Consider the following 72,089-nt stretch of genomic DNA (forward strand, 5'->3'; position numbering starts at 1 on the left):
ACCCTGCTATGCAGACCATGCCCCTCCCCGACTTTCCCTCCCACCCAGTACAGGGAGCTCTTAAACCAAGACAATGCTCTAAAACCAAGTTACAATTTTGAAAAACTGTGATCTCTTAGTGCAAAACGCTAATCCAAGTTACTTTTAAGTCAAGGTACCTATATATATATATATATATATATATATATATATATATATATACATATATCTGTATATACATATATATATATTTGGACACAAGAGAGTAAGGATCTGTTTACATTTGGGTTGTGGTTTCCGTTATAAATACATTGACTCCACCAGAACCTGAAGGACTCCTCATTGATTTCAGTAGGCACAATGTAATTCTTAATTTCCCCTGTGGGGGCACCACAGACTTTACAGATTCCTGTATAGATTGCAGCTGAATGCTGCAATCCCAGTAATCCAAGTAGTTGTTCTTTTAGGGAACCTTTCTAACAAAAAATAACCAGTGTCAAAATATTATACACATTTGTCAATTACTTTTAGATTAAAAAAAAAAACCTTAAGCCTTTCAGTACCTATCAGCTGCTGTATGCCCTACAGGAAGTGGGGTACTTTGTTCCTTTTACTTTCCTGACTGTCTAGAGCAGTAGCAATTCCTTTAGAAAACCCCTCCTGCTCTGGACAATTCCTGTCACAGACAGAGGTGGCAACAGAGAGCAGTGTGTTAGACTGAAAGGAATACACCACTTCATGCGGGACATACAGCAGCTGATAAGTACTGAAATACTGAAGATTTTTAATTAGAAGTAATTTACTAATCTGTAACTTCTGACAAAAAAAATTATATTTTTTTTTTTACCAGAGTACCCCTTTAACGCTTTAATGACCACTGATATGCCTTTTATGATGGTCCTTTAAAGAGATTTTTTTTTTTTTTACATAGACGTCATTTAAAAATCTGTATAACTTTCTGATATCAGTTGATTTGAGAAACAAAAAATCATTGAAATTAATGAAGCTGCATTACTCTACACAACCTGTAGGCAAGTGTGGTGCTGCTTGTGAAAAAATAAAAAGAAGCCATGTTTTTCAAACCCTGGACAACCCCTTTAATCCTTTGATATCTTTTCAGTAGTAGTTACATTTGGAATTAGTCTCAGAGCTAAACAAGGAAAACTAATTTGAAATGTTCTCAATATTCTGTCATCATATTAAGTTCTGATTATAAATATTAAAATGAATTGCTCACAAATTAGTTTCCATATGTTTCGCTCGCGTTATCTGATCTAACCGAGGCGATGATTATTCCAAAAAATCACCAAGGAAGCCAAAGTGAAGTCTTTTGTCTTAATTTGTTCTGGGGGATTAAGATTACATGATTACAATTCTTAATTTAATTTGAGCTGTATTCTATACAGTATCCCAGGGTTCATTAGGAATTTATGAAACTAAATACAGGACATATGGGAGAATTTATTTCTCCTACAAAAGAAAAGTCTCTGACTCTGTTTTTATGCTCATAGTCGTAGACAAGAACCTAGATGAGAAATGACTATTTGTTTACTAGATATATAGTTGAAATATATATAGTTGAAATTATATCATTTATCAGTTTCACCTCATCATCTGCTATGAGTTATTATATTAGTTAATAATAGATACTCTTTACTTCAGTGTTTCTAGGTGTGAGTCAGGAACAATTCTCTTCTATGAGATAGTTTAGTGGACGTGCTCTGTGATGGAGGAGCTGAACCTTGTCAATGGTTTTACCCTACGGTATCTGCCTTCAGCTTTACAGTAGAGGCATGACACTTAAAAGGTATTCCACCCAAAAGCTAATAATGAAATGCTCACAAACCTAGCTGGTCTTACTCACCAAGCTCCCCTGGGTATTTTGAGCCATCTCCCATTTTTCTAGCTGCTGCCGTTCCTGAGTTTCAAGTTTTTCTAAAAGCCAATCTATATCCAAGATGGCGCCATCCGGGAAACTATATATCCCAGCATGCATTGAACTTCAGAGCCAAGTGCCAAGTATCCGCCTCATCTTGTAGTATCTGCCCATTGCTGGCTCAGCCTATGTCCGCACAACATAAGTTGTTGCAACGGCCATGATTAGTACGGAACTTATGTTGCCGTAGTGTATACACATAGTATATACTCTGGCCGGGATCCCTAGTGGCGCTGCAAGAAACTGACATGTCAGTTTTCTGCGGCCGCTATTCATTGAATAGTGGCCGCAGAAAACCCTGTCAGTTCACACAATGGAGCTGTGTGCAGCGGGGGATTCGGATATGGGCATGCACGGATGTCGGGTCACGGAACGGCCGGTCTCACGCAAAGTGTGAACATAGCCTCAATCTTCTTAAGGCTATGTTCACACTACGTATATGTCCGGCCGGACATATACGTGTAAAATTTTTTGCGGCCGGACATATACGTGTAAAACTCCGGCCGGGATTTACGCAAGTTGCGGCCGGCTACGTACGGTCCGCGAACTTACGCCCGTAAGCTACGTACGCTTCCCGAGCGGCGTACGTAGCGATCTGACAACGGTATTTTACTAGTATATCTTCGGCTAGCCCCGGACACCCCATAGAACCTTTTGGATCGGCAAATCAAAGTTAAAAAAAGAAGAAATCACCACTCCGTACGGGACCGCATGTTACGCTACGGGCGTAAGTTACAGCATTTCCGTCCCGAAACAATAGTCTGGTTCATTTTTTACGGCGCTGCATACGATCCAGGCATAAGTTCTTACGTAGTGTGAACTGTGCAGCCGTAGATCGTATACTTTCCATTGTACGCAAACTACGTAAATCTCCGGCCGCTTATTCACGGAGCGCGCTACGGCCGGAAACTTACGTAGTGTGAACCTAGCCTTACACTGTAAACAAAATATCACTATTGTGTGTGATATTGCAGCTCAACACTATTGAAGTGAAAGAAGCAAAGTTGTAACACCACAAACAACCTCTTGACCACTCCCACATGTTGGGCAAGTTGAAAAAATATTTGAAATTTGTTTAAAACACATAATAAAGGTAATGTGAGACGTATGCCAGAACTCCTCACTGACTTCTAATATTGTTATAACTAAATACACAGTTCTTATTATCTATAATGTATATACTGTGTACTGAAGGTCCAACATTATTCTCAATGGGGAATATTTATCAAAGCAATTCGGTCTAAAAAGAAAGGAGGCAAGGCTGAAAGGTAATATTACTGAGCTCACAGCCTATTCTTTCTTTTAGTGTAGAAGACAAGGCTGTAAAGTTTATGACTTCCATTCTTGTCCATATTTTTAGTCTCCTAACTTTTTTCACATTTTATTTTTTTTATTCCCGTTCATACTATTATTTGTGAGAACATTATTCCGGAGTTCTCCACGACCGTTCCTATTGTGCCGTCTCAGCATGTAAATAAACCGCAGCGAATTTCCTAACTCCTATTTATTCTTCCAAGTTTTACATTTCCTACAATAAATGGAAGAAATTCACGGGCAGACGTTTCCTCTTCTATGCTTGATGAATTATATATTTACTTTTTCAGTTCAAGCTGAAGATATAACGATAGCATATAAATCCCACTTTTCTAAATAATAATAATATTATTAATGCCCCCCCCCTTTTTTTCTCCTCCTCCGGGCTGTTGAAAGCTTCATATTCCCCCAAAATACTATAAATGTTAAATAACAATAGAAAAAAAAACACTGCGAGTACCTAGTAATGTGCATTTTATCTCTAAAGGGTCCTGTATCAGCACATAAATCTGAACACCGGAGTCCAGTAGTGAAAAGAGGTGAGGCCAATAGATTCTTGCATCCAAATCTTTCCCCGGCAAAGAATTTTTGGCAACCGGGTGTTTTGCAGTTTTTGAATAATATATGGCAAAAACACTCAGATAGGGGAGATTATTACTGGCCTTGTTCCCTAGCCTGGTATTGCTCACTTAAATACGTTTTGGCAGTGACAGAAACTTTCGGCTGCTTAGTATACAGTTCTGAAAAAGAGGGAAGGAGCGAGACATTTAAGTTCAATGTTAAATATGTGATTTGATTTCAAGCGGTGATTAGGGAGCTTTATCTGGGGAGACGCTGCTTGTTTTTCCTGGGGTTGAAGAGTGCAATCAGCAATGAGCTTTTTCTGCTTGTGGCCACAGAACTTTATACTTACCATAGTGCGCTGCCTGAATTCTCAGGGAAATGTGATACCTGTCTATATAGTTCTGCCATGTGGCCCTTACTCCTTACTGGAGAGTTTTTATTTAGTTTTGGGGTTGTTCTAATTAACTGGATTTATAAGCTGTAACTGCAAATAATTGTATTCCTTTCTCCTTTCGAGAATTCTCTTGGTGGAGAGCAATGGCGCTAGGCAAATACTTGGAAAAATTAGGCTATAATCTCCGCACCTCCTCGAATTCAGCCTCAAAGCATTATTCCCATGTTATAAAGGGATGGCATAACATCGGGGTCAGATCTTTGGGGCCCCTAGAATTGTGAGAATGAAGAGACTAGGGCAATATATTATTATAACTCTGCATCCCCGTCACTGATTTTCTCTGTACCTCCAGACTAGGCCACCATCTTTACTGATTTTCTCTGTACCTCCAGACTAGGCCACCATCTTTACTGATTTTCTCTGTACCTCCAGACTAGGCCACCATCTTTACTGATTTTCTCTGTACCTCCAGACTAGGCCACCATCTTTACTGATTTTCTCTGTACCTCCAGACTAGGCCACCATCTTTACTGCAGCACAGACCCAGGAAAGTCACATTTGGAGATACAGGGCTAAATGGAGGACACATGTGGACACATGTGATGGCATAACTTAAAGGAGGAGCAATACCCTTTTAATCATAAGGATACCCCTATATGTAGAATGAGAGATACAAGAAGGAAGGAAAAAAGGAAAGAAAAACCTTGTATTTAAAAGATAGATAAACAAATGGATGGATATGAGATAGATAATAGATGATAGATAGATAGAAATAAATATATATATAAGATATATTATGATAAATTGATCAATATAAAGAATATAATATATTATTATATATTATATAGAATAATATATAAATAGATAGTAGGGATGGTTCGAATCTGCCGAGGTTCGGGTTCGTATGAACCCCAACGCTCGGCATCAGATTCCCGCTGTCTGGCCGCTCTGTGCAGCGGTGGATACAACTGGAGGACTGCCTGGAAAACTGGGATACAGCCTATGGCTATGGCTGTATCCCAGTTTTCCAGGCGGTCCTCCTGCTGTATCCACCATCTCCACGGAGCGGGCAGACAGCGGGAATCATTTCTAAGGGTTCGGGTTCGTACGAACCCGAACTGAACCAGGTTCGGACCATCCCTAATAGATAGATAGATAGATAGATAGATAGATAGATAGATAGATAGATCAGTATATAAGTAATAGGGTTTTTTTTTTCTCAGCATTTTCTCAATTTAAATTTTACAATTTCCTTACAAACCATATGTTGGCATACCTTGTATAGTACATGTCAGTGTGTTGTGCCTGTGCCTAGAAATATTGGCATAGGTTCTTTTCAACACATACTATTTGGCTCATACTCTCACATGTCCTACTCTCAATACGTGGAACACAGAACACTGACAAACAAACACAATAAGAGATGTCAGACAAACCAGGTCAGCAACAGTCGGGGGTCGTGGTACAAAACAGTAAGCAGGCGAACTGTCAGGGTCACTAACAAAAAGTTTGGGCTTGCGGCAAAAAGCAAAATCAAGGATGGCAATAAAGGTCAGGAATACGAAGCACAGAAAGAAGGGACAGGGAGCTGAGCAGGTGAGTAAACTCTATTAGTCAGCGGGAAGCTGAGGAGCCTGCTGCTATTTACACAGGATCAGAGACTAGGTCCAGCAGCTGATTGGACTAGCTCTGATCCCAGCACCAAGTTCAGCTGAGCAGATCCAGCAGTGCAGTAACCTCTGCACTGCCAGAAGTCTGACAGGCAAGGCGGCAAATAAAGACACAATTCAGACACACACATATGAAAAAAACACAGACAGAACTCAGTGCTTCCTTGGCCGCCCGGTACGGACGAGGAGCGCAAAGTCACATTCCTAACAATTATACAGCTTTATAGGGGTTAACAACTGCCAGATATTCTCCACTAATCCTGGTAGTTTCTTTGGGAGCGGTGCTGTGTAATAGCATGTGTACAGTATGGTCAGCCACTGAGAGCTGCCTATATATATGTATATTACTTTGCTTTGTAATCTATTGCATTGTGAATAATAATAAATTATTTTCCCCTCATTGCTATTCACATTGTGCTGGGGCAACATGCAAACAAATAACATTTCCAGATGGATAAAAGCTGCAATACCTAAACACAAGGCCTTGTTTTCCCTCTAAGTAGTTTACTCTGGAATCCTTCGGACAGGATGAAACAACAGTCTGAGCTTGTAAAGATCAATGGCTGATAACTGTGAATAATGTCATCTGATAACACAAGCTGCTTCTCTTGCCAAAATCTACAGCCCATAATAAAAAACAAGTTTGACCATGTTCTGAGGTGAACCACCCAGGTTCCTGTTATTTACAATGGAGATGGAGCTGCAGATCTGGAGCACCGGAGCTGAGAACACTTTTCTGTTTTGAAACTAATTTAGAATAAAATGTTGATACATTCCATCAAGGCGTTGGGAGAGAAAATTCTTGAGACAATTTGATCAGAAATTCCAGGCCTCTACGCTGAGATCTACCATATGGCTTTCCCATTAACATGTGCCTTCATATAAAATGTATGTAATGATGTAATGTAGCTTGAGGCTTCATAGAAATCTGAACCTGTATAGTGCTAAGAAACAATATCTATCTATCTATCTATCTATCTATCTATCTATCTATCTATCCATCTACACCCCCCCCCCCCCTTTTCCACCAACTGACCACTAAGCCATCAAGTGTAGTCATAACTCTGCCTGATGCTGCAAATGATAACAGCTCGGGGGGTTCAGAGCATTGCAGGAGTGGGCCCCCTGATGCGGCCGGCCCCAGAGCAGCTGCAATGGTGGTTCATTTATTCTCATCACCTAATGTCTGTATGTCTGTCTGTTTATCTATCTATCTATCTGGTTAAAGCAGATGTAGCAGCACACAGAGCAGCTTAGGGTTCCCACCTGGAAAACCCAGACCAGGATTCCAATAACATATAACAAAAGTCCAACAGCACTCCAGAAATTTAAAAGATTTATTCCATTAAAAAAAATTATGTGATTTATTCCATTAAAAAAACAGCACAGCACCCACACTTGCTGTGCTGTGTTTTTTTTTCTGAATGGAATAAGGCTGGGTTCACACTGCGTTTTTTGCAATCTGTTTTTCTCATCCGTTTTTTGAAAAAAGCAGATGAAAAATGAATTGAAAAAACGGATGCATTTGTGTGCATCCGTTTTGATCCGTTTTTCTATTGACTTCCATTATAAAAAAAAAAATAGATCAAAACGGATCCGTTTTTTTTTACGGATGCAAAAACGTTACTGACACTATTTTTTTGTCCGTTAAAAAAAAACAGATCCGTTAAACGGATTGCAAAAACGCAGTGTTAACCCACCCTAAACCACCAAGTTATGTCTTTCAAATTCCCAGAGTGCTGTTGGACTTCTATTATCTATCTATCTATCTATCTATCTATCTATCTATCTATCTATCTATCTATCTCCTATCTATTTATCTATCTATCTATCTATCTATCTATCTATCTATCTATCTATCTCCTATCTATCTATCTATTATCTATCTATCTATCTATCTATCTATCTATCTATCTATCTATTATCTATCTATCTCCTATCTATCACCTATCTATCTATCTATCTATCTATCTATCTATCTATATATCTATCTATCTATCTATCTATCTATCTATCTCCTATCTATTTATCTATCTATCTATCTATCTATCTATCTATCTATCTCCTATCTATCTATCTATCTATCTATCTATCTATCTATCTCCTATCTATCACCTATCTATCTATCTATCTATCTATCTATCTATCTATCTATCTATCTATGTTCTCTCTTTCTTGTTCTCTTTCTCTCCTATCATACATCTATCCTAATACGTGGCTACTTTATGTACAAAAATAGAGATGAGCAAATCTAATCCAGTGAGTTCAGTTAGCTAAATTTTTCTAAATTCCAAAAAATGGTTAATTCACCTGTCCATACTCCCCCGTGTCTTCAGCTGCCTCTAGTCTGCTCAGGCAATCACTGACTGAGGGACAGCACCCTGGCCAGTGATTGGCTTAGCAGACTGTCACTCTCGAGACAATATTGACAGCCTGCTCAGCCAATCACTTTCTGTCTGTTCTCAATTAGTTAGTGATTAGCTGAGCGGAGAGTGACAGTCCACTCAGCCAATAACAGACTGAGAAGGGACAGTGCTGCGGCCAGTGGTCTTTTATCTCGGGAGTCAAAGCCTGCTCAGCCAATCTCTGGCTGGGGCTCAGTTCATTTTATTAAATAAATACCTGTAGTAAGATCATCCTGAGCATCCTACCTATTTGAAAGTCACAAAAACATTTATTTTAGGCTCTGCCTTTTCACACTCCCCAAAATACATACAACTCAAGGTAGGATTCTGCAGCATTCTAACAATTCTGCTAAATCCAAATGTCTGGAAATCCGGGTGTTTTGTTCTTTCTGGCAGTACTTTTCTTCATGATCTATATATATATATATATTAGGAATACCTGACTTACTAACCATTTCATTACAACCCTTTACTTCATGGATAAGATAAGCTGACAGATTCCCTTTAATTTACATTATAGATAATTATCTAATTATCTAACTATCCAAAGCAGATATCCGCCTTGAATTTAACCCCTTAAGAACAGAGACGGAAATGACCTTAAAGAGAACCAATCATCGATAAAAATCAAAAATTTTTTCCCCCTAATTAGATGTATTTACTTATTTTATTAATATTTGTAAATATAATTGATTACATTTTTGGCCGTGTTTTTAAAATATTTACTTTTTACTTTCCTATCTCGCGCCGGCTCTTTTCAAAAGAGCCGGCGCGAGACAGGAAGCTCCCGTCATGCAAAGCGGCTAGGCCAGGCGCCGCCATCTTGATGACGTCACTTGCGTTCCACCGCTGGAACGCAAGAGATTAAATCAAGATGGCGGCGCCGGTCTTGCTGTAGCGGACCAGAGGATCAGGTAAAGTATAAGATACAGACTGCAAAGGCAGTCTGTATCTTCATTTTGTCTATTTATTAAGATACAGACTGCCTTTGCAGTTTGGTGCAGGAAGGCCGCGCGCCGCCATCTTGAATACGTCACCAGCGGTGGAACGCAAGTAGCGTAATCAAGATAGCGGCGCCGCCCTTGCTGTAGCGGACCAGAGGATCAGGTAAAGTATAAGATACAGACTGTAAAGGCATTCTGTATCTTTCTGAAGTCTATTTATGAAGATACAGACTGCATTTGCAGTCTGTATCTTATACTTTACCTGCTCCTTTGTTCCGGTGCAGTAATGCCGGCCGCCGCCATCTTGATGACGTCACGCTGGAATGCACAGCTGGAATGCACGTGACGTCATCAAGATGGCGGCGGCCGGCATTACTGCACCGGAACAAAGGAGCAGGTAAAGTATAAGATACAGGCTCGATTCACACGTTGTAAGAGTGCGGCTGTATTTGCGGCTGTAATTGTGCGGCGGTATTTTTGGTGGTTCGTGTGTATGCTTGGAAGTATAGGATATGCGGCTGCACAGTGCACACTATGTATGAATCTACGGCCCTATCGTAAACGGACCCGTAAAAAATGAACAAGACCATTGTTTGCGGCTGAATATGCGGCCGTGGATTGACAGGCGGTCCGTACGGAGTACTTCAAAAATAGCCGGCAATGATGCCGAATGCCGATGCCTCTAATAGTTAATATATTAAATTAATCAAACACATTTTCTTTGTAATCAAGACACTTTCGTTGATCAATAATTTATTTCTAACGAATCCATCATTTTGCAATTAAATATACTGTTAAAAAAAATAGATATATAAATAAATGTATATTTATCTATATATTTATTTTTTGACAGTATATTGAATTGCACAATGATGGATTCGTTAGAAATAAATTATTGACCAACGAAACTGTATTTATTTCAACGAAAATGTGTTTTATTCATTAAATATTAATTAGTACAGGAAGCTCTATAAGCCGGTAATTCATATGCCGGCAATAGAGCATTCTGTACTAATCATCACTTTACTTTAATGAAAACATCAAATGTTTCTTCTAATTATGTTATGACAATAGCATTATTAGAAGAAACATTTAGAATTATATGTGCGCTCAGCTGATTGGCTGTTCGGCTGAGCGCACATATAATAAGCTGGTCCGCAGCACAGTGACTTCATTGTGCTGCGGACCAGCGAAGAGGACACATCGGGGTGAGTATAGAGCTCTCCCCACCCCCTCCCCAGCACTGCACCCATCCCAGCAAGGAAGGGGGGGTCAGTTAACCCCTTCCTTGCTGGGATGGGTGCAGTCTGACATCAGTCTGGCCCCCAGGGGGTTAAGGGGGATGCAATACATCCTCCCTTAACCCCTTGGGGGCCAGACTGTAAGCAGCGATCTGTAAAGATGCTGCATACTGTAAGGTGCACAACACCGCTCACAATGATGGGTGTTGTGCTCCTGTTTGTGTGTTTTTGTGTGTTTCTCCCTTTTTGTTTTTCAGATATCGGTATCCTGGGGATTACGTCGGATTCCATGGACTACGTCGATGACCAGCGTTTTTTTAATGTTTTTTTTAATAAAATGGTCAATGAGGGGTGTGGGGGTGTTTTTATTTGAATAAAAAAATTTGTAAACTTGTGTCTTGTCTTTATTTCTTTACTTTATAGACTTAGTAGTGGAAGCCGTCTAATAGACGGAATCCATTACTAAGTCGGGGCCTAGTGTTAGCCGGTATAAAATGGCTAACACTAACCCCCTATTATTACCCCAGTACCCAATGCCACCAGGGGTACTGGGAAGAGCCGGGTGCCAGTGGTCCTGGAGCGTCAAAATTGGCGCTCCTGGACCGGGCGGCAGCAGGCTGGTAAGATTTAGGCTGGGGAGGGCCTAAACCAATGGCTCTTCCCACCCTGGTGTTACCAGGCTGCTGTCGTTTGGTTTTTAACCCGGCTGGTTATAAAAATAGGGGGGACCCTATGCGTTTTTTTTTATTTATTTATTTATTTAAAAAAAAAAAACGCATAGGGTCCCCCCTATTTTTATAACCAGCCGGGTTAAAAACCAAACGACAGCAGCCTGGTAACACCAGGGTGGGAAGAGCCATTGGTTTAGGCCCTCCCCAGCCTAAATCTTACCAGCCTGCTGCCGCCCGGTCCAGGAGGGCCAATTTTGACGCTCCAGGACCACTGGCACCCGGCTCTTCCCAGTACCCCTGGTGGCATTGGGTACTGGGGTAATAATAGGGGGTTAGTGTTAGCCATTTTATACCGGCTAACACTAGGCCCCGACTTAGTAATGGATTCCGTCTATTAGACGGCTTCCACTACTAAGTCTATAAAGTAAAGAAATAAAGACAAGACACAAGTTTACAATTTTTTTTATTCAAATAAAAACACCCCCACACCCCTCATTGACCATTTTATTAAAAAAAACATTAAAAAACGCTGGTCATCGACGTAGTCCATGGAATCCGACGTAATCCCCAGGATACCGATATCTGAAAAACAAAAAGGGAGAAACACACAAAAACACACAAACAGGCGCACAACACCCATCATTGTGAGCGGTGTTGTGCACCTTACAGTATGCAGCATCTTTACAGATCGCTGCTTACAGTCTGGCCCCCAAGGGGTTAAGGGAGGATGTATTGCATCCCCCTTAACCCCTTGGGGGCCAGACTGATGTCAGACTGCACCCATCCCAGCAAGGAAGGGGTTAAGTGACCCCCCTTCCTTGTTGGGAGGGGTGCAGTGCTGGGGAGGGGGTGGGGAGAGCTCTATACTCACCCCGATGCGTCCTCTTCGCTGGTCCGCAGCACAATGAAGTCACTGTGCTGCGGACCAGCTTATTATATGTGCGCTGAGCCGATCAGCCAATCAGCTGAGCGCACATATAATTCTAAATGTTTCTTCTAATAATGCTATTGTCATAACATAATTAGAAGAAACATTTGATGTTTTCATTAAAGTTAAGTGATGATTAGTACAGAATGCTCTATTGCCGGCATATGAATTACCGGCTTATGGAGTTTCCTGTACTAATTAATATTTAATTAAGAAAACACATTTTCGTTTAAATAAATTCAGTTTCGTTGGTCAATAATTTAATTCTAACGAATCCATCATTGTGCAATTAAATATACTGTCAAAAAATAAATATATATATAAATATTCATTTATTTATATATATATTTATTTTAACAGTATATTTAATTGCAAAATGATGGAATCGTTTACATTTAATTATTGAACAATAAAAGGGACTTTATTAGACAGAAAATGTGTTTTATTAATTCAATATATTAACCATGAGAGACATCGGCTATAGTGCAGAGGATCGCAAACCCCGGTAATAGCGATTCATGTAAACTGTGTTCCCTGCTTTCCCAGATGCATCCAGAGGTGTTTCCATCACTTTCTTAAGATTTTATTTGTTATTTTTAGTTGAACCAGATTTCCAAGTAAATGACCGTATGTTTTGAGCCGCATGTCTATTTTTTCCCACGGCCGGAGTTTCACCCGCACATTTACAGCCGCATAAAAAATACAGCCGCACAGTTACAGCGTGTGAATCCAGCCACAAACTGCAAATGCAGTCTGTATCTTCATAAATAGACTTCATAAAGATACAGACTGCATTTGCAATCTGTATCTTATACTTTACCTGCTCCTTGGTTCCGGTGCATTAATGCCAGCCGCCGCCATCTTGATGACGTCACGTGCGTTCCAGCGTGACGTCATCAAGATGGCGGCGCCCAGCATTACTGCACAGAGGAAGAGGAATTAGGTAAAGAATAAGATACAGACTGCAAAGGCAGTCTGTATCTTCATAGATAGACTTAGGGAGAGAGAATCTTTGATAATAGGGATAGTAAATTTTAGGTGATTGGTTCTCTTTAAGGACCGGGCCAATTGTCACTTTTGCATTTTTGTTTTTTCCTCCTCGCTTTCTAAGACCCAAAACACTTTTATTTTTCCACCTACAGGGCCATGTGAGGGCTTGTTTTTTTCAGGAACAGGTGTACTTTGTAAAAGCATCTTTCAATCTGCCATTAAATGAATGACTGAACCCCAAAATATCATTTATGGGGTGAATTTGGGTAAAAAAAATGCGATTCCGCAAATAGTAAAACTGGCATTTTTCCTTTATTCTATAGGTCGGTCTGAACACAGCGATATGCATGTTTTCTAGGTTTTCAATTGTTTTACTAATTTTAATTGGCAATAAAACTTTTTTTTGCAAATAGGTGTATTTAAAATTGCCCTATTGTGACTCTTATAACGCTTTTATTTTTTCACCTACGGGGTCGTATGGGGCATCATTTTTTGCACCATGATCTGTAGCTTTTATTGGTAACTTTTTTTTCTAGATCAGACATATTGATCGCTTTTATTAATTTTTCTTTATAAATAAAATGTCATTAAAAAAAATCTATTTTAAACCTTTTTTTTTTTACACTTTTATTTTATAGTCCCCTTAGGGGACTTATACATACATTAAATCAATAACACTGATCACTGATATGCCATAGCATAGCAGGGATCAGTGTTATCTGTAATCTTCTGAAAGAGCCTGCCTGTGGCCTGTGGCAGACTTTATCAGAAGAGTGAAGACCTGACTGCACAGAGGAAGGTAAGAGACCTCTGGCAGTCAGGCCATGCGGTAAGTGATCCTCTGGTCACTTACACCTAAATGCTGCAGCGCGATTGCGGCATTTAAGGGGTTAATGACGGGCGGCTGCACGATCGCGGCAGCATGCCATTGAGGGTGAGTGCCTTGCTGCAGATAGCAGCCGGTCCTCACCCGCTATGGGGAAAGCTCAGCTCCTGAGCCCGCTCCATAGCCCGGTACCCTGGCGGGGCGTACATTTACGCCTGTTTGCGCCAAGAGGCCCAGGCTGCGAGGGCGTAAATGTACACCCCATGTTGTTAAGGGGTTAAAGGCTTTAATGTCTCATACCAGGTCCACTTGAAAAGCATTCAAACACAATGGCACTGGCAGGCACTATTGTTATTTAGATACATTTTTCTGTGTTAAATAGCTATTGGATGTCCAGATGGATACATGAACACAAGTCTTTTTTTTTTTTTTAACCACCAATTACCTTTGTAGTCATCAACCTTAGAATAAGGTCCAGGTCATGGCGGTCATTGATAACTCATTATAAAAATGCATTTGGTCATGTAAAAATAAATTGGTTAACTGGGACTAAGTGGAAAGGTTAGAACATTAGGACCTTTTTTTACCCCCATCTTCTTGAGACACTTTTGTCGAGATGTAACTCTTAAAGGAGAAGTCCGGCCAAAATTAATTTTTGATATGTTGTTACTTATGAAAAGTTATACAAATTTCTAATGTACATTAATTATGGGAAATGCACATATACTGCTATTTCCCTTAATTTAGTAGATCAGGAAGTGTTAGAAATATCTCTGAAGAAGTGACGTCACGACCCAGGGTGTAATTCCTATGGAGTGTCCAGCAGGGGGCGCTCTCTATATAGAAGTCTATGGGACTTTATTGTTTCTATGGGTTTCTATGTAATGTAATGTAATGTAATGTAGTGTACAGTGCTTTATTGAATGAATACATCTATGGAATACTTTGGGGAGCAAGTGTCCTTGCTCCCCAAAGTATTGCATAAATGTATTCATTCAATACACAGTAAGCCCGCCGATCCGCCGCATTTCCGCCGCATTCCCGCCGATCCGCCACACGCTGATCCGCCGCATTCCCGCCGATCCGGACCATATACATTGAACTACAGCTCCCATCATCTGCTTCTAGTATGAACAGGTGATGGGAGCTGTAGTTGGGTAAGGGATATCACATGCCGCCGGGCGCAGGGGGGAGCCGCTCAGTACACAGGAGCGCTCCCCCCTCCTCCTCCTCCTTCCGTGATAACTTCCGCCTATACCAATGCTGACTCCCTGCCTGGCCGCCGCTCTCCGCTCACATATACCGGCTCCCGGCATCAGCGCGGACACCAGGATGCATCGGGAGCCGGTATGTATGGGGGGGAGAGTGGAGAGCGGCGGTCAGGCAGGGAGTCAGCATTGGTATAGGCGGAAGTTATCCCGGAAGGAGGAGGAGGAGGGGGGAGCGCTCCTGTGTACTGAGCGGCTCCCCCCTGCGCCCGGCGGCATGTCATATCCATTACCCAACTACAGCTCCCATCACCTGTTCATACTAGAAGCAGATGATGGGAGCTGTAGTTCAATGTATATGGTCCGGATCGGCGGGAATGCGGCGGATCAGCGTGTGGCGGATCGGCGGAAATTCGGCGGAAATGCGGCGGATCGGCGGGCTTACTGTGTATTGAATGTATTGAATGAATACATTTATGCAATACTTTGGGGAGCAAGGACACTTGCTCCCCAAAGTATTCCATAGATGTATTCATTCAATAAAGCACTGTACACTACATTACATTACATTACATTACATAGAAACCCATAGAAACAATAAAGTCCCATAGACTTCTATATAGAGAGCGCCCCCTGCTGGACACTCCATAGGAATTACACCCTGGGTCGTGACGTCACTTCTTCAGAGATATTTCTAACACTTCCTGATCTACTAAATTAAGGGAAATAGCTCTATATGTGCATTTCCCATAATTAATGTACATTAGAAATTTGTATAACTTTTCATAAGTAACAACATATCAAAAATTAATTTTGGCCGGACTTCTCCTTTAAGTCATATCCACCATTGCCATTGTCATGATGTCTGTGGAGAGAAGAGGTTCAGACCAGCCATAGTGAAAGGGGATAATGTTTACCTTTTTTAGGGTGCCCCTTTTCCCCAACAATCTGTAGGGGTCCCTGCATAAGAAAAAAAATAGAAAGTTTTTTATTACTAACGTCCCCTTTATATGTTTCACATGTGTAATTTATCTATAAGTCATAGCCGAGAGCAAATTCTCACCCACCTTCTGAGTCTGTAAAAAAAAAAAAAAAGACAGCAAGCAAATAACCTTTGGCTAGATTTATCCCGAACCTTCATTTAGATGATGAAAAACATTCTATAAATATACCATTCATTTTGATTCATAATTACAGCATCCCAATGGTATTAAGGCCTCGGAGTAACCACAAGCCAGCAGCCACATCAGGGTCGGTCTCATTATCACAGCAGAGCTCCTTCACTAGCAGCTTGTGAAAAGTTCTCATAGAGGAAACGCAAGCTGAGTCTACATGTTATTATACGCTGCCTTCTGACTATTTTTAACAGCAAGAAGATTAACCACAATTATTAAGGAAAAGCTCAGGTTACTGCTTCGCCGGTGTCAGATGGCTGCACCATGAAGCTTCAGCTAGCCACATTTCTCAAGTGCTTTATTATTTCATAAAGAATAATGGACAGTTTGATGGGTCTGATTTGTTCCATGGAGAATAATTTTGCTATCTGCCAAACATGTTTCCAAAACCATAGGAGGTGCATGAATGGACTGCTAAGAAGTTCCTCCATGAACACCATGCCTAATACCGAATGCCACTGAGAGTCACCATTGTAGATGGCGGCAGCAATAACAGGCAAGTATCCATGTTGGAAGTTTCTATTGGTGAGATGGGGGGAGACCTGGACTTTCAGTTTACCAATGACTTTTCAGCGTAAATGGTGACAAAACTCTGATTAGTGGGATAAACTGTTCTCTGGTGGATAAGCGCTAGCACTCTAGTAGTCTGTCCATGTGATAACCACCTCTCTTTTCTGTAAAACTTGTCCAGGCTATCCAGTCAAAAGGGTACTCCGGCAGGGGGAAAAAATGTTTTTAGATCAACTAGTTACAGAAAGTTACAGATTTGTAAATTACTTCAATAAAAAAAAATCCCAATCCTTCCAGTAACAGCTGCTGTACGTCCTGGAGGAAGTTGTGTATTCTGTCCAGTGCTCTCTGCTGCCACCTCTGTCCATGACAGGAACTGTCCAGAACAGTAGCAAGTCCCCATAGAAAACCTCTTCTGCTGTGCACAGTTCCTTTCATGGACAGAGGTGGCAGCAGAGAGCACTGTGTCAGACTGGAAAGAATAAAACACTACTTGCAGGACATACAGCAGCTAATAAGTACTTGAAAGTTTTTTCAATAGAAGTAAGTAACAAATTTGTATAACTTTCTGACACCAGCTGATTTGAAAATTATTATTTTTTTGCTGGTTTGCCCCTTTAAAGTGTTACCGTTAATAACTTTTAAATGCTCAGTACCCAGACCCTGACCAACAAAAACCTGTTTCCATATGTTTTCTTAATCACAGGACCTATTAGCTCTCCTGACATTGTGACTTTCCTCTGTTATTCTCCCTGGGAGTGTATGAATAAATTGGTCATTACCATATTTTTTTCTACACAGTCTGATAATGTCAGCACTGATTGGCTTGTGTGTGAGTGACAAGGAGAACAGTTACACCCAATTGTCAATTTATTCATATATGTCCAAGAGTAATAATAGAGGAGGGAACAATACAGAGGGACAAGTAAAGGCAGTGCAGAACTGTTGTTTGGGAGAAATACATGGATGTACTATGTGTAAGTAGTTAACAGGTCTCCCTTAAACAATTTCTGACTATTATTCCTAAGGAGAACCTGTAGCCATCCCCCCCAAAATTAAAGGGGTTATCCAAGATTAGACAAAACCCAACTACAGCCTCACCTCGGTGCCCAAGTTGTATGTGGTATTACAATACACTTTGATAGAACTGAGCTAAACAGTGTTCACACAACGTACTATTTTGAAAAGAATGGCCGTTATTTTCCATTAAAACAACGGTCATTCTTTTCATACTGCAATGAAATGCTTTGAAGTCAATAGAACAATGGCCGTTGATTGTATGGCCTTTGATTGTACTTAAAACAACAGTCGTTCAATACATTGTACGGCCGTTGTTTCATTGATTGACTTCAATGTATTTCATTGCAGTATGAAAACAACAGCCATTGTTCTAATGGAAAACAACGGCTTCTTATAAAAATAGTATGTTGTGTGAAGATAGCCCTAATTATAGAATTAAGGTAATATTAGGAATTGTATTAATAATACTCGGGATCTCCAAATAAAGTCTATAGACAAGGTAGAACTAACAAACATGAACAAGCAACGGAGTCCATGCTGTGCATTTTACTGCTGGTCCTTTGATCTGTAGCAGCTGTAATTTACTGACAGTGTATTTGCTTGTATTCACATTGTTTTCTCCTTTAAATGTAATTTACGGTTGGGTAAGCATTGAAGTGAGATGCACTGGGTGGACAATGCACTGTTTGAAGAGAACGTAAAGGAGGTTTCCCACCTAAGTGTTTTATGAGTAGTTGGTATAAGTTGTGGCCACCAGTGGAGGGCAGGCTGCTCATATGCTCTCCTTCTCTATTGGAATAAATTGGAGATACCAAAAGGACCAAGTGTTTGGATTTAGTGTGGGCACCAGCTGCCAAGTCTCTCTAATAAATGTTTTATGATGTGTCCTATTATCATGTAATGACACTTACACAGTCCGCTGTGTAGACCCCATTCATTCCGAAGGGTTATTTTACATGCTTGACCTGCTCCTTGAAGCTTCAAGCTTCTTTATACTGCTTTATTATATCACTCCTATCCGAGGCTCTGTGTCGTGTGGCAGCTCTGCCTCATTCAAGGGAGAGTTGCTAAGTAGCAATATCTGATCAAGCTTGTGGACAAGAGACTCCAGTTGAAAAGACAGAAGCCTCTGCTATCTATGGAGTTTCCTACCCAAGAGCAGAAGGTGCCAGATTGTGGAATATAATCTGCTCCTGAGGTGGAAACCTTTGGCATCCCTTTTGCTTTTTGCTTTAAGCACAAATGTACGGCACCCCTTTTAACTCATTGTATTACTAAGCATAGATTCTGTGGATTGGTTGAAAAGCAAACAGCCCAGGAAATCCCAAAACCAGGAATAGAATTAAGTGTCAATGCACAGCATAGCCAGTAACAGTATACATCAAGATTACTTTCTCTAGGGCTGAGCAGCATTGAGAATTCCAAAGTGAAACCCAAAAGTTTTGGATTCAACCAAATCTGACTTTTTGGGGGGTAAATTCGGAAAACATACATATTCGAGACAGTTGGTTCATCACTAGCTTTGATTTCCAATTTCAACCAAAGGCAACACCTGCTCTATATGTGATCTTTGTGTTAATCTATCTGTGATAGGTTAATTGGCTCCCTATAAATAGTCCCCCCATCGGATTGGGAACCCCATTGGGGACAGATGACAATCTCTGTATGCATAGTACGAGGGGGTGCTGATAAGTCTTAGGCTTTACCCAGAAAGAAACAATATAGGAAGATGAAACTTTACATTTATTCTACATACTCTCCACTGATGTCAACAAACTTCTTTCATCAGTATTCCAAGTTCTGTAAGCCTTGCAAAAAGTTTAATTTTGGTTGTGACCCAAACCAGTTATCTGTAACAGCCATGGCATCAGAAATGGTATGAAATTTGTTTCTTCAGGTTTGGAATCAGATGATAGTAAGAGGGAGCTAGACCTGGTGAATAAGATGGGTGGTCAACCAGCTGGAAGCCTAGCTCCACCAGTTTTGCCGTGGTTGCTTGTGCAGTGGGAGCTGAGGCATTGTCTTGCAGGAACAAGGACAGCTTGCCGCACCTTTTGGCCTTTAGAGCTGCCTTCAGTTGGTCCAAAAGTTCAGTGTAATACCTTGCATTGATGGTGGAACCATTTTGAAGGTAGTCCACCAGCAGCATACCCAGATGCCATCACCTTAGTGGCTGATTTTTGCACCCTGAACTTCTTTGGACCAGGAGAACCACTGGGCCTCTACTCTTTTGACTGCTCCTTGGTTTCAGGGTCATACATATAAACCCAGGTCTCATCCATAGTGACCAGTCGATCCAGGAAGTTCTTATCAGTCCGGAAACGCTGGACCAGGAATAATGACACAAAGGCGTTCATGAGAAATCTCCATGATGTCTGCTATTCTTGTAGCTGAAATTTGCTGATTCTCCATTATGAGGATGCACACAGCATCGACAATCTCCAGGACAACAACCACTCTCTGTCGTCCAGGACGTTCCTCATCAATGGCGCTGAAGCGTCCCATTTTAAATTTGGCAACCCAGCTATTACCTGTAGAATATAAAGGGCATTGATCCCCCTATATTTGCCACATTTATCACCATGAATATCCTTCACAGACTTTCCTTGCAGAAACAAGAATTTTATCACTCCACTGCTCTCAATTGCTGTAAATATCGCCTTAGACTCCACCATTTTGTTTTTTCTGCGCTCCAACATTGCTGTTGCCATAAGCTACATGAACAACATTTGGAACATATATTAGACATATAAGGCTTTCATGTGATGTAACATTTGTTACCATAGAAACAAAAAAGAACACAAAGCCAAAGACTTATCAGCAGCCCCTCGTATATGCTTTATACTACATCAAAAATTCTTTTGTTTTTTTCTTACAGGTGGAACAGCTGCATTTGGAAAGTGAAATCTGTATCCAGTGATTAGTCATCTCTCCATTAAATTACTCAACCTCAGAAATGTTACAGCTGATTTCACTCATCTTTATAAATGTTTCTAAATGACTAGAAACTGTTATACTCTGTTCTGTATGAAGGAGAACTGTTTATCCCATGTAACATATACAAGGGCAGGTGGCCAGATTTCCTCTAACAAAAATACCCCCTTCTCTGTTTATATCATCCCAGCGCAGCAGATAAGATGTATGGACAAATATCAATAATGGGGGTTATATTTATATTACAATGTAGCTTTATTTTCTATGTCATTGTTCTTATTGAAATTACATATTAGTAAATGGTGTGTGTGTGTGTGTATATATATATATATATATATATATATATATATAGTGAGTGTAGACGGCACTGTGCGGCAATAAGCTCCAGTGGGTGCTTGAAAAAGGTTTCATCGAGAAACTGAAACGTTGTACCGCACATTATGGGTGAATAAATTCACCTTATTATTCACTATTCCTGGAGTGCCGCCTTATCGTTTCATAATATATATATATATATATATATATATATATATATATATATATATACATACAGTGGTACCTCGGTTCTCAAACTGCTTGGAACTCAAACAGAATTTTCAAGAAAAGTTTGCTTTGGTTCTCAAACTCTTGCTTGGTTCTCAAACACTTTTTGGGCACCCAGTCTTGAAGTACTCGATGGCTGAACGTCTTTGCGAGTGTGGTGGATGGTGGGTTGTACCTGGTAAGTTTAGCACTGGAGAGGCTTCACATACAGTACAGTACTGTATAAGATTGCTGGAGTGCATATACAGTACAGTAGTAGTACAGTTGGTGCACCACCATCTCCCATCTGTTACAGTGCTGGGGCGGGGGGACTCTATACAGTAAAGGGTGAGTGAGGAGTTGGTGACTACAATAATTGCTGGTTTTGTTGAATGCTTCTTATTTATAATGTACTGTACAGTATAGTGCTGTTCTGTAATATAATGTAGAGATTAAACTGGGCACTTTTCAATTTAATATAACGGTGGTGGTGGTGGTGGTGGTGGGTGCGGACTGTGGATCCGCCGAATGTATCATTTTTCCAGGGGAAAAATGATAGGGAAACCTATGCGTCGGTACTGGCCCACTTTTATTCAGGCTCTCAGATGTTTGCTTTAACTCACAGCCAACTAGCATGCTTCCTGCTAGCTTCATAATAGCTTCTTGCTAGCTTCATGATAGTTTCCTGCTAGCTTCATGATAGCTTCCTGCTAGCTTCATGATAGCTTACTGCTAGCTTCATGATAGCTGGACCTTGGTCTCTGCTCATACCTGATGCACCTCTGCCACTTCATGCAGTTACACTGCAAGCTCTTTAGGGTCTGTTACACAGGATGATTACCATGCGAAAAATCATTATATAGTTCAAATTTAAAAGGTAACCTTTACGTGTAAATGCAGTGTAAATGCAATCAAACAACTAACGAGAAGTTGTTCATGTGTCATTGATGACATCTTTTCAGCTGACCATAAAATTGCCGTTAGTTGATCGTTAATAAGTCTTTTAGTGTATGTACAGGTGATTCGGACATTCTCTGGTCATTAGTGGGAGTATACTTAAAAAAAAAAAAAAGAAATAAGACCACCAAGGATAGGATGACCATCACAACGATCATAACTAACGGCAATAGCTCTGTTTATCATCTTGAGGTCATTCTCAAAATCTCTTATTTAGCATTAATAGTCGAAAACGAGAAATCGCTTCATCTAATAGGACCCTTTCTCCAATGCAAAACCACTTCCTATTTAAAGACTCTTCTCTGCCTCCTCATATTACACAGTGCACAACATCGCAAAGCATAAGACTACATCAGTATAGGATTTTACCTAGGCCTAACACTAGCACCTCTTCAAGTAGGCTCAAATAAACCACATTTACAGATGCCAGGGAACTCCAAGGGTGTATGGGGGGGGGGGCACCATGTACAGTGCTACACCAAATATTCACACTCATCTGCTTTGTGGTACATGTGCAAAGTTAGGGCATCACATAGAATAGCAATAATATTTAAAAAAAGGACACTTACATGTTACATAGAGATTGTCTTGTGACTTGTGAGAGTGTATTGTGTGAAAAAGTGTGCAGGGAGTGGTAGAGAAGAAGACAGCTGTGACATGCATCTTGTCACATATCATACATGTACTACCATCTTGGTAATCTCTTGGGTTAGTATGGGACAGATGTAGAAAATAGTGTAGTTTTATAGTCGAATATGGCAGCAGAAGGTGGTAAGAGTCTGACCTGACTATGAGGTCTAAATGGTAGGGGTCAAGCTACTCCGATATTAGCCCTAGGCGATGTGCATGCCAACAGGGGGATAGTGGGGTGTAGGTAATGGATAAGGAGGATACATTTATGGAGGCAGATGGTGATATTAGAAAGATGATACATGGCCAGACGTATCCATGTTTAGGTTCAGGAGGTGAGAAGACATGAAAGAGGAGATAACATTAGATGGCTGTAAACTATCTCACCCTTACCCATATTCTTACTTGGATGTCTAAAGTCTGAGAAATACTGTATATTGACCAAGGCTTTCAGTGATGGTAGAATAGAGGAGTAAGCCAATGCCTGAGCCCATGAAGAAGAGATGATATGAAAATCTGAGACCAGGTACATAGTCTCAGATGTATTGGGGGGGGGGGGGGGGGGGGGGGGTTGTATTTAGGGAATACTTATTAAATCGGAAAAACTTACAAAATGAGTTTTGCTTTCTTCTTGACAGAATGTCATCTTGGTAGCTGGATTATACACATAATAATATCCTCTCCTTATACAGTTAAGAATATAATGCTGGTTTAATTGACTGTACCCTTTATCCCTAATTTTGTTGCACATTTTGCTTTTCGCTGCTCATGTGACCCGTCTTTTGACACAGTGCCAGGACTCTGCCATTTCATCTCAGCACACCATTGATCTGGGTAGCGTGCAAACATCTCATAAAGCTGCATGAATTATGTCTGATGTGATTGACTTGAGGAATTCAGTGTGAATTGGGGTGGGGTTCAAGCAACACAGTACCGGGGGGAAACAAGTTTGGTCCCATGCAATGCATGTACCTGAGACTACATTATGAACTTGATAGTAAACAGCTGAATAATGTCTTCTTTAAAATAAATAAATAGAAACTAAAAACAAAAATAAGTAAATAAATAGAATAAATTAATAAATAAACAATAAGCTTACAAGGAGTTTACATTTTTATGGATATTAGGTGTAGAGATGTGAACCTGATAGTTCATATGAACCTGAACTATCGGCATCTGACTCCCGCTGTCTGTCATCTCCGTGCAGCGGGTGGATACAGACTAAGGAATGCCTAGAAAACTGGGATACAGCCTATGCCAATGGCTGTATTCCAGTTTTCTAGGCGTTCCTTAGGCTGTATTCACCCGCTGCACGGAGATGACAGACAGCGGGAGTCAGATGCCGATAGTTCAGGTTCATATGAACCCGAACTTCCGGAAATCCACTGATCTCTAATTAGGTGCAGTCAATGTGTGGAATAAAAGTTCTACAAGCTTTTAACCCTGTTATTGCTGTAATCAAATACACTTTATGGCTTTGTTCACACTGCGTAAAAAAAAGAAAAAAGGTGTCTGGTGTAAAAAAAAAGTCAGTGGAATGCATTGATGTCAATAGAATGATGGTTGCCCAATACACATGGGTGGATTTATCAAGACTGGCATAGCTCGTCTTAAATTAGTCCCCGCCCCTTTTTTCATGGCCAAATTAACTAAGAGGAGCATGCCTCTTTGTGAATCCAGCTGGGAACCCTATCCTGCCCCCGGCCTACCAAATCTACACCTGCTTACAGCTGGTTTAGAGTTGGATCATGATTTACACCTGCTACCATGTTAAATGAGGCACGGAAGAAGGCCACGCCTCCTCTCTGCCTTGCTTCCCCCCGCCCGCCGATTGGGTGAGCGGCGGATAAGGCAGACATACACCAGGGAAAAGGGGTGACTATGCGGCTTCTCCCTGGTGTACGCCCCTGCTGGACCCTTCGTAATTGTTCCCCATAGTGTATTGAATGAAAGATGTTTATGCGTGGACATCAAATTAATGTTCCTGACAATTATTTTCGCAGACGTTATTTTGGAATCAAGAGAATTTCTATTTGTTGCCCTCACACCTTTTTTTGTTCACCGTCCTTTCACCAGCTTTACTATGAAATTCAATGGACATTCAAAAATGAATGCCACAAAAGGGTTTGAACTAGTACAATGTACTAACAACCGTCATTGTAATGATGGGCGCCAATAAAATAAAGAAATAAAAAGATAGAAAAAATGTCTGTGTGAACATAACCTATGCATCTTTTTTTTCTCCCCTTAATAACTGATAAGAAAAATCTGTTCTTTGAACCCTGTATTTTCTTTCCCCCCTGAGGCTTTGAACTAAGTTCATTGCTGCTGCCTGAAATGTTCCTTTAAAAAAAACTTCTCAGAATAGGAAGACTTTCTTTCTTATTCTTTGTTACATTTCTGTCCAGTTCGATTTTCCGAGCCAAAACTCTATGAATTCTAATGAATGTAATGAATCTAATGTAACTTAATGAAAGACATATGGAATAAAAAGTGTAATCTAAATACACAAGAAATAATTTAGGTTTTTCACCAACGTAAAGTTTCTCCTTCAGTTTTTATTAGTGATACTATAGCTAGCAGATTAGTTGCAACATTCATGACCTTTGAGTGTGGTATATTATTTCGTAGCTGATAGGCCACCCTCACATAACAGTTGGCTAACCCCTTACACATCAAAGTTACTGCTTGGCTACCAGCCTCAGACCATGACAGACTGGCACTGTGCCTAAAACCTGACAACCTGGCTGTAGGCCCAACAGCCCGAGCTGACAGATTTTTCTATAAAGGTCTCAATAAATAAGGTTTGGCAAGTCGTGCAGCACTTTGAGCGACTTACCTAGTTAGCCTTCACATATAGATTTACTAGCATATCTACCTATCTATCTATCTATCTATCTATCTATCTATCTATCTATCTATCGCATTTATCACATCTATCTATCTATCTATCTATCTATCTATCTATCTATCGCATCTATCTATCTATCTATTTATCAGTCAATCAATTATCTATCTATTATCTATCTATCTATCTATCACATTTATCACATCTATCTATCTATCTATCTATCTATCTATCTATCTATCTATCTCCTATCTATCTACTGTTATGTTCAGTCTATTTATGTAGTATCAATCAAATATATACTATCTATCTATCTATCTATCTATCTATCTATCTATCTATCTATCTATCATCATTCTATCATTTATATATCTCTCTATAATCTATCTATCTATCTATCTATCTATCTATCTATCTATCTATCTATCTATCTATCTATCTATCTATCTATCTATCTACTCTCACACACAGGACACTTCTATATGTCACCCTTACAGCTTACCAATACATCTTGCCTTTCTCCTGGTGATCACAGACGATTTTTTTTTCTACATTTCAGAAAATTAATGTTGATACTTTCAGGTTTCAGAAGTTTAATCTTCTGGGATTATTGTGGAATTTGGAGAACAATTCATTCATCAAAATAAAGCCCTGCGGTCATTGAGCTCTCATCAGTTCAAGACTACGTTGATAAATACGCATTAAAAGCACAAGCATTCCTGACCGATTTATCTGTAGGTATAACAATGTCTTCTGACAGTTTATCATAATCCTATTGTGCAGAAGACGGGTGAGCAATAGGAACAAAATAGGATTAGGAGGAAGCAGCATTAAAGGGGATATTAATGGATAAATAAATGGGTGTTTCCTTGGATTGTATTTTTGGATCAGAGATTTTCTTGCACAACTTTAAATAAAAAAAAAGCAGTAAACACAATCGGCTCACAACGTGCTACAATGAATGGGATGGATGGTATATTTTGTTTTCTGGATAGCCTACAATCTAGTGATTGAATAAATGAATGAATGAATCACAGCAACTGCAGGTACAATGGTGTTCGTTTGTGCTTGACATAAAGAATATCTACAGGACCATTGAAAAGTCTTCAAAGTCTACCCTGCATGTGCCCTACCCAGGGCTGGTATGGGGCTTAAAAGCATCCCTGGCACATAAACCACCCTTCCAAAATATCTGTAATGAGTGCCAGCACTTACCAAGGTTATATACTTGCTGGTGGTTTGGTGAGTAGTAACACCTTGTTCACACTTGTGTTGTATGGCGGCTGCCTTCTCTGCCGGCGGCACTTGTGGGGAATGGGGGACCTTGGGGTTTGGTCCTGTGACAGTAAAGTTGCAGGGCCATTCTGTGGCCTACTTTCCCTGCTGGCGCTCGCTTTGCGGGATTGGCGTTCGCTGACCGGCACAGTGATGTTTAGTGTAGGGATGTGTATCAGAAGACCTGCACGTGGTACATGGGGCAATATGGTTTGATCAAATTATATACTAACTTCTGATGTTGGTTTTTAATGTAGCTGCTCAGGCTTTCGTATCAACCATGGGTGCGATGTACAGCCATTTTTGTCCTCTAGGCTTGCGCATTTTATGTATTCCTGTCTCTTTTTTCTTTGTTGCTTGCACTCCTCCCTTGTAAGACCCATGTGATCCAAATGAGCAGGAAGCACCTGTGTACATATGGTAAGTACCTCCTCTTTCTCCCATTCTACCTGCTGGTGGTTTGGTGAGTATAACACCTTGTTCACACTTGTGTTGCTTGGCGGCAGCCTTCTCCACCGGCAGCCCCTGCGGGGTTTGGGGGGGCCCTTGGAGTTTGGTCCTGTGACAGTGGGGATGCAGGGCCATTCTGTGGCCTCCCTTCCTTGCTTGCGCTCGCTTTGCGGGGTTGGCATTGAAGAATGCCAACGGATGCCCTGGAGCAAGACCTGGAACTGTGTAGGCACGGGGAAAGTAAATATATGTTCTTTATTATGTTCCCCCACCCCCTGCCTGAACTGATTTTCTTTTGTCCCTGACTTCTCCTTTAAGTGAACCAATAGGTGATAAACAGCTAGACAATGACATCTAAAGAGGTGACAAATCTGTCAAGACCATGGGGATAAATTTGACGTATTCTAAGGCACATACTTTGCGACCGGATCACTTTAGTAAAATAGTGCCAATCTGCTACGGTACTCATTTACTGAGCCTATTGCATGGCTCAATTATCGTGCAGCAAGGGATGCACAGACATTGCTAGCAACTTTAGAGCCAGAAAGGACAGGCTGCTCAACCAATCACTGGCCACGACAGTCCTGTCCCGGCCAGCAATTGGCTGAGCAGTCTGTCACTTCAGAGACCAGCTCTGAAGTCCTGGCGGCTGCGGGGAGTGTGGAGAAACCAGGAAGACGCTGGGGAGCATGGATTGGAAATGTACACAGTTTTTTTGTTTACAGATTCATTAGCCGTTGTTTGCACATCACTGTTATTTTAGGTCAGGACCAAAAGACACGCTATTAGGCCCCGTTCACACGTAGCATAACTAGCGAAATTCCGTGGCGGAATTGTCCGCCGTGGAATACTGTTAGCTTCCTTCTCATAATGGGAGTCTATGGGAGGCGCGCGCTGCTGCTCTCCGCGCGCCTCCCATAGACTCCCATTATGAGAGGGAGGATAACGGCATTTCATGGCAGAATTCCGCTAGTTTTACTACGTGTGAACGTAGCCTAACACAAAGCGATCTGCCAAATGATGCGTATTCGGCACATTATCCCTCTGTGTAATGAAGACAATGATCAGCAGAAGAAATAATCATCTGCTGATTGTTGTATTTCAACCTGATCATGGCTGATGAATGAGCAAAAAAAAAAAAAAAAAAATCCTTTCACATACCCGTCCATGATTACCGAGCCTGCTTCAGAGCCGATTATCTGAGTGGCCAGTCACTTCAGAGACCGGCTCAGAAGTTCCGGCGGTGGCTGCAGGAAGAAGGGAGAATAATACTGGGAAGCATGGACAGGTATATAATGTTTATTATGTTACACTTAAGGCAAGGGATGTAATACGGTCTTAAGTATCCCCACTGCCCATAAGCGGAATTTGGGGGGGGGGGGGCAGGGGGGGCAGTGGCTCCTGGGCCCACACTGGCAGGGGCCCACTGAGATCTCAGAGGCTTAATGCTGTCTGCAAAAGCTATTTCTTTTGCAGACAGCCTGCAGAGCGATGAGGAAGGACCTGTGGTGACGTCATAAGGGGGCGGGGCTGAGAACTGGAGAGGATTCTTGTGGATGAAGGACCTGTGGTGATGTCATGAGGGGGCAGGGCTGAGAAGATGCTGGTGCATGAAGGACATGTGATCATTCTCCTCTTATATCTCCTCCTGTAATGGCTATGTTCACACTGCATATGTTTCTGCACGTAGTTTTGAGGTTGATGCGTTCGCTTGAAAGTATACGATATACGCCCGCACAATGCACACTACGTATGAGCTTACGGCCGGATCGTATGCGGCGCCGTGAAAAATGAACAAGACCATTGTTTGAGGACGGAAATGTTCCAACTCACGGCCGTGGATTTCCATGCGGTCCCGTACGGAGTACTTATTTCAGCCAAATTGAAGTTGATTTTTAGATCCAAAAGGTTCTGTGAGTTTTATTGGGCTGGGCGAAGATTTCCAAGTAAATGACCTGCCTCAGATCGCTTCGAATCAAGCTAGGGAAGCATAACTGTACTACGGGCGTATGTTCGCGGTGCGTACGCATCCGGCTGCATGCCGATTTTTCCCACGCCCGTAGTTTCAGCTGCACATGTACGGCGGCGTACGAAATGCGGCCGGACTCATACGCAGTGTGAACATAGCCTTAATGTCTAAAAACTTATTACCTATACCACTATTATTTTTAGGCAAAGATAATCTGGTTAAAAGGGTTCTCCAGAATTAAGAAAAAAAAACATAGTTGCTTTCTTCCAAAACAGCGCCACCCCTGCTCTTAGGTTGTGTGTGGTATCACAACTTGGCACTATTCACTTCAGTCGAATGCCACACACAAACTGAGGACAAGAGCGGTGCTGTCTGTGGAAGAAGGCAGCTATATTTTTCTAATCTTAAGCACTTAAAATTTTTTTGTGGTTCTATATGTGAAATGTACAGAAGCGTCTTACACTGCTCTTTATCCTTATCCACTATGAGTAATGTAGAAGAATATTCCCTTTATTATTCAGAAAGCCTTGTCACCTGCTGAGGTTCCCTATGGGTAAGGTTGGTTGGGGGCCCACTCAGACTCACTCACCCCCCCCTAGACTGAACCCCTAGCTACGCCCCTGCCACTGCCTATTTTTTTTTTTTTTTTAGGAATACATTTTCTTGATCTTTCATAAATTATCTCCATTCTCCAGAATTTTTTCTTAGAAATTTTCTGAGCTGCAGATGTTCATAGAGATTCTTCTTCTTTGTGTTTAGAAGTGTCCCAAACTCAGGAGAATAATAATGTCAGACAAGTGTTTTATGGCCAAAGCTTACTGCACTATCCAGCAATGTTGAAAGTGCTCCATGTATAAGATCCTACTCCTTTCTTCCGACCTACTTCTGTATTTCCCTCCCTGCCAATTGGCCTGGCTCCCGTTCTTCTCAGGCTTTGCTATTGGAGGTGAGAAGACGTAAGAGCCGACCAACTATGTCAACCATTCTCACATCTGTTTAATCCACTTGTTGCATTTGGAAGTTACTTTCTGAGAAATGAATACTCTGACATTCAACATTAACCCAACCGCTGTAAGGAAAAAGGAGACGTCCTGGAATTGTATATGTATTTCAGATCACTCTGAATTTTAGACGCTTCATTATAGTAGGTGTGTGCCCATCTATTCCACAACACCTAGCATGTGGATGACCTTATATAACAATCACGTGGAGGATCGGGGGTTTAAACATGTCAGAACAACTTAATTTTCAGATTTATGTAATTGCCCTGGTAATGGTTCCACTGGGGACACGGAAATAATTTGCGGTAATTGTTTTATATTCAGCCTGCCATTATGGACACAATTGACAGGGATAATTGATGAAATTAAGCTTTCATCACGTCCGTGATCCCCACCCTAAAAGGTATTTTTAACAAACAAAACGCTAAGCACTTTTGTGGTATGGCTCCAGATTACTATGTCATGTTTTGATTTTTTATTTTTTTTTGCAGGAATGCATACAGAGACTATAGCACATTTTACATATTTTTTATAGGTATCAATTGGTGCCTTTAGGCCAAATCTGCGGTACAACAGAATATTAAGGCCAAAGGTACTTGCAGGAGCAAATCATAGAAATGACATAGTATAATGCAGTCTTGTCTAATATGCGGCTCTCCAGCTGTTTTAGAACAAAGTGCTCTATTCACAGTAGTATCATAGATTTGGTTTATAGAAAAGAATTGGCCAGCAAATCCAATAGAACTATTATAACTACACAGGTGCACGCTGCCATGGCTGAAGAACAGACACAAACATAAAAAAGTACAACAGCACACTGCAAATGCTAAGATATATACATAGTATACATAATATAAATATTTCTAGTAGAAAATGAGGTTTGTAGCATACCATTTGATCAAATTTATGTACCATCCCACCATGATAAGGAGACCCCAAGAGGATGGACCCTATTCTAAAGATATGCCCCTCCTGGGCTAACAATAAAGTGCCCATACACCTTTAATAGCTGATGGCCAAATGTTCATTGTGTGGTCAGTTATCTCTCCCCCTTCCTCCCCATATACAGGCATGGCTGAGCCAGCCTGTATTCTCTAAGGGGAGATGAGGGTTTATCTGTCCCAGAACAAAGGGGTCGGGCATTGATTTTTCCATCCCACCTGACCTCTATCCACACTGACATCATCTGTCAGTGGTCAGTCTGGAGAGCCCCACACACCTTATATCGACTGTCAAATCCACCGCGAGCTGCCAAAGGTATAAAATGTATGGGGAACCTTTAGCCTAAAAATTCTGGCATGTAGGATCTAGAATTTCCCTGCTTAAATCAGCCATGGGTATGGCCATATAAATTATTGGTAGCGGCTACACATCTCCCAGTCTAAACAGGGAATATGTGGCTAATAACAATGCATTTAAATGCCCGCATGAACAATCCAGCTAATCGAAACCTTTAAATATGTTGAACAACTAAATAAGGTTGAGAAGGGAGTTACAAATAGGAAACAAAACACAAGAACAAGGGGCCACAATCTGAGGTTATTGGGGGGAGGGGGGGAATCAGAAGCAGTAGGTGAATCTTATTCTGTGGGTGTAATATATATCTTAAAGCAAATGTACCACTTTCCAATATAAAATATTTTTGTTGTTCATGGCGGGTAGATCCAGGTGGCACCGTCCACGCTGGTTTCTTCATATGCAATAGGACGGCTGGGCCTGCAGGGAAGCCAGTAGGGGCGGGGGGAATGTAATAACTAGTCCTTACTCACATCTGCCCATGCCCTTGTTGTGCCACTTGACTGGGAGTGGCTCTGGGACCCCTGCTGAAAGGCATTTTCCTTGTGATGACGTCACAACTCGGAGGAAAATGCCTGTCCAGGATGATGGACTGGCCGCTCAGCCAATCAGTGACTGGAGCGATGTCTGACCTCAGTCCCTGACTGGCTAATCAGCCAGTCCATCAGTCAGGTTGGGACGTCAGCTCAGAAGAGATCCCAGAGTCCAGCAGGAGTCCCAGGGCAGTGATCCGCCACTGGAAGGGAACGGGGACAGGTTAGATAGATGATAGATTATTATGGTCCTCCCCTGCTCCAGCTTTTTAAAAAATTCTTGGGAGCATCAGACTTCTTTAATATAATAAAATATAACAGGGCCGTTTCTAGGTAATTAAGACTACAGGGCGAATCTTCATAAAAGTGCCCCCCCCCCCTTAAGTGATGTTTGGGGGGGGGAGTTGTTGCTAGGAAGAAGTGTGTATTATGGCATAAAGTAGTGCTACCTAACCTTTTTAAACTAAAAAAAAAAGTCATTCAGTCACTCACATGTGATGTCTTCTTGGACCTGAGGCGTCACGTTCCTTTCCATCTGGCCCGGACCTCCAGGAAGATTTCTTCATCTCTTCTGAACCTGCCAGACAAACATCTTAGGCTCCGTATTTTTCCAGCAACCTTTTTGTGTTATAGGCAGTAAAGTCAGTATGTATTTGGGTTGCCCCCTGTATATAGGATGTCCTGCTGAACCCCCATATATTAATAATGTCCCCTGCCCTGCTGTGCCCCCAAATAAAGTAATAATGCCCCTGTGCTCTGCCCCAAAGTAATAATCCCCCTGTGCTCTGCCCCATATAAACAATCCCCCTGTGCTATACCCCTATAGTAATAATCCCCCCTTTGCTCTCCCCATAGTAATCCCCCCTGTGCTGTCCCCATAGTAATTTCCCCTGTGCCCTGCCCCATAGTAATCCCCCCTGTGCTCTGCCCCATAGTAATCCCCCCTGTGCTGTCCCCATAGTAAATCCCCCCCTGCTCTTCCCCATAGTAATCCCCCTGTGCTCTTCCCCATAGTAATCCCCCCTTTGCTCTGCCCCATAGTAATCCCCCCTGTGCTCTGCCCCATAGTAGTCCCCCCTGTGCTCTGTCCCATAGTAATCCCCTCTGTATTGCTCAACACACACAAAAAAACTAAACATTATACTCACCTAATCCTTTGATGGAGCAGGTCCCTATATTTTCGGATCTCCTCTCTTCAGCCTGTGCGGAGCAGGACACATCCTCCAGCAGACGCAGTGACGTCATATCACTGCGTCCGCTGTATTGAATGTGCACGACCAGGCTCAAAAGGGAGAAGATTGTCTGCATTTCAATTATTTCTAAAGGGAAAATTTGCTTTGGTTTAAGAGTATATTTAGATTACAAGCACAGTCCCGGAACAAACTATGCTCGTAATCCAAGGCACCATTATATATATATATATATATATATATATATATATATATATATATATATATATATATATATATATATATATATTCTAATCGATATCCCTTTCTTAACAGACCATCAGTGTGTGTCTGGTTGCTGAGGAATTATCAGTATTAGGCTGCAGATACATAAAGAACATAGCTCTGTCACTTTCTTAGCAGTAGATTTGAAGTGACAAGGTGAGGGCTGTGTATTCCCAAGCTGAATTTATACATCTTTCCATGTATTTCCATATTTGCTCTCGTCTCTGACATGATGACTTCGAGTAATTTTATGTAAACTTACATCCTATGTGGTTTGCAGAACATTCATCCATTGACAACTGTGCAATTAATGGGGGATTAACATAAATTTTGTATGCAGGAATCACTTTCAATTTGGATTGTGAGGCAGAAAAATAAAGACAAACTATTTGGTTTGGCCTTTGAGATGATTTTCTTTGTTTTTCTTTTTCTTAGACACATTTTATGAATTAACCTTAAATATTTTACTTTTGGAAAAAATAACCTGTATTTGTCAAAATTCAAGGGTTTTGAAGGTTCAGAAGTGGCATAGATTTATGGAAAAAGCTAAGCAAGCAAGGAGAAACGTGAAGGAATTGGTATCATGCAGAAAACTGGAACTCTTGAGAGGAAGAGCTTGTGTTTCTGGATCCCAGGGTGCATGTGGGCTGTCATGTGGACATTCCTACTTTAGTGTCCAAGTGCCTTGTCCCTTTGTATTAATTCGTTCAGACACAAATGGTCCTGAGAGTAACATATAAAAAATTGAGAACAGAAGGATTAAAGAATTACAAAGTATTTGTGTACACTGCCATACAGCTTCTATGACTGGCCGACAAATGACATCACCCAACAGCCCTCACAATGGCTGCCAATGGCTGCAATATTCTGTCTACAATAAGGTCCCATGCACACGCCAGGAAAATCTGGATTCCTGCACCTATAGTGTACTATTAGGCACAGACACCCTTCAGGAAAGTTCTTGAAAGTTGTCCGTGCCAGAAAATAGATCAGGAAATTATAGATCCGGTACTTTTTTGCCTAAAAAAACAGCATGCATGCCCTTAAAACCCTATGGGGGAGATTTATCAAAGGGTGTAAAATTTAGACTGGTGCAAACTGCCCACAGCAACCAATCACAGTTCCTCTTTCCTTTCAGCACTGCTGAGCTGTGATTGGTTGCTGTGGGTAGTTTGCACCAGTCTAAATTTTACACCCTTTGATAAATCTCCCCCTATGAGATCATTCAGAATTCAGGACAGCTCCGGACCAAGTGTTGTACCTGGTCCTTTAACCATAAGCATTTTCTAACCAGGAGCTCATACAGTTGAATGCATTGCTTTGTTTGACAGGGCAATGAGCCAGCAGGTAAGTATGTGATTTTATTTATTTATTTTTCACATTCTATATATATATATATATATATATATATATTTTTTTTTTTGGTCAGGAAATGCTGACTATTTCCCGACGCCTCCTGAAAGACTTCCTGATCAATAGTTCCCGACAAGAAATGGCCACAGACGTGTGCATTATTATCAATCAGTATCAACTTGATCCTTAGGCCTGACATCTTTAGCTTATGGCCAAGATGGGAGTATTGCTGAACCATCGGGTAAGGCAGGGAATACACTGACAATGGACAAGAAGATTCTAGCTTGGCGAATAGTCTCCAGTCATCCTTAAGACTTTTTAAAGGGAATCTGTCAGTTGTGATTTATGTTCCAAACTGATGACACTGTTAGATAGCTGTTAGGTCAGGGATACACATAGTACCATTTATTGATCTGTCTGTGCTTTCAGTGCATAGAAAAAAGCTTTCATTTTCTGGTACAAAGTATCAAAGAAGCTTTCCCAAGCTCCTAAAGCGCTGCAAGCTGAAACGTCTTCTCACTCCCCATTTTTATAGATTATGGAAGCACAGATGGATATAGGAAAGGTACCAGGTGTTTCCTTGCCCTAACAGCTGTTTAACAGTGTCAGCAGTTCAGATTGTATATTACAGCTGACAGATTGCAGGAATGCAGTCTTTAATAGATGGCATCAGAAAGGGCTGTTTCTTCTGGAGAAGGACAACCCAGTGCAACATTTGTAACAGGTCCCCTACTATGTGCCATTGGTAAAACTGGTGTATTCTTATATTCCAGAGGGTGATATAGGAATGACATGAGACCTGACAGAGTTCCAAAGGGGAATCATTTTAGGTGCGAGTGCAGTAGAGGCATCTATTACCCTAGCTGCTAAGTTAATCGGTGTGTCTAATGGTGCGTTTACACATAACGATTATCGTGCGAATTTGCGCGATAAAAATCGAATTCAAATGATAATCGTACGTGTAAACGCAGCGAAAGATCAAACGACAAACGAGAAATAGCTCATTTTGATCTTTCAACATGTTATCAAATTGTCGTTCATCGTTCGCAAAAAATTTGCTGATCGTTCAGTGTTAACAGTTGTCGCGCGATAGTCCGGCCGCCCGCAGCCCCGCCCGCCGTCTGGCCCCCCGCTCACAGCCTGGCCCCCCGCTCATCCGCAGCCCCCTGCGCCGGCTCGATCGCTACCCCCACCGCAGCTGCTCTGATTGCCACCCCCGCCGCCCCGATCGCCACCACCGCTCCGCTCGCAACCCTCGCTGCTGCTCCGATCGCCACCCCCCGCCGCCGCTCCGATCGCCCCCGCCGCCCCGTCTGCGAGCATACGTTACCTGCCCCGCGTAGCAGGTCTTCGAAATCCCCGACTCCCCTCTTCAGTGCATTGATTGGCTGAAGAGGGGAGCCGGGAATTTCAAACGGCTCTTCTTCAGCCAATCAGTGCTCCTCTTCAGCACTGATTGGCTGAAGAGGAGCCGTTTGAAATTCCCGGCTCCCCTCTTCAGCCAATCAAAGCACGGCAGCACTGATTGGCTGAAGAGGAGCCGTTTGAAATTTCCGGCTCCCCTCTTCAGCCAATCAGTGCTGCCTTGCATTGATTGGCTCGAGAGGGGAGCCGGGAATTTCAAACGGCTCCTCTTCAGCCAATCAGTGCTAAAGAGGAGCACTGATTGGCTGAAGAGGAGCCGTGTAAAATTCCTGGCTCACCTCTTCAGCCAATCAATGCACTGAAGAGGGGAGTCGGGGATTTCGAAGATCTGCTACGCGGAGCAGGTAACGTATGCTCGCGGATGAGGCGGCGGGGGGGGGGGGGTGATCTGGGCAGCGATTGGAGCGGCGGCGGTGGGGGTGGCGATCGGGGCAGCGGGGGTGGTGATCAGAGCGGCGGCGGCGATCGGGGCGGCGCAGGGGGCTGCGGTTGACCGTGGGGCCGGGCTGCGGATGAGCGGGGGGCCGGGCTGCTGGTTGGGGGGCGGGCTGCGAGCGCGCCATCGCAAAACAATCGGAAAACGATTTTTCCGTACGCTATATTGTACCGTCTAAACGCTGATCTTTATGAAAAAAATATTGTTACTCCGACATTGTTAATCGTACAATCGGGCCAATTATCATTTCGTGTAAACGCACCAAAAGTCTACTCTTTCCTTGATCACGACTCAGTATGCAAGGACTGGCAAAACATCTGCAGACAGAAGTAGCTCTGGTTAAAAGCCAAACCTTCACTTGAGGGATAGAACAGTACTAGTGTTGAGTGAGCATGTTTGATTGAGCATACTGCCAGAGTTCTAATGTTTCTTACAGTTAGGTATTGCATTTTCTCCTTCAATTTTTTTGTATATTTCATTTATACATCTCTTTAGGGGACAAACTATACAAAAATTAAAATAAAAAAATGCAGTAAGTGAACCAATAACTCATTAGGAGACTTGACGTCCGTTTCCATATAGAGCACCAGTACAAGAAATGTGTAAAGAACTATTTCTTTAGTATGACGTACGTCCATAGGTTTAAAGGCGTCTGCAGGAAATAAACTGTGGCTATAAATAGAGAATATTTTCCCTTTACAGTAATTATCGTAGAGATCATCTGGTGGAGATTTTCCTCAATTGTTGCTCTGTAAACGATATTATGTCATTCCCCTTAAGTGAAGATTGGATATAATAAACCCCTTAATGGCCACAAAGAAATCCCTGGAGAGTATTCCTTTAAATATACTGTTTTCATTACTGATTACATTATAATCCATAGATAGATACAGTATGTTGCCTATAGTCCTTCTCCTTTGAAATTCCCATTTCTGAAAATCCATGTAATAATTGGAAAATATTTGTTTACGGCCTCTTGAAAACATCAAGCGCCATTACCGTAATTGTGTCTGTTTACCTCTTATTTGTGTGATGGTCTTTCAATTTTCTACAAAGAAATTTCTATATCTGGAAGTAAATCAGGTGGAACCTTTTAGTGTTTGATAATACACAGATGGGAACTTGAGCCATTACCTCCCTAAATTCATCACAGATACTTCTGTAATCTTCCTACAATACTTGAATCCTTCAATAGCGCAGACAGTTACTAACTGATTTCACCTACCACGACAGGGTAGATTATGGATATATTGCCAAAGAACCTTCATAGTAGAATATATATATATATATATATATATATATATATATATATATATATATATATATATATATTTCCAATCGATAGTCCATCACAGGATGGTGGCTGTAATAGAAAATATGTCCATCAAAGAGTTCACAGGACAATGAGCTCCCATATCTTTAAGGTAGTCATACACTTTCAGGCTATTTTCCCACAAAGTCTTTTTTTGGCCATTTTATGACCATAATCTTGGTGTCGAAATATGGCTGTATTACACAAATCACTGGTTTAATTTGCATAATAAGGCCCATTATGACCGTCCAAAAAGCCGGTCGTAAAATGATCAAAAAAGACATTGTGGTTACATAGCTCCAATAATTGAATGATTGTTCAGCCAACAGTTATATCTCCCTTCCTCCGTATACACATACATTTTTGGCACGGTTCCTATGTTCTTTGTAGGACAGTCAGACAATTATTATCTCTCCAAGGTGAAAGGGGTCAGACAGCAATTTCTCATCATACCCAGCCTCTATCTCCACCGGTTGGTGGAGTCTCGGGAGAGCCCATACACTTTATACTAATGGCTGAACCTGCCTACTGCTACTAGGTGCTTGATTTCCCTTCAGCAGTACCACAGTAAAAACTTAGCTTTATGGTTACTTACTGAGATCAGTAAAAATATGTATATTTTATGGACAAGCTGCGCACTATTTGTACCCATTCCCCACTGTAGCCAATTGATTGTGGTACAGTGTCTCCCTCTATTTTTTCTTATTCCCAAAGGCTGGCTTTACATGCATCACTTTGATCCATTTTAGTTTTTTTTTTTTGTCAGAAACGGACCACAACTGATGCCAAAAAGACATCAGTTGTCATCAGGTTTTCTGTCCATTTTTTTTTTTTTTCAAACATAATTTGCCATACGTTGTCATAAGTTTATTCCATCACTTTTTCCCTCTATTCTATATTAATTTGAATAATCTTTCATACATTAAGTAATGCAAACAGGGGCACTACTTTAGGGACAACACACAGGGGCAGCATTACGGGGGGCCATCTACTATAGGGTAAGCTACTATAGGAGGCAGCATCAGAGGGTGCCATCTACTATAGGGGGACAACAGAGAACCCTCTACTATAGATGGATAGTGCTGAGCTGCCCCCTCCTCTCTTCTTCTAGGAGCGCTGGAGGCATAAGCCAGACAATGCAAAATGCACAGTCTGTACACGATGATGCCTCTAGTGCAAGATATATTCTAATGTACGGCCTGTTTGGTGATCTGGCAGCACTATTAACACGCCAGATGCTTCAAACTGTCCTACTGAAAACAATGGAATCAGTTCAAAGATGCTTTTCCCTCCAGAGCTTTTCTACTGCACCAGAGGGAAATGCTGCCTGATCGCCAGATGATTGTAAACCTGGCCTAATAGTTTGTTATAAAGAGTTCTTTGTAAATTATACAATAAAACATACATGTATGCACCTATTGTTACCCATATGACACATTCAGCATCATTTACATCTACCTATCTCAGAGTTGTTCTGATGTTTGTAATCAGGGTTCATATACGACACCTTTTTTGTATAAATACCAATACCTATTGTTACTTTATTATATTAAGGATAGGAAAAAAACGAAATCACTATTCTTGGAGAGAGTGCTCCTAACCACTTGGTCACAGAATTGGGATTTATTCTGGCACCGAGCCTCTGATGGCAAACACTTATCAGATTCTGCAAGTCTTATTTTATATCCTTACAAAGAAAGTGAATTTCTCCATTATTTCTAATGAATGACCCATCAGAAATAAAATATAAAGGGCTGAGATGCTCTCAGGAGAATTCTCTGCTGGTTTTCCCATGTGAACTGTTGTTCTGGTTGATAGAATAATATACAGATAAAACTAAAGATTATTTAAAGTGGTAAATATTTATCTTATAAAAATATGGATAATAGACTGGTGGGCAGAATTACTTAATAGTTAGCATTTATCATTGGGCAAATCTACCATTTTGTATGTTGTGTTGGTATTGATTGAAGACAAGAACAGGAGATCTTTATCCCCCAAACCTCATATTAAAGGAGAAGTCTGGCCCAAACTATTTTTTAATATGTTATTACTTATGGAAAGTTAGACAAATTTCTAATGTACATTAATTATGGGAAATGCACATATAGGGCTATTTCCCTTAATTTAGTAGATCAGGGAGACTTCAGATTCTCTTAAATACTGTGACGTCACGAACCGGGGGTGTAATTACAATGGAGTGTCCAGCAGGGGGCGCACTATATATAGAAGTCAATGAGTACCATTGACTTCTATATATAGTGCGCCCCTGCTGGACACTCCATTGGAATTACAATGGATGTGTATGTAAATGTAATATACGGTATGTTTTTTATTGAAAACATTTATGGAATACTTTGGGGAGCAAAGTATTCCATAAATGTAATCAATCAGTACATTTGGGGGGCACCGAGCAAGCAGGGAGAATAGTGCCATCTACCTCCCCCCTCCCTGCTCGGTGCTGCTGCCATAGATACACACTGTACTACTGCCCCATAATTTGCTTATAGTATGAGCAGATAACGGGGGAGTAGTACCAGGGCCGATCTCCATGGTAAACCTGCCGAACCGCCGCCCCCGCCGCCGCACTGGACTACACTGAACTCCTACCATCAACTGCTCATAGTGTAAGCAGGTGATGGGAGTAGTAGCTGGGTTATCGCTATCACATCGCCGCCGCTGATGCTGCCGGGCCATGCCCCCTCTGCGCCCCCTCCTCCTTCTTCCGGGATCCGGCAAACTTCCCCCTATCCCATGGCTAACTCCACCCGTCTGGCCGCCGCTCTCCGATCACACATACTGGCTCTCGGTGCTTCCCCTCTCCCACACGTGCCGGCCGGGGACACCAGGAAGCCCCGGGAGCCAGTATGTGTGATCGGAGAGCGGCGGCCAGGTGGGGGGAGTCAGCCATAGGATAGGGGGAAGTTGGCGGATCCCGGAAGAAAGAGTAGAGGGAGCGGAGGGGGCATGATGGCTCCTGTGTGATGAGCGGCTCCCCCTGCCCCAGGCTGCATCAGCGGCGGCAGCGATGTGATAGCGATAACCCAGCTACTACTCCCATCACCTGCTCATACTATTAGCAGTTGATGGGAGTAGTAGTCCAGTGTAGTCCAGTGCGGTGGTGGGCGGCGGTGGTTCGGCAGGCTTACCATGGAGATCGGCCCTGGTACTACTCCACCATTATCTGTTCATACTATGAGCAAATGATGGGGCAGTAGTACAGTGTGTATCTATGGCAGCAGCACCGAGCAGGGAGGGGAGAGGTAGATGGCACTTCTCTCCCTCCCTGCTCGGTGCCCTCTAAATGTATTGATTGATTACATTTATGGAATACTTTGGGGAGCAAGGACATTTGCTCCCCAAAGTATTCCATGAATGTATTCAATCAAAAACATACTGTATATTACATTTACATACACATCCATTGTAATTCCAATGGAGTGTCCAGCAGGGGCGCACTATATATAGAAGTCAATGGTACTCATTGACTTCTATATATAGTGCACCCCCTGCTGGACACTCCATTGTAATTACACCCCAGGTTCGTGACGTCATAGTATTTCAAAAGAATCTGAAGTGTCCCTGATCTACTAAATTAAGGGAAATAGCCCTATATGTGCATTTCCCATAATTAATGTACATTAGAAATTTGTCTAACTTTCCATAAGTAATAACATATTAAAAAATAGTTTGGGCCGGAGTTGTACTTTAATGGCTTCCCTGAAGCTATCTTCCCACAACTTCCTATTAAGGCGAATAAAAAAGTCTGTTTTCTGATAATGATGGATGTCAATAATGTTCATGATCATTATTTACGGCCTTCATTATAATATATCTATATCATAAAAATCAAAGTCTGTCTGTCTGTCTGTCCTTCTGTCTGTCTGTCCTCTATAGACACACAGATTTGGCACACAGATACATTGGGTGCCCGGGAAGGTTATTGCGAAGGTCCCGTCCCCGCCAGATGTACAGGAGGGGAGGGGGAGGGGAAAGAGAGGCGCCCCATAGAGATGAATGGGAAAATCTCCTCACTGCAAACACAGGTGATATAATTAGCTGCAGCAGACATGGCAGTTGGAGCCTTAGCAACCAATAGGAATACTGCTTTCATTTTCACAGGGAGCAATGGTTGCTAGGGAAGCTGCCTCACAACATCCACAGTAATAACTGGTAGACTCCCTACTCCATCTATACAGTACATGTATACAGGACCCCCTACTCCATCTATATAGTACATATATATACAGGGCCCCCTACTCCATCTATACAGTACATGTATATACAGGGCCCCCTACTCCATCTATACAGTACATGTATATACAGGACCCCCTACTCCATCTATACAGTACATGTATACAGGACCCCCTACTCCATCTATACAGTACATATATATACAGGGCCCCCTACTCCATCTATACAGTACATGTATATACAGGACCCCCTACTCCATCTATACAGTACATGTATATACAGGACCCCCTACTCCATCTATACAGTATATGTATATACAGGACCCCCTACTCCATCTATACAGTATATGTATATACAGGACCCCCTACTCCATCTATACAGTACATATATATACAGGACCTCCTACTCCATCTATACAGTACATGTATATACAGGGCCCCCTACTCCATCCATACAGTACATGTATATAGAGGGCACTACAGGTATACCAAACTGTGACTGGGTAACACTGCCACACCAGACCTGACCAATACCGCCATACTGTGCTGGATAACACTGCCACACCAGACCTGACCAATACCGCCATACTGTGCTGGATAACACTGTCATACCAGACCTGACCAATACCGCCATACTGTGACTGGATAACACTGTCATATCAGACCTGACCAATACCGCCAAACTGTGACTGGATAACACCGCCACACCAGACCTGACCAATACTGCCATACTGTGAATGGATAACACCGCCACACCAGACCTGACCAATACTGCTATACTGTGCTAGATAATACTGTCATACCAGACCTGACCAATACCGCCATACTGTGACTGGATAACACTGCCATACCAGACCTGACCAATACCGCCATACTGTGCTGGATAACACTGTCATACCAGACCTGACCAATACCGCCATACTGTGACTTAATAACACTGCCATACCAGACCTGACCAATACCGGCAAACTGTGACTGGGTAACACCGCCACACCAGACCTGACCAATACCGCCATACTGTGACTGGATAACACCATCATATCAGACCTGACCAATACCGCCATACTCTGACTGGATAACACCGCCACACCAGACCTGACCAATACCGCCATACTGTGACTGGATAACACCGCCATACCAGACATGACCAATACCGACACACTGTGACTGAATAACACTGCCATGCGGGTAAATACAACCCTGCAGGTATACAGGACACTACAGGTATACAGGACACCAAAACTATACACTACAGGTGCACGGGACCTCCACAAAACTATATACTACAGGTATACAGGACCCCAAACTTTAAACTACAGGTATAAAGGACCCCAAAATTATACACTGCAGGTATACAGGACCTCCACCAACTATATACTTCAGGTATACAGGACCTCCACCAACTATATACTACAGGTATACAGGACCCCAAACTATACACTACAGGTATACAGGACCCCAAAACTATACACTACAGGTATACAGGAACTCCACCAACTATATACTACAGGTATATAGGACCTCAAACTATACATTACAGGTATACAGGACCTACACCAACTCTATAATACAGGTATACAGCACCTTCACCAACTCTATACTACAAGTATACAGGACCCCGAATATACTACAGGTATACAGGAACTCCACCAGCTATATACTACAGGTATATAGGACCCCAAACGATACACTACAGGTATACAGGACCTTCACCAACTCTATACTATAGTTATACAGGACCCTGAAACTATTCACTACAGGTATATAGAACCCCCGAACTATATACTACAGGTATACAAGACCTCCACCAACTATACATTACAGGTATACAGCACCAACTATACACTACAGGTATACAGCCCCCCCAACTACATACTGCAGGTATACAGGACCCCCCCAACTATACACTATAGGTATACAGCCCCCCCAACTACACACTGCAGGTATACAGGACCCCCCAACTATACACTATAGGTATACAGCCCCCCCAACTATGCACTACAGATATGCGAGACCCCTAAAAACTATACATTGTGAGTATACAGAACCCCTCCAACTATGCACTACAGGTATACACTAATTCCACTGATTAACTCAGATGAAACAATACCTTTAGCTTGGCCTCCTGGGCACCTTAGAACAAATCTAATTAACACACTGACACTTCATACCCGGGTAGCGCCGGGTACATTTTCTAGTATATATATATATATATATATATATATATATATATATATAAATATTTGTTTATATATATATATATATATATATATACACATGGGCTTCCTTCTCTGGAGAGAGGGATATCTGGCTATTCCCGTGTTTTTAGACTCGTAACTGAGGCTCCACGAACCCCTTTTTTGCATATTCAAATTTTGTATGGGACAATCAATGGAGACTCGTAAATGAGTACTCCATTGGAATTTTTCACTGTTCTCCCTGAGTTCAGTGATTGTTGTGTTTTGTTGGTATATACACATATATATATATATATATATATATATATATATATATATATAATTATTATTATCATTTATTTATTTTTGCTTAAAAATATGTTGTATGTTGTAGGAACATAACAACTAGAGATGAGTGAAGTGAATCTGGCAAATCACGCTGCTAATTTTCCCAACGATTTAAGGAAATTCACAAAAAAACTAAATGGCAAACACACATGTTGTCTGGAGCGTCACTGGGTGGGAAAAAAGGATAACCCAAAATCACTCGTGCCCGTCCAATCAGCTGCAGGCCCCTATGTGATGTCAGCACCTCCCCCTCACCTTCTTTATAAGGCGGTTCATCTACGAAGGTGGCCAGTCGGCTGTCTGTGGAATAGAGAGCAGAATCACAGCAGGCAGACCAGAGCAGGGAGAGCCTCCGTGTCATACAGGCTGTCTATGGGAGGTTTGCGTGCCTCCTTTCTCTGTGCCTCTCCATTTGGATGAATTAACATGTCAATTCTTCCGCAAGAAGAGAGGAGGCACGCGGGCCTCCAATAGGCAGCCAGTATGACAGGGAGACTGGCATAATTCTACCAATTTTTTTAAATTGTGATTTTTCAATTTTTTTTAACTTTTACAACAACATGCTTTTACAAATTCTGTAATAGCCCTAGTATTGTAGCTACTTGTAGAATCTTAATGAGTTTGACCAAAAATACGAAAAGCTTGCATAACGATTTTCCAGCTGCTTTGCTAATCTCTAAACATAATCTTTAATTTGCATTTAAAAAAAAAAATAAGACTGTGAACTGCTTTTGGAACAAGGACTGGCGTGAACAATGATAATATCTGTACAGCACTGTAGAATGTGTTGGTGTTAAATAAAGTGAATGAAAGTTTTTAGTAAGACTGAAAGCAATTACTGCTAAAGTGGAGGCATCATATGTTCCCATTGGTCACATGTCAAGATATTAATTGGACCATATTACAATGTTTTCTTCTGTAGAACAAGTATGGTCTCTAACTTGGACACTGCAAAAATATTTTTGCACAATCCTTCCTAGAATGAGGTGACCTCCGCTTAGTGGAGCAGGCTGGCCACATACATGCCAAGAAAGTAAGACCTTCCTCATGCAGCCCGAATAAATTATTGGTAAATCACAGACCAGACACATTTACATTGTCCACCATGGCTGAAATGTAAATTGTCTAACAAAGAACCCGAGGCATGGCTATTTTACCTGCAGGTTAAGTAAATATATGATTTATGTATGGCTTGCAAATTAATTCCTCCATAAATAAATTCCATATGGTCATTTGGCCCTCTGGTATAATAGGGTCCATTAAAAATCTCTGTTTTGGCTACAATATAAACTATTTCAAAGAAACTAGTTATATATATACCTGTTCATCTGCTGAAATGCATTAGGAATGCCCATAGATGTGTAGACTATCATTTTGTAGGAGTTATGTTTCTATCCTACCTTGGTTCTGTTAAAAATAGATAAAACACTCTTCTGTACATTTTCCTTGGAATTATTCTTTTAATGATAATTAAATTATTCTCAGTAGTGTGTGTACATCTAGAGCCTCTATCACGAACTCTGTTATATTCAATAAATCCGGTTGTAGTATAAAGTGACTTACTACTCTCCACAGATTCGGATTCACTTGTATTCATTCAGTCCTTAATTGGACGTAGTAGTTGTAAGAGATGGGAGCGCACCCTGGCCAGTGGCGCAGCTTCTACCAGCTTTGGTGTTTTGTGAGTGTTATGTATGACGTCACAAGGTTGCACTACAGAGTCTTTGAAGGACCAAAATTCCATCCAATGTGTTTTAGCGTAAACCTACGCCTTTGTCATCATTAAATAATGATGTCATGATGTTTGGGAATCAAATTTAAATAACATGGTTCCATTTTACAGTGTTTTTGTTTTTCTGCTGTCCCCATAGGTGCCACATGTTTCCTCTTTTCTAACATGTGGGCAGGCCATATGGTGAGACCCACAATTTCCCTGTTTGATGGTGTATAATTCTGCACATTCCTTGGCTCCATCTTCTCACTCAATTTTTATAAAGATATGAGAAAATGGAAGAAGCAAACCTTATGCTTGTACGGAGGACCTTTGGGGGTTTACCAGGACCCCTGTGATCACTTGATCAGGGAATAAGTTTTATTAATAGGTTAATAATGACGTAATTTGGCTCAGAGCTGAAGATGCTGTCCTAGCAGCAGGATGCATGCCTCCTCCCTCCTTATTAAAATACCCTAGGAAAGGAATAATCCAGAGAGCATACAAAGGACAGATATGTCATTCATCACCTTTCCTGGAATCTTAGGATATGTTGAGCCATGATATTTTTATATTTTATATTTTTGTAGAAATAGATTTTATCAGCTTCTGGAGTTTATGAGTAATATGTAATAGTAATATGAAAGGGAGCTACCAGCAGGGGACAATCTAGAGCAAGTTTTTTTTTCTAGATACAGTAGGAGCCACTTTGCACACTTTTCTCCCAAGGAGCACTACTTGGCTTCTAAGGATCCTATTAGACAAAGTGATTTTTAACAATTAACGATAAATGATTTATCGTTAATGTTACAGGAGCTGTGACCACATATACTATATACCTGGTACAGGTATATAGTATATACTGATAGCAGGCATTCACTGAGCTCTCAGTGTGTCCAAAGGCCATTTGGACATTAGCATTTCAAAGGCCCAGAGTCCAGGAAGAAGCTAATTTTACTAGTTGGTCAACATTCTTCATGCCCCCACTGTAAGGTATATGAGTGGTCTTAGGGTGGAGTCCATGGGATGGGTTGGGACAATTCCTAGGGGATATAAACCATGTAATACTCTAGGTCTGGCTCTCTTTCCTGCGGCCCTGGACGAACAAGCACTTAGGAACAGGTATAATATATATGGGCCTTCTGTGTGTGTATATAGCAATATAAGTATAATAGCATCACAGTAGACTGTATACGTGTACATATAGATATTCTAGGTATAAGTGTGTGTTGCTATAGATATATATGCTGTTTATGCATGAGTTTCTATATGTACATGTACTAGTGGTCGGCTGCTGGATGTGGCTTTGTTAGTAAGTATAGATCCAGGATACGGTGTAGGATCTGGATATATGTTATACTGTATATACATACACAGCATTGGTCACATGGTGCTTGGTATCCAGGGGGGTAGGAAAGGAGGCAGCTGTGTGTGGTTGTGTTCTCTATGTAATGTATTGTATTTGTATATAATGTATAATGTCCTTGTCATCTTTATGTTGTTAGTAAAGTAGTTTTATACATATCTGCGAGGGTTGTATGTTACTCCAGTAGTGGGAGAAGGACCGGTGGGTGTGTATACTATATATAATACAGAGTAAGCGGCCTATACAGGAAACAAAGGTACCAGACTAGGAGCGGACCAAAGGGACATACCAGAACCAGAATTAACCCCTTTATCAGTTAACTTGAAATTGTTCCCCATATTTCACAGAACGATAGTAATGATCATTATAAAAATCTTTACTACGATCGTTTACTCCATCTGATCCCAGCAAAAGAAGGAACAATGTGGAATTACTTTGAATTATTGGTGAATGATTAACAATGATTTTAGGGTCAAATCTAAATGAACGATCAACAACACATAAACAATTTTTTGATCATTGCCAGCAATTACATGGAACAATTATTGTTTGAATTTGAATGATATAACGATTTTCCCCACAATAATCTTCCCGTGTAATAGGAGTCAAAGAATTCATATATTGTATCAGTTTTGCAATCTCCTCCATTATGACACTATTACCCCACTCCATGGATGAGGTTTCCTCCTATGTAACTTGTATCTGATATAGGGAAATCCTATTGGAGTGGCCTTATGTTGTGGAAGCTGTTGATCTACAAGCAATGCAAATTGTATATATCATATAAATAAGAGGATACCTGTATATGGAAGTAGAAGAACAAATACAAAGTAAAGTAGGAAGCGTGTAGAGTTTTCCTATATGGTATTTCACCTAAGTAGACAGGGAAAAGGAAAAATGTGAATTTACAGTCTTCTTTCAATCCCTATGGGATGTATACTGTAAATATTCTTATTCTAAGCCAGTCTTTATCTGTTCTTCCTATCACTGACACCTCGTAGCTTTGTCAGTGTACTCCTCATTCATTCCCTTGGATAGGAATTGCTGGTAAATCACTACAGTACAGGGTGATATGCTTGAATGAATCTTGGGATGAGACCAACTTTTGATCGCTAATTCCAAATTTGCATGCAGCTACAATCAGCTCTGAGCTCTACAGAATGATGATGAGGAGAACGTTTTTACTGCAATCAAATGGTTGGATTGCTGTCCCGTTTTTGAGTCAAGAAGATAAATTATATCAGAATGAATCAACAAAAAAAGAAGTCATCTGGAAGAATATTTTTCAGGCCATTCGGCCCCAACCTTGGTGGACGGTGGATCTGCAGCAAAACTCACAACTGCTGGTTTCTTTTTTTTTTTTTTACTGTTTCACTTTGCACATTTTTTTTAATTTTAACGTTTTATTCTTCAAAAATATATATTACAGGGTACACGTTCCTCTGTAACAACAAACTAAAAGTTTCACAACATCTATCATGGTTGCATTGATTTAATACATCTGTACAGGTGATTGAGTAAACTAGTGTATAGTTAACCAAGTGGAATTTTGCAGTCCTATATTTCTCAAAGATGTGGAGACACACACACACACACACACAAATAAATATATATATATATATATATATATATATATATATATATATATTCTTTATGGCTGTCATGATGCATAATAGATGATAGCATCTACTTTTTTAGGCCATGTTCACACAATGTAAGTTGTGTATTAATCATGGCCGTTGTTGCCAATTTGCAACAATGGCCATGATAAATACAAAAGTTACATTGCATAGAAGTCTGAGGAAATTCTGGCAAGAGTGAATATACATTGTATACACTCCGGCCGGGATCCTTAGTAGCCACACGAAAAACTGACATGTCAGTTTTGTGCGGCCACTATTCATTGAATAGCGGACGCACAAACCTGACGAGTCACACAATGGAGAGTGCAGTTCCGGCCGCAGTCTACATTGTCGGCTATGGTGAATTGGGATGCGGGCGCACATGGGTGGGCCCGCAACCCAAATCAGCACAAATGAAGATCATCTGGCCGAACTGTAGTGCTGGCTGGGATGATCTTAACTGTCACCCACCGTTCTTTGACCCGGCCCTACCTTTTTTTAAATATAAATCCAAAATTACACATTTCCTAGGCTGCAACCTACAGTGCACCTACCATCCTGGCACTGCTTATCAGCACATCTGAAATGAACTCCCAATGAGTTTACCTCATTACTGTGTGAACCAGGGTCGTGACGTGTCAGCTCCGGAGATCCCGCAGCGTGGTGGGGGTCTCACTGCCAGTCCCGACACTCATCGCGGGCACGAGGAATGGTTAGTTAGTACTTCTATTCAATATCCCCCCCTGCCGGCTTCCGGATTTTATAATCCACCTGACCTCCTTTAATCCACCTGACTTCTCCTTTCTGCCCTGATAAGCTCCCACTCAAGTGAATAAGGGCTGAGCTGCAGTAACCCAGCTTGGTCACTAAACAATGTATAGAGCTGTCTACTTCCTGCCCTTCTTCACTGTGTATACTGTAGCTACCATTGATTTGAAAATAGCTGAGTGGTGAGGGTTCCAGATAATGACACCCCATCCATCTGATACTATCCTGAGGATAGGTCATCAATAAATTTTGTCATATTTTTTGGGACCAATCTACAGTGCTATCGTTTTTTTTTGTTTTGTTTTTTTTTAATCAAACTACATCAGCCAGTGTTCTTTCAGTTCAACAGCGCTAGCAATATTTCAGCCACCAGTTGCCAACCCTATTCTGCAGGATAACATGATTTACGTGACCGCAGATGTATGCAAACAACTATATATTTAACTGGAAAAACTTTCAGAAAGCTGTTCCCACAAAAATCCTTGGAACATGTTCTGGAAGTAATACACCATACTGTATTGGACAAACATTATCCAGATATCTGCAGATACCCCGAGAGAGGGACCATACCGTAATATGGTTGGAATTTATTTGTCATTTACCGGTTGTAAATCCTTTGTCAGTCACCGGGTTTCTATGTACATTTACTATCAATTTCAAGCTGTGGTGCAAAACTAATATTAACAATCATAAGAAGAGAAATTCTAATAGACTTGGTATAAAGTTTTCTGTAGGTCCGAGGAGCACTCTACATGTTTGACAGCTACAAACAGGATGCTGGTGTTTATGGTACATAAATATACCGTAATACTGCATATGAAATGAGTCGTGACGGACGCAGATCCAGGCCAATAATCGCTTTCACCTCCCAGCTTCATTGTTCTGTTCTGTTTTATCTGTCATTTTATGGTCGGGTTATGGAAGACATTGAGAACAAAGTGTTTACTCTCTAGCAGATGAACATTAAATGAAGAAAATTACATTGTTTCCATGTGTATTGTGTCTACTTTTTTTTTTTTTTAGTAATGGACAATAAACACATGTTCAACTAGTATCCTGTTCCTGTGTCTGAAAGTCATTTCTCATATAGTACTGTCCATATCGGATGTGTGGGGAGTGGTATCTGTCTTTGAATGGGCACCTGTCTGGGTCATGTATATACATCACCAGTATCTGACCTTTGGCTTTCCAGCTGCTGCAAAACTGCAACTCCCATCATGTCCTGACTGTCTTCAATATTATTGTAATATTACAGAGAGCTATGCAGCTAATGTATACAGTATATGTTAAGCTTCACTAACAGTGTGTGAACATAGCCTTTCTGTGTAAACAATTCACTCCTGGCTTTGGTTGCAAAATGCTGAGCAAAAATACTATGTGTGAACATAGCCTTAAAGCAAAATTGTCATCACTTTCATGCTGCCGCAACCATAAGGTCAACAGGATGGCCCCTGTGCCTACTCCCTGCCCCATCAACCTTGACTGATAGATCTTGGCTTTGCCTCCACTTTTTTTCCTACACTAGTTTTCATATATCCTCTCCACTATATATGTGTGCATTCAGATTTGCACAATTTATAGGCGATAAAGGACTTAAGACTGTCAAATGAGTTTCACTGCCCTCAAGCAGTCACTACACTATTCATTTCCCAGCTGTTTTAACTTTTGACATGTATCCCCGCTCTGTGTTAGTGAGAAAAGAAGTGCCCCATAGACTTTCATTATGAGGCCATCTTATCACATAATGCCAAGCCGGGAGAGGAATACACTGAGCGTGGCCTTCTCCTGACTAATTCCCACAATTGGTCAGGGTCTGAAAACTTTTGTGATGACAGTGCCCCTTTAGGGTGTGTTCACATGTACAGGATCTGCAGCAGATTTCATGTTGTTGTTTTGAAATTGCAGATTCAAAGCAAATCTGCACCTTCAAATCTGCGTCATCAAATCTGCTGCAGATCCTGTACATGTGAAGCACTATATTTTTCCATTTCCATTTAAGATCACACAATTGTAAAATATGATCTCCAATCTTCTCAATCAATCCATCTGGTCCATTCACTATCTGAAAAAAGTATCCAAATCAATTCATTACGCATACACACAAATATCAAATTATATGTTACATTGGTAATTCTACGCCTGGTTTAAAAAATGAATTGTTCTTCACCTAAACCATCTATATAGAGTATGTGACATCAAGACGAAGATAAATCCTGATAAACAGTCCTGTAAGTGACAGATATTAAACAGTCTGACCACTGGATGTCACCAGCCGCTGCAGGAACGGATCAGCAGACGAGATTTATTACAGCTGATGGAAATATAATTGAATTGTTTGTCATTGTTAGACTATACAGTCAGATGAATTATCCTACCTAATATTTTATGGCAAAACCAATCGTATTGCATGGTGTGGCTTCTGAAAAAGGCATTTATTCAACCAATTTGTACGGACATTTTTGGATCTGGTTAGGATTGATGGAATTAAGAAATATAGAGAATTTTATAAAATAAAAAATACATTATTTGCTTTCTCAGTACCCTTGCCTGCCAGTTCTGATGCGCCAGTAGAGTCCCTAATGGTATTTGCTTATATTCCTAGAGCAGTGCATAACAAATGTAGGCAGTCAATAGCGTTAGGGGTGACATTAACATCCTTCCATAAGTACAAATCACACCCCTGTAGCATTCCATAATTCTAAATAGATTCTAAAATAGATCAAAAACGTACTTGTCCTTACTTATGGACATTGATTGGTTGCAGTGGTCACGTGCTGCTATGGTACATCATGACTACTATAGCTATCTAAGCTTTTAACCATTATGGCCGTGTTTCTTTTGTTTTTCTATATTTGCTTGTTCAAGTAGTCGGGTACATGGTTTTGATTTGGTATAACCTCCTTATAAATTTATTTAATCTACTACTTTGAACTGTCATTTTTCAGAAATCAATAAGTATCGATAGTTCAAGCGATTTTAAGTAACTCTGTAATAGGTTTTATTAAGCCAAAGAGTTTCCTTCTTTACTCAAAAAGCAGTTTTCCTAGCTCCCCTCTCACTTTAGAAGACGAAGGATTTCTGTGTCTATTATGCTCGATGGAAGGGGAGGGGTTGAGGGGGGTGAGTGAGCATGGGAAGGAGAAAAGCAGGGCTGTACAAAACATCATCCTAAAATTTTCTCTCATCAAACTCCCAAATAAGTATTGACCTTTCTGACCACTGAATCCAGCATTGTATGTACCCAGACACTCTGCAAACTGCACAGCTGCTTCTCTGCTCTCCCTGCTCACTCATCCCCTTCCACCCTCCATAGGTTATAAGGGATTCTGCAAATTCGTCTTCACTTTGCTTCTCAGTAATGAAGATGGCTTTGCCTGATAATGCACAAATAAGAAGTGAGGGAACTTACATTGTGCTGCAGGCCATGGTAATCCCGGCCGGAGTGTATACACATTGTATACACTCTGGCTGGGTTCCCTAGCGGCGTTGTAGAAAACTGACATGTCAGTTTTCTGCGGCCGCTATTCATTGAATAGCAGCCGCAGAAAACCCTGTCAGTGAACACTATGGAGCATGCGGCTCCGGCCGTACGCTCCATATTGTACAGTGGGGAGTTCTGACGTGGGCACGCACAGATGGGCCCGCATCAGAACTCAGAGGCGCAAAAGATCCTCTGGCCGCTACTTCAGTACCGGCCGGGATGATCTTTTCTGAAACCGGCCAATCCTTGGCCCAGCCGGGTCATGGAACGGCCGGTCTTATACTAAATGTGAACATAGCCTAAGGCAATTCCAATTAATTACCGTTCAGTCAATTACAACAGCTTAAACTTCGGAAAGCCCCAAATATCCTCTGAACCCCTCAGCAGAATCATTGATTGCACGTGCCTTTGCCTTTCAGAATAATAGCCAACTATATGATATATGGTCTGTCAGAGTAAGAGCTGCTCTTTGTTACTTGAGTTCCACTTTGTAAGTATGACTATCACACTGTTTTAAAAATGGTTACAAAGAGTTCTCACTCCTTCAAAAAAAAAAATATGTATGATTACCTGTAACCCATTTCTACCAAATCTAGAATCTTATATTCTAAAAGTACTTTTCACAATTATATGTGCAACCACTGCCTGTGTAAAAGGAGTATGGTACATTTTACACCCATTGTTTAAAAGAGTGTCCACAGAATACTTTATGTCTGATATATGTGACCACCTTCTCCTAAATTACCAAAATAGCATAGCTGGTGGTGCTATGATAGTTGTGTTCAATGACTCCCATTAACCTCTATGGGACATATTTAAACTCGGTTAATAGTCCATTCATCTGTTTTTGCCTCCCCATCAATAGCTGGCAACTGTAAGCAGGGTGGTTGGAGCAGGAGGTCCTCAGTCTTAGCAGGCACAGGATCAAGAGGTAGGATTAACATCTATAAGACATATGTTATACATGTTAGGGATGTTAATTTTAACATTTTAGTGATGTTTTTGGGTTAAGAGTAGAGATGAGAGAACTTACAGTAAGTTTAAGTCCACACAAACCCAAACTATTATCATTTGACTCCCAGTGGCTGGAGAAGATGGATGCAGCCTTGGGACTGCCTGGAAAACATGGATACAGCCAATGGCCCTAGGGCTGCACCATCTTCTCCAGCCATTGGGAGTCAAATGCCAATAGTTTGGGTTCGAGCAAATCCCAACTTACTGTAAGTTCGGTCATCTCTATTAGAATACAAACACACACGAAGGATCTTGCTGCGAATTTGCAGCGAGATCAGCTGAGAATCCCTGCCGCAGCACACTGATTGGCTTAGCGGGACGTCCACCGTGGAACCCCCAAAGCAAGTCAGATCGCGGAGCAGGTAATGTATATGATCCTGCTGGCAGGGGGGTAATGGGGCGGTCTCCTGACATCCTGGCATTATTATTATTATTATTATTATTATTATTATTATTATTATTATTATTATTATTTATTGTATGTTATATTTGTATAAAACTTTCATTTTTTTTTATAGAATTAGATTCTCTTAATTTTTTTTTACCCTTAACAGCGAGATGGCATAAAAGCTAAAATCTTACATTTTTGTTCCAGACTTAAACAAATGGGTAATTCAAAACGCTGTTTTCTCTATAAAGAAAATACTTAATGCCTGTGTGTTCACAGTTTATATCACACCTTGCTCCAGTTCAGGAAAAGTTCAGCCTCCACATTCTGAAAACCAGCTACCAAAAAAAAAGCCCAAAATAGTTATCTTGAATGGTTTTATATGTTCTTAATTCTTCATATTTTAGTGTTTGATTTAAAGTAGAATGAACATTTTGGAGACAAATGTAACTTGCCTGTGCCAGAAACACTGAATATTTTTATTACACTCTCATAAATGTGAAATACTGCATTATAATAAAGGATATTTCAGGATGTATTTCTGCTGTATAGACGAGTCACATTCTACCGCAAATTTAAGTAGAGCATAAAAATACTAAAAATGTATACAAAATGACATTTAAAATAATAGAATTCCTTCTGATTCAGGTAAAACAGGATTAGTCTTTAATAAAAGATTATGAAATGCTTTATGGAATGGCTAATACTCTGAGATTATTTCTATCATCGAGTACATCTGCTCAAGTATAACTAAGGCTTACATTACACCACCAATATTTTTAGATTTTTTAATATTGATGAACGAATGTATTGGCCTTTCCAGTGGCTGGAGAAGTTAAATGCAGCCATAGGGCTGCTAGGAAGACATGGATGCAGCCTATGGCCATGTTCACATGGGGTAAGACACTGGTCAGATGATCTTCATTTCTGTTGAATTGAGATGCGGGCGCATCCGTGTGCGCCTGCATCCCAATTTACGCTGCACACAATGGAGCGTGCGGCCAGAGCTGCATGCTCCATTGTGTGAACTGACAGGTTCTCTGCAGCCGCTATTCTGCGGCTGCAGAAAACTGACATGTGTGTATAAGCTCCGGCCAGGATTCCATTCATTCAAATGCAACATATGTTTTGCATAAATGGCGGACATTGTTGAAAACTTCAACAAAGGCCGTGATGTATGTAAAACATATGTTGTGTGAACAATGGCTGCATCCAACTTCTCCAGCAAGAGGAGTCAAATGCTGGGCGTTCAGGTTCGGCTGAACAAGAACATTTGACAGGTTTGCTCATCACTAGTGTTAAAATGTCAAAATGTCAAAATGTTCGACTTGTTAGCCGAAGCTGAATACTCAGCATTTGATTCCCTGTGGCTGCAGAAGGTGGATGGTGCCCTGTCAACATTTTGACAGGTTTGCCCAGCACTACTCATCACTATTAAAGGACAACTCCGGCGGGACCCCCCCCCCCCAAAAAAAAAAACACAGACACACACAGACACCATACTCACCATCCCTCCGGTGACGATCGCCACTCCATTCGCCCGCCGTCCACCTCACCGTCACCTGCCTCCGCCGTCCAGCGATGTCTCTTGCTTCCGGGTCCATGAGAGAGAAAAGGCTGCCAGTGCGCTTGCGCACCGGCAGCCTTTTCATTGGCTGGAGCGCATCACATGGCTTCCAGCAAGCTCAGCCAATCAGGGCTGAGCAAGCTGGAAGCCATGTGATGCGCTCCAGCCAATGAAAAGGCTGCTGGTGCGCATGTGCATCAGCAGCCTTTTCTCTCCCATTCACTCTCAATGAAGATGCCGAAGAGGAAGAAGACCCGGACCGCCCCCCAGCTCTGACGTCACCCGACACCAGAGAAGAGGACCGTGACGACCGTAATAGGTAATGTATATATTCTTTAACTTCCGGGGTGGGGGGTCGAGGGTCGGAAAGTGGGGGAAGGGGGCCAGACCGGGTATTTAACCACATTACAAAGTTATATAACTTTGTAATGTGTGTTAAATAAGCCCAAAAAATTTTTCGCCGGAGTTGTCCTTTAAATACCGCTTGTGTTGTAGATTCCTATTGGTTTTATTCAGTTCTATCATCATACCATGCTACCATTTTTAAAGGGGAATTATCAGCAGGTTAGATTAATATAGCCTGCTGATATGTCCCTATTGCACAGGAGAGGCAGAGGAGGAAGGTATGTCTCTTACTTTCCTCCTTGGCGATGCAGTTAGCCGTGTGCTCTGTAGCCCTTTGAGAATGTAAGAAGCACTGCTCCCGGCCAGCACGCTTCATTCATTATCATTAAAAAGGGGTGGGCTGGCCGAGGGTGGTTTGGCTCTATGGGGATGGGCAGTGCTCCTAACGGGTGCCCCAGTGCTCCTTACTGCACCAGAATAGCGACGAGAGAAAGGTAAGAGACATACCTTCCTTTTCTGCATTTTCTGTGTAATAGTGACATAAGAGCAGGTTAGATTAATCTAACCTGCTTATAGTTCCCCTTTAAGACCTGTAAGTTATGAGTATAGGCTTGCTGTACTATTAGCTTCCTCCTGCACTTATCACCTGTAGCTGATGACTGATGACCGATCATTTAGCTGACAGTTATCTCTCCCATCCTCCCAATACACATGCCGTGCCAAACGTTCTTGTGTCTTTCAAGGGAAGGGGTAAGTGACAGCCAGAAAGCCTTGGTGGCGGCTTTTCTCTCAAAAATCCAAGGGGGCAGTAAAATTCCATCACACTTGACCTCTATCTCCACTGACATGGAGTCTTGGGTGAGCCCCAAAACTGTGATTAGCGAGTTTGGCCGGCATAAGTACAATGTGTATGGGACCTTTAGAAGAGGATTTATTTGGGTCTGAGTCTGACTAGGACATCCAATAAACATCTCATTTATTATAGTAAAATAATACTTAATAATTTCAGAGAGTTCTTGTTCAAGTTAAAATAATAAAATGACTACAAGGTGAACTGCAAAAAAAAAACCTTAACTCTGTGTAGGCACAGTATACAGCCCGGATTCAGGGATGAACATTTAGAGATGAACCAGGCTTATATCTACTTAACTTCTAAAGTCTTACATCATAGGGCTCATGCAGGGTCACGTGGAGGTAGGTCTCAAGCAACACAGAACTACAATGCTTCTCAGTGAGGAGTTACAAATTATGGACTCCAGGAACCACCTATAAATAAATAAATAAATCTGTACAGCAGGGGGTGCAGTAAAAACAATAAACATGCAACACTTACCTGTCCCATTCCAGCGCTGCAGCTCGCCGTAGCTGATTTTCTCTATTGCCCAGGTCCTTTAATGTCACGGCCCCTGCTCAGCCAATCAGTGACAGAGGTGGGACATCACTACAGCCAGTGACAGTTTCTGTGGTGTTGTGACACCACAGGAACTTCGTAATAGAGGAGACCAATAGAAAATGGGGAGCGGCAGCTGCAGTAGACAGGTATGAGTGAGTGCCACCTATTTATTGTGTTTACAGCTCCACCTACTGTCTGATGTCTTTTTATTTTGCCTGGGTAAGCCTTTTAGGATATAGGACACAAACTTTACTTATACCTATACATATATATGCTTGGAGAGAGAGACTGTAGCATCCACCATCCTATAACAGTAAAATACTTTAGAAAAAAACAAAAGGGTGGCAAGGTAGCATTTAGGGGCTTCTTTTATAGTATGGTACGCCTAATAATTACATGTTCCATCTGTCCAGGGAGGCATTTAGGGGGTTCTTCTATAGTATGTTATGTTAAATCATTACATAGTACATCTGTCCTATCAGGGTAACGAAATCCCCACTATTGTTCTGCTGATAGGATGTAAGGGAATACATAAGTAGAGTAAGTAGAGTACCTTTGAAAATGGGGCAAGGGAACAAAACAAAAACAAAAACAACAAAAAAAATAATATATATATATATTTATTAAAATAGAAGTAGCAGAAAATCTACAAATAGCTTCTGGCTTCTTATATTGCCCTAATGGGTGTCTAAGATATGGAAATATGTAACTTCTGACATTCTCTGTACAGCGCTGCAGCATATGTTGGTGCCATATTAACAGTACATCACAATTACCACTGGTGATAAATATTTGGTGTTCTGTATATAAAGCAGAGAAAGGAAAGAGGCCTGGTCTACAATATTACAAGGTACAGATTCCCCTTTACTACCTACTACGAGAGCTCACGTGTAGACTAATGGCATACTCTCACAGGCGCAGCTTTTTCTCTAGGATTTGGAAAAAATCCCTTAAATAGGCTTTTATGGGTTTTTAAGAACAAGGTTATTTTGTGTTAATAATGGGCATATATTAGGCTTTAGATAATTACTTTATGAAACTCTTTGGCTTTCAGCTAAATAAACAGAGTTTATATTCACAGGTGTATTGTACTCCGGGGCATTCTCCATGTAGGCCAGGCAGCTGCTGCCAAGCTATATTATGATACTGATTTTGTGCATAATTTATTAGAAACAGGTGCTGGGTTTTTGGGTGAAGATAGACAGGAAAGTGGAGCAGACAATGTATTTAGCTAGTGCTTAAGGCTATTTTATTTCATGAAAGATAAGTTAATGTGTCAGAAGGAGATACTGTTCATAATATATTCACCAAAGCACATAGAACAGGTCTTAATCCTCAGGGGGTCCATTTTCTCAGCCCCCCTGGGGAGTGGAAATATATAGCAGAGTTATGTGAGAACTACATAGTGGCATTGTATACATATTATATAGAGGTATTATTCAGGCATTGTATGGTGGCATTGTTTGAAACTCTTTACAAAAGAAAGTGTATGCAAAATGGTATTGGCACACCAATAAGGAAGCCCATTGCCTAGTGTGGAGAACACCAAACCACCCTGATACGTAGTCCCTCAGGTCCTCACCGCTCAGCCTTAAAGCAGTAAAGCGCTGCATAGATCAGTTGTTAAATGAAATACAGTCCTTCATCGTCCATTTTCATCACTTATACATATCACATGAAAGGCAGCAATCATCCGTCTTCAAATTCTACTCAACCGATCCTAGTGTTGATAGTTTATACGCAGCATTAAAAGTGCACACAGTTTTCATTGTCCATAGTTCCATATTCATCCACATATGTTACAATTGCAACAGGGTCCATCATAATTCAATGATACGGACCCCATACGGAGAGATAAAGTCATTCACTTCCATGTCTCAGCTGCCCCATAATTAACTGTAAGTTACTTGCAACAATGTATCAAGACTACCGCAACCCTGTGGCTGTAACTAGCGACATGCCATGAAGTCAAACATACTTGTTGATTCAGGATACGTATCCCAGACGGTAGAGGACCAAGAGACCCCAATATGAATGCATCTAAAAGGTAAGTAAAGACAACGTAATTAAAATAATTTAAAAACAACCTGATGACGTAGCAGGACATATAGGATGTTACTAGGCCGAACCTCTTGAGGACTGTGCATCAGTGATATATATATGATTTTTTGTTTAATTATTATATTAAATTTTATTATTTTTGTCTTCACTACGTGACTTAACCAGCACAAATCCAAAACATTAAATTAGAATTTTGTATGCTGAGCTGTATCGCTATAAGTATAGCCCACTGTATAGAGTTCTAGTAAGACCACATCTAGAATACTATGTCCAGTTCTGGAGACCTCACCTACAAAAAGATAATAATGAAATAAAAAAGGGAACAATGACAGGCTACAAAATTGGTGGTCAGGATGAAGCATAAAACATAAAGCTAAGGGTAGAGTTAAAGCAAGAGCTAAAATGTTAAAGAGCTAAATCTGTATAGTCTGGAGGAGAGAAGGGGGACATGATCAGGGCTGTATTTACAGCTTTTGCTGCCCTAGGTACTAGGCCTGTACACACTGCATTGACGTGATCCCGTATTCATTGGAGTTTTTTCATGCAAATCTATCATAGACACGTTGAAAAAAAATATTAAAGGGAAAATAGCTTTTTTTTTCCTGGGCACAACATGGTGGCAGCAGCCACATCAAAAGCATGTATCTCTTCTTTATTCACTTAAAGGGAGTGTTTTGCCTAGATCTGTTTTTACTGATTTGATCCAGATACTGAGACATTTTTTTTTTTTTCAGTTTTTTTTTTCTGGTTGTCATTTGTTTCATTTTTTTAGTGCAATACTAAGTTGGCAGCCATCTTGCCTGAACTGCTTTAAAGGGCATTTAGTGACATGCTTTAGGGCAAGATTCATGGACATAGACACCAATCTTGTATGGGACACATTTATAGGCATGCTCAGTGACCTCTGTGACTTGTGCAAAGATCATTCTATAGAGAGGGGGAGGCTGAGCTATGAACATTTTCTATTGTTTTTGCTATTTGCTGGCGTCACCGTTTGCTGTAATTCTGTTTGCATCTCTTTTTAGCAGCCGCCCCAAGTCTTAGCTTGGTTTTAAGCCTAGTGGCCAGAATGAAAACTGCACAATATGAGGATAATTTTATAATACAGATAGTTGAGATTAGTTGTGGGAAATATCATTCTGGTTAAGCACTGTATAAATATTTGTTTAACAATACTCTAGTAGGGGAAGGGAAAAGCGTGAACACAAACTACTGCACATGGCTCCATCCCACTAAGGAGTAAATCCTGTTACCTCCCAAAATAATTAATATTGAACCTAACAAAAATACATAAATCCATGCTGAACTTTGGGCAGCATTCAAAGTCATTAAAAGACTGATTCATTTATTTCTCTATGTTTAATGCCACAGAGATTAAAACTCTGAGAATCCAAAGAAAATGATCATTCAGTGTATTACACAATAGCTCTGTGGTAGCAACCCATAATTAAAGCCATGTCATTTATGTGTGGTTGTGCAGCGTTCCAAAATCATCTCCAAAATGGGAACTTTTTCTTTTCTACCTTTCAAATATTTTATACTAAAATCCCCAATCAGGCATCGATTCATTTTTCAAAATACGTAGACCTGAGAATGAGTTTGTCTTCTTGCCGAAAAACTCCTTCTCCCCAGTTACTCCCATGAAATGATATCATAACAGCTGGAGCCGATGGAAACACATCTTCACAATTACATCACAACGTTTGAGTTCAGAGATCAAAAATACCATATTTATATAGGCGGCTATTTAATGTATCATTGTAAGTCTATGTAAGTTAGTTGAATAGTCTTTATCGCTAGACCAAGAATAGGGCTTCCAAGATTCACTTCTAACGGGTGGGTCTAAATTATATACCTATCTGCCTCTCATTATCCCAGCTGCCTCTCATTATCCTTGGCTCCCAGTTCACTGATGTGTGCGGGGCCGCTCTCAGTGCTCTCATATCTAAAGCCTCTTCAGTCAGGAACGTATATACAGTATACATTCCTACTGTGTGGGGTATGTGCAGTAGGAACGTATATATACAGATTGCTGACATTAAGGGGTTAATACACTACTGAAGAAAGGGTCAAAAAAGACCCAGAAACGAATCTAGTCAGCGTCCTTCATAGTCCTATGTACATACTCTAGAAGGGACATCACAGTGGCGTGAACAACACGCCAGATAACAAGTAACAAATGTATAGAGGCTCATATGTACAATATAGAAGGAGAACACAGAGGTCCACCGCAAATGAACAATGAGGCAATAGAAGATGTATCACAATACGCGACCCATAAATGTCACTTGTGTGAAAAGGAATCATAATTGTCCAAGCGTTGGGCCACCAATTTCTCCATTTGACAGTTGTGGGACACCATAGCAATAATCGCTGCCACAGTAGGAGGAGGAGGAGCTTTCCACAATCTAGCTATTTCTTGTAGCCATTAAATAATGAACCATATTAGTAAGTTCTGGTACAGTAAGAAAGTCCAACGATAGGCTGAGTAAAGCAACTTCTAGGCCCCAAGAAGCGTCAAAATGTAAAATTTGCATTATTATGTCCCTGAGCAAAAAACATAAAGGAGATACATGGAGGCAAGATCACCAAATATGTAATAAGGTTCCTATCGACCCATGGTATCTCCAACAAACTCTGGAAGCACCAGGAAAGATTCTTGACATTCTATTTGGGTTGTAACACCAGCTGTATAAAAGCTTACGAGAGGCTTCCAGGTGATTCACACACTTACGTTAAAAACTAATATTCTTACCCTACATGCTACTATTCAAAACCAATGAACTATTCTATTTATAAAACAAATATCAATACACTGTAAGGCTATGTGACCACAGCATTCTTTAGGTTCGGTAGAGAACCCACCGATTGTATTTTGACTCTGTGTCCAGGTGATGCAGGTACAGTATATGCAAGTCATGTTAAAGGGGTTGTGTCATGAACCAAAGAAAGTAAAAACACATGTGTAGCATATACATATATGTAAGAGGAGAACATGCATGCTGTTTTTAGCAAAATAACTAGCACCCTTGGACATTTTTTTCTCCTATGTATATGGCTACTTACCTTGTTTCCTCTAATCTGTGATCCTGCTGTTGCCATGCTTGCAACACTTTTCCAAAACCGACTGCCAGTCCTAATAGGACAGATCAATTGACTACAATTGAACTGAGTGACCCAACTTATTGGGGGGGATGTTAAAGGAGAAGTCTGCTATAATTTTGGGAAGAATCAGGGGCAGGGGAAACAAAATAAACAACATTCCCGTGCCTGACCAGTGCAGGATTACTGCTCCATGGCCCCGCCAGCCTCCGGGATCTCCCTCTCAGCTGACGTCACGACCCAGCTCATTGACAGCCTGCTAGTCAGCCCTTTAGGCTGCAAATACACAGGGCGGATCCACAACCGAGAACCCCCAAAGAAAGATGGATTGCAGAGCAGGTAATGTATATGCTCGGGCTGGCAGAGTTAATGAGCCGCTCTCCTGACATACTCGCAGCAGGATATCCATCCGGCTGCGAGTATTGCTTCCCATAGATATTACAAGGCGAATTTAAAGTGAGCAATCCACTGCAGATCCGCCTTGTGTGATTACAGCCTTAAATGGGCTGAAACCAAGGGCAACGGGTTATCAAACAAAGCAGGCACTTGAGGGATTAGTCTATATCAGGTCCATCTAAATCTAAATGAAATATATTTATTTTAACATGATGCATCAGTATACACATAGTATTCTTCATGACCCCACCCCTTTAAGGGACCTAAAAGGGCATTACTGTGTATTCTTAAATAGATGTTTTTTAATAGCTCCAATGCATCTGAATTTTTTTTTTTTTTTTACTTTTAGCAAAGATTTTTAAAAGATTTGAACCTGTGTTGTCCACAGCTATTGTGCAGGTTTACAGTATGTTGCTATGTTCACACATAGTATATTTTCGTAAAACCACGGACATTGTACAACGGCCGTGATTATTACGAAGATATACGTTACCTTGCAGTCTATTGGATCCCGACCAGAGAGTATTCACATAGTATACACTCCGGCCGGGATCCCTAGCGGTGCCACAAACAACTGACACGTCAGTTTTCTGCGGCCGCTATTCATTGAATAGTGGCTGCAGAAAACCATGTCAGTGCACAACCATGTCAGCGGCCGCAGCCACTTGCTCCATAGTGCGCTGTGGGGAGTTCTGATGTGGGCACATATGGATGCGCCCGCATCAGAACTCTGCAGCCTTAAAGATCATCCGGCCGGGATGATCTTTTCGGGGACCGGCCACTTCGTGACACGGCCAGGTCACAGAACGGCCAGTCTCTTACGCAGTATGAACATGGCTTGTATCTGCATGATAATAAGTGCAGAGAGACTATGCGTGGGCCCAGTGTGCGCTGCCTTACGGTAATCTTCTTAACACACTCTACAGTACAGTACAATAACAGGTAGAGAATCGGTATAACCTGGACCTATAATACCACTATACACACACTGGCGGAACTACCGCTGTAGCAGCCATAGTGGCTGCTACGGGGCTCCGCCGCATCAGGGGGCCCGTGACGCGGGTCCCGTGCTCCTCCTGACCCGGCGACTACTTTCCCCAACCATAGGGAAAAGGAGTCACTGGGCCAGGAGGAGCACGGAACCGACCGACAGCGCTCCTGTCAGTCCCCTGTCTGATGCGCGGCTGCCGGGGGTGTCGCGTCCTATCCCCGGCAGCGCGCGTATCATAGAGCTCTCTGTGTGCCGAAAGTCGCGGCCGCAGCACAAGCCCACAGAGAGCTCTATGATACGCGCGCAGTCGGGGATAGGACGCGACACCCCCGGCAGCCGCGCATCAGACGGGGGACTGATAGGAAAAAGGCTCGACGGGGGAGCGTGTTGTAAGGTGAGTTTTTTTTTTTAAACCTGCTTTCGGGGGGGGGGGGAGAGAAGAGGGCATCTATAAGGGGGATGGGGAGAATAGGGCATCTATAAGGAGGGGGGGGGAGAGGGGGACATCTATAAGGAAGGGGAGGATAGGAGGGCATCTATAAGGAAGGGGGGGATAGGAGGGCATCTATAAGGAAGTGGGGGGGAGACATCTATAAGGAAGGGGGGGAGAGGGGGACATCTATAAGGAAGGGGGGAGAGGGGGACATCTATAAGGAAGGGGGGGAGAGGAGGGCATCTATAAGGAAGGGGGGATAGGGAGACATCTATAAGGAAGGGGGGAGAGGGGGACATCTATAAGGGAGGGGGGATAGGAGAGCATCTATAAGGAAGGGGGGAGAGGGGGACATCTATAAGGAAGGGGGGGGAGAGGGGGACATCTATAAGAAGGGGGGGGAGAGAAGGGCATCTATAAGGAAGGGGGGAGAGGGGGACATCTATAAGGAAGGGGGGGAGAGGAGGGCATCTATAAGGAAGGGGGAGAGGGGGACATCTATAAGGAAGGGAGGAACATCTATTAGGAAGGGGGGGAGAGGAGGGCATCTATAAGGAAAAGGGGAGAGGTGGACATCTATAAGGGAGGGAGAAGGGGGCATCTATAAGGAAGGGGGGGAGAGGAGGGCATCTATAAGGAAGGGGGGAGAGGGAGACATCTATAAGGAAGGGGGGGGGGGAGGGGGACATCTATAAGGAAGGGGGGAGAGGGGGACATCTATAAGGAAGGGGGGAGAGGGGGACATCTATAAGGAAGGGGGGGGAGGGGGACATCTATAAGGAAGGGGGGGAGAGGGGGACATCTATAAGGAAGCGGGGGAGAGGGGGACATCTATAAGGAAGGGGGGAGAGGGGGACATCTATAAGGAAGGGGGGAGAGGGGGACATCTATAAGGAAGGGAGAAGGGGGCATCTATAAGGAAGGGGGGGGGACATCTATAAGGAAGGGGGGGGGGGAGAGGAGGGCATCTATAAGGAAGGGGGGGATAGGGAGACATCTATAAGGAAGGGGGGAGAGGGGGACATCTATAAGGGAGGGAGAAGGGGGCATCTATAAGGAAGGGGGGAGGGGGACATCTATAAGGAAGGGGAGGGGAGAGGAGGGCATCTATAAGGGAGGGGGGAGAGGGGGACATCTATAAGGAAGGGGGGGAGAGGGGGACATCTATAAGGGAGGGAGAAGGGGGCATCTATAAGGAAGGGGGGGGGACATCTATAAGGAAGGGGGGGAGAGGAGGGCATCTATAAGGAAGGGGGGATAGGAGGGCATCTATAAGGAAGGGGGGAGAGGGGGACATCTATAAGGGAGGGAGAAGGGGGCATCTATAAGGAAGGGGGGAGAGGAGGGCATCTATAAGGGAGGGGGGAGAGAGGACCATCTATAAGGAAGGGGGGAGAGGGGGACATCTATAAGGAAGGGAAAAGGGGGCATCTATAAGGAAGGGGGGGACATCTATAAGGAAGGGGGGGAGAGGAGGGCATCTATAAGGAAGGGGGGGATAGGGAGACATCTATAAGGAAGGGGGGAGAGGGGGACATCTATAAGGGAGGGAGAAGGGGGCATCTATAAGGAAGGGGGGAGGGGGACATCTATAAGGAAGGGGGGGGAGAGCAGGGCATCTATAAGGGAGGGGGGAGAGGGGGACATCTATAAGGAAGGGGGGGGAGAGGGGGACATCTATAAGGGAGGGAGAAGGGGGCATCTATAAGGAAGGGGGGGGGACATCTATAAGGAAGGGGGGGAGAGGAGGGCATCTATAAGGAAGGGGGGATAGGAGGGCATCTATAAGGAAGGGGGGACAGGGGGACATCTATAAGGGAGGGAGAAGGGGGCATCTATAAGGAAGGGGGGAGAGGAGGGCATCTATAAGGGAGGGGGGAGAGAGGACCATCTATAAGGAAGGGGGGAGAGGGGGACATCTATAAGGGAGGGGGGGAGAGGAGGGCATCTATAAGGGAGGGGGGAGAGAGGGCCATCTATAAGGAATATCAATGCAGATGTGCAGTATAGAGAGATGAGGATGGTGCCAGTGTGAGGAGACTAATATGTTTTTCTGGCAGATTCTGTGGATTTGTGGCTCGGAGAAGGAGATGGAGAAGAAAATGAAAAGGGAAGAACTCCGATCAGAGAAGACGTCCCCGGTAAGTCACCTGATATAACTGTACTGTAATTTATATGGTGTACAGGACCTGTGTAGAGCTGAGTGTGTTGATGGCGTAGTGGTCGATCGAGAGGGGGCAGGCGGGGGGGGGGGGGGGGGGGGGGCAATCAAAAGTTTGCTATGGGGCCCAGCCATTTCTAGTTACGCCCCTGTATACACATGAGGCCTAAGAGGCCAAGTGTATGAAAATTATTATTCAGCAGTTTTCAAAAAAGGTTACAAAAAAATAAAACCTAAATAGAAACCTAGTCAGTGTTAAGTATCTTTCTTCCTCGAATCTGTAAGGTTCAGGCCGGTGGCAGCGCTCAGTAGCATCTGTTTTCTGGCCGCTCAAGTAAATAATGTTCCCTTTTCGTTGTCTTCTCATAAAATTTGATTAGTCTTTACTCTCTTCCCAGCCATCTCTGGAATCAATTGCTTACATAGGAGCCCCCCCTTTGATATAGGTCTTCATTGTAACATTTAACTTTAAACAGACCCAGAACAACTTCATGGCGAATACTAATGACCGCACAAGCGTTTACGCTTTTATTTTGTTGAATCTTCCCTATGAACAAAACACAATGGAATTGCATTTGTTTGTTTTGCATATATATATATATATATATATATATATTTTTTTTTTTTTTTTTTTTTTTTTTTCCAGAGGTGAAGGGTGTCTATTGTCAACTCTGTTCCCAATTAATGGCATGGGAAGCAAAGACGTTGCTGCAAGCATACGAAAAAACCCCAGTGCTTATATATGCACTCATTAATAATATAATGTATGATGAATGAGCTTTCTTAAAGGCAAATCCTAGGGCACACAGCTGCACTGCAGAATGCTGCTCCCTATATGGGATCTGGATCTGCCCAATGACCTGCAATTAAATAACAGTACTGTATTCAGAGAGCCGCAGTTTATATTTCACAGTAAAAGTCTTTGCATTAATCTGCCTGGCTACACGCTCTACATTTTGTGTGCGGTGAATGTTTGTTTAACCGGGCACAGAGTATATACTGAAAAGCAAGCAAATGTTGAAAGGGAACTATCAGCAAAATATAATTCTTTAACATGTTCTGTGAAAAAATGTATAGCTGGATCTGGCCCTTGCACTATTAGAACTGACTTTCTGTAAGTGGTGAGGATAAAGAAACTGGTGTATAATGTGTTGTTTGCCATTTTTGTTATTACATGAACTGGATCCAGACTCCTTAGAGTAGTCTGACTCTTTCATGAACCTTAGGGGTTTACATAAGGCACCTTAGTGACCCCTACTAAAATGGGGTGCTGCAAATAACTTAGTACATGACACTTGTGATCATTTTTAATACTATTTGTACATAGTTTAGACATTGGCTTACTATATGTTTAAAGCTATGTTATCATTAGTACACTGTATAGGGCCGGGTTCACACAGCGTAAGACATCGGCCGTTCTGTGACCCGGCCGTGTCACAGAATGGGTAGTGTCAGTGGAGATCATCTGACCGGTACAGAAGTACCAGCCAGATGAACTTCGTAAATGGTGAAATGGGATGTGGGCACATCCGTGTGCGCCCGCACCCCAATTCCTATTGGACACAATGGAGAATGTGGCCTCTACTGACCTAGTACAAGGCACGCAAATTATCAGCAGGAGGAGCATGCATGGAGGCATTAAATATTCGTTGGGGGGGGGGGGGGTAGGAAAAAGTCTGAACCTAACTGAAGGCCCAGGGGCGGACTCAGACTGCAAAGGGCCCCTGTGCAAAAAATGTGTTTGGGCCCCCATAACCTATTTGTTTCTCCACCTTTCTGCCTTAACCCCTTAAGGACAGAGCCAATTTTGATTTTTGCGTTTTCGTTTTTTCCTCCTTGTGCATCAAAGGCCATAGCACTTGCATTTTTCCACCTAGAAACCCACATGAGCCCTTATTTTTTGCATCACTAATTTTACTTTGCAATGACAGCTGAATTTTTGCATAAAGTACACTGCGAAACCAGAAAAAAAATCAAAGTGTGGTGAAATTGAAAAAAAAAAAACGCATTTTGTTTATTTGGGGGAAATGTGTTTTTACGCCATTCGCCCTGGGGTAAAATTGACTTGTTATGCACGTTCCTCAAGTCGTTACGATTAAAACGATATATAACATGTATAACTTATATTGTATCTGATGGCCTGTAAAAAATTCAAACCATTGTCAACAAATATACGTCACTTAAAACCGCTCTATTCCCAGGCTTATAGCGCTTTTATTCTTTGGTCTATGGGGCTGTGTCAGGTGTCATTTTTTGCGCCATGATGTGTTCTTTCTATCGGTTCCTTGATTGCGCATATACGACTTTTTGATCGCTTTTTATTACAATTTTTCTGGATTTGATGCAACCAAAAATGCGCAATTTTGCACTTTGGGATTTTTTTGCACTTACGCCGTTTACCGTACAAGATCAGGAATGTGATTAATTAATAGTTCGGGCGATTACGCACGTGGCGATAGCAAACATGTTTGTTTATTTATTTATTTATTTGTTTACTTTTATTTATAACCTGGGAAAAGGGGGGTGATTCAGACTTTTATTAGGGGAGGGGGCTTTTTATTGACAACAACACTATATTTTTTTTTTTTACACATATACTAGAAGCCCCTCTAGGGGACTTCTAGTATATACACTTTGATCTCTCATTGAGATCTCTGCAGCATAGATATGCTGCAGAGATCCATGAGATAGGCACTCGTTTACTTCCGGCTGCTGCAGCCGGAAGTAAACGAGTGCCGAGCCGGGGACAGCGCCATCTTGGAGCGGTCCCCGGCCGGCTTCAGAAACGGAGATCGCTCCTCCGGGATAACATCCCGGAGGAGCGATCTCCGCCACTAGACACCAGGGAGACGCTGGATCCGGTAATCGGATGCAGCTGTCATGTTTGACAGCTGCATCTGATTACTGTATTAGCGGGCACTGCGATCGGACCGTGCCCGCTAATACCTACGGTCCCGGGCTACAAGCGGCACCCGGGACCGCCGCGGTTCAGAGCGGCGGTACAGTGACCCTGCTCTGAACGCCCTTACCGGCAATAGGGAGTACCTATACGCCCTTTGTCGTGAAGGGGTTAAAGACACACACATATGTACGCTCGGGTATTCGGTACATGTGTCCTGGTTTCTCGCGAGGGCCCTACAGCACAGCAGAGATGCCAGGGCCCACTAAAGGACTGTACTGCAGTCTGTGCAGGCCCCAGTGTGGGACTGGGGTACCTGTGGCCCACCAATAGAACTGATCATGGGGGGCACCCAAATAAATAACCAGTAAGAAGCGACATGCTGATCTTGTCCCATCTTGGACTAATGTATCTGTGACCACAGCTGCCTGAATAACAATAACTAAAACTCTCTCATTGCTTTACACTTATAAAGCTCTCTGAGAAAGCTGGGAGTTATAGTTTCCGAGGAAACAACCCCTTGAGTTGTCTGCTCATTTGTACTACAACTCCCAGCATATCTTAAGGACTTCAGACTGCAGTAAATGCTGGGAGTTGTAGTGTTCGCAGCTGTTGTACCTGGAGGGTTCTGGGTGCATTGTAAACTGGATGTTTTGTGGGGGATGAGAGTATATAGCTCAGAGTGTGGAAGTGACCCCAGAACAGCATTAATAGGGGATAGCACAAATGGGCCTGTAATCACTGCTGGGGCACAGGTGGGATACATGTACTGTGTGTGGTGGCACAGGTGGGATACATGTACTGTATGTGGCTGCACAGGTGCGATACATTTACTGTATGTTGCTGCACAGATAGGATACATAGGATACATGTACTCTATATAGCTGCACAGGTAGAGTACATGTACTGTATATGGCTGCACAGGTAGGATACATGTACTGTATATGGCTGCACAGGTGAGATACATGTACTGTATGTGGTTGCTAGAGAAAAAAAAACATGCTGCAGGGGGGAGGAGTCACAGTTATTGGCAAAAAAGGCATGAACTTTCAAACATCAGCATCAGAGGCTGTAGGGCTTTGTGCTTTCTCTTACACAGTCCCCCCTCTATCTTGCAACTCCCAGCAGGCTGACAGACACACTGACAACAATCACTCAGTGTCAGAGCTGCCGCTGTTGCTCCTCTTCACAGTCCTGTCCCTTGCAACCATAACCCTGCAGCATCCCTCCAGCCCCTTTCACCACATGCTCTCTCTCCTCTCCCCCTCACACAAAATATGCAGTGGTGGGGGAGCGGCTGTCAGGAGCGTGCAGGAGGAGAGGAGGAGAGAGAAGAACCAGCCCAGGCCGGGCACAGCATCTGGTGACTAAGTAGGCCCCACAGGAGCAGGGGGGCACACTTCCCGGGAGCTGAAACTGTCTAGGGGGCCCACTACAGACATGTGCCATGCTGAGCTGACACTTTAGAGTCTGAGCCTGGTGGGCCCCTCTATTGGCCTGGGC

Source organism: Dendropsophus ebraccatus, chromosome 4 (assembly GCF_027789765.1).
Source record: "Dendropsophus ebraccatus isolate aDenEbr1 chromosome 4, aDenEbr1.pat, whole genome shotgun sequence".
NCBI lineage: Eukaryota > Metazoa > Chordata > Amphibia > Anura > Hylidae > Dendropsophus > Dendropsophus ebraccatus.